Genomic DNA, 72,089 nt, shown 5'->3' on the forward strand with positions numbered 1-72,089 from the left:
GTGTAAACCAACACAAAAACTTTTAATTGATTATGTGCTCGGAAAACACTAGCTGGTTTATGATTATTAAAACAATGCTTTAAAACCCAAATTCAAGAAAGTGGTGAAGTGTTGAACTGTGTGAAATTCATTTCAGAGCTGCTTGTGTGTTTATAATAGACGAGTTAATTTTGAATAAAAATAATGTAAAAGACTTTACTCAAGGGAAACAATTAAGGAAATGGTTTGAAATGACAAAGATGAGAAAAGCGAGAGTTACAACTTGAATGTTACAAGACTTGAATTTTGATTTGAGGCAAAAGGCATGAAGTTACCATAATTACAGGTATGTATTAGGGAAGTGCACAAATTAGAAAAGCATCACCTGAAAGATTATTTTGTGCAAGATGAAGCGTGATCCAGCATTGGAGCTGATCTGATGCTCCTTTGGAGTAGATGAGTTGCTGGCTTGGGAGGGTGGAGCAATGTATCGGACTTTGTTTCCCTAGTCCACTATACATTAGCTCCTTGTCACTTTTTGCCCTTCTTGACTTTGGGCTTCCTCAAGGTCCCGATTTCAATATTTGACTTCCGAACCTCATTTCTCAAATAGACTTCCAAATTCTGGTTCTTAGCTTGCTCTATATATTAGCCATGGACAAAGGCAGCTAGCAGCCATATCACCCTGCAAGTCACAACTGGCAACCCACTGAAGCTAAGCAGGTGTGACCCTAGTCAATGCCTTGATGGGAGACCTCCTGGGAAAAAGTAAGGTTGCTGCTGGAAGAGGTTGTTAGTGGGGCCAGCAGTGGGCGCTTACCCTGTGGTCTGTGTGGATCCTAATGCCCCAATATACTGATGGGGACACAATACTGTAAAAAGGTTCCCTACTTCAGATGAGATGTAAAACCAAGGTCCTGACTCACTGTGGTCATTAAAAATGAGTAGGAGTGTAATCCTGGTGTCCTGGCCAAATTTCCCATTGGCCTTTACTAATCATGGCCCCATCTATGAATTGGCTTCAGCACACTGTTCTCCTTCCCACTAATAGCTGGTGTGTGGTGAGTGTACTGGCACACTATGGCTGCCTTCGCATCATCCAGGTGGATGCTGCACATTGATGGTGGTGGAGGGGAGTCCCCATTACCTGTAAAGCACTTTGAGTGGAGTGTCCAGAAAAACGTATAGGTGTATAAGTGTAAGGAATTATTAAAGACATTCCAAAGTCTTGTCTGACAGGATTTTAGTTGGTCAATTGCATATCACAACTACAGGAATTAATTATTTAAATATTTATTTAAATATTATTTCCTTCAGGAGAAGCAGGACAAAATGTCCTGTATGTTAAAACATGTAACTTTATATTTGTGATTCGCACAGCTTTGACATTTAGAACATGAGTTCTGAACAACTCATGTTTTCTCCATCAAAGGGGTATGCAATGCGATTTTTCTATTCTGGGGTTAGGAAGAATCAGCATTGATGAGTGCATTTTTAAACCACAATAAAAGTAAAATGTAAATGTTACTTGGAAAATCTCTAATTTACATCACAAAATTAGATTACATTTCCTGGTAAACATAGCGCCATGTTCTGTGATTCAGAACGAGTCGATAAAACATCTGGTGACATGATGCAGCTTCATTACTTTGTAAAAAGCAGGCTCTTTTAATCCGACAGAAACATTGTTCTCAATTTAGAGACAGTTTTGACAACAGATACTAGTTACTTGTTAACTCCGCATGCAGATCATGTTGGAACATTTCTATGGTGAAATATTTTCTGCACTAGCTGTGTTTATTCATTAGTCAGTGAATAATAAGCAGGAATGGCCACATTACATTATAATTTGTGGGAACTCGAATGCGAGTTTGTGACAACATGGTGACTTACAGTACTTTCACGATTTTGTGCTTAATTCGAAATTTGTAAAGTCTTTCTATAATGTCAATGAATTTATTTTGTTACTGAGATTTCATAGCCAATCTAAGGAATTGAGACTGCAGCTCCCCCCTTATTTAATATCAAACAAGCAAACTTGTTTTCTTCCTCAAATAAACGTGGTGCATAATATGGTATTTTAATTACACATTTTACTCTTCTGTAAGTGAAAGATCTAAGTGATATGTCAACCAATAACTTTACCCCCCAAAAAAGAAGGATACTATTTCATTGGTTCTAAATTCTAATTTGCAATACAAGCAATGGGATGTGTCAAACTTAATTTTGTCACTAGAGGAGTCACGGTATTCTAAGCCGAGCCTTCAACCCATTTGATTTGAATTTCTAATAGTTTGTTCTCTAATTTCAAAATCCTTTTAATATTGCTTTTTGAAATCAGAACTCTGTCTTTTTAATCTGTTTAATTAGGAGTAGCTCTTTAATTGAAAACCAAAGTGATATCTAATGCATTTGCTGAGATATAGATGACTATAAGGTATGTTTGCCTAATTTCTTAAAACTGAACCCTATCAAATGTTCTTTTTTGCATCCTCTCTTTTATGACCCCAAATTTATGATCCTGTCTATGGAGCAGTGGGTCTCCTCTCCCTGACTTGAGAATTGCCATTTTTAACCATATTCCTTCATGGTAGAATGGTTTTATGGTGGTGTCTGTGAAACCTTCAGTGCAAAGTTCACAGTTCTTTTCACCTTTGAGGAGCCACACAGAGAACACATGTTGTATTATTCAGACATATTCCCAACTGGGGGTAATGCAGACTTGTTCATTAGCAAGAAATTAGCACTCACTCCCTTATATCAGATAGTATGACTTACAACCAGATGTTGCATTTCTTAGTTCTGCTCAACACAGTGTGCTGCAAAATCACATCCGGCGCTCAACTATATACTGTAGCTCAACACAAAGTTATGGCCTTGTACATCAGTCCTGTGTTATTATGTGGATCAGAGACAAAGTTGAGAACTTCCTGTTTCTTACATTGTCTCAATGTGATTACCCAGTGGTGTCTGTTTAAGATACTGTATTTGTCATATCATAGCTACTTGTTTCAACAAGATGAGAAATGTTTTGTGTAGCAAAAACCAAACACTGCCTTCCAACAGAAGAACCTCATCATGACCATTGATCATATTTTTGTGACTGTTTAATTGACCCATGTATGAATGTCAAATGTCATACAGTACAACATACAGTATGAATATCATACCAGCACAGACGTCTGAGCCAGAGCAAACCAAGAGTCGGTCATGATTCTATTTAATGTGAAATGTTTGCTCTTCTTCGGTCACCTGATCTGCTCAGATAACTCAGAAGAGCATGTCAGAGCAGATCTTGTGGCAGTATTCGTTTCCTGAAATTCATGTATTTTAAGTAAACGTACAGTACAAACATGTGGCGGTAAAACAGCCACAAAACATATGGTCAGGATAAGGTTCTTCTGCTGGAAGGGAGTATTTTTTTTTGCCACACAAAATATTTCTCATCTTGTTGAAACATGTCTTACTTTTGACTTGTCTGTCCAGAGAACATTCTTCTAGTCATGTTGTGGATCCTCATGGACCTCTTTGGCAAACTTAAGATGGACAGCAATTATCTTTTCATAGGGCAATTGCTTCTTCCTGGCTGTCTTGTCATGAAAGCAATTTTTTCAGTCTTTTCCTGATGGTTGAGGCATGAAACATTAGCCACAATGAGAGAGGACTGCAGATCCTTCAGTTTTAACCTGGGGCTCTTTGTGATTTCCTGGATCAACCTGGAATATTTGCTTTTGGGGAGATCTTGGCAGGATGACCAGTCCCAGGTAGAATTACTGTCGTCTTCAATATTTTCCATTTGTAAACTGTTTGACAGTCGATGGATAGAGGACCCCAAATGGGTTTACAAATGGATATATAACTCTTTGAAGCATAATCTACAGTTTGTCTCTTAAATCTTAAATCTCTTTTGATTGTGGTATGACATGTTTTTACTAACTCTATGGTGAAGAGCACATTAACAGTTTCTTACCATTATACTGTATAGAATAGAGCTGCTCAAACTCAGTCTTTGCTTACTTGTTACCTAATTATTTTACAATAATTATTTTATTACCCCCTTAATCTAAAAGGCACCATGTGTTCATACAGTATGTTCTTATATGTGAAAATGATGGATCCCAAAATGGCCACCTGGCCATCATTTCATTTATCTTTTATTTTCCATATAAGATCAGTAACACCAACTCGGCTTTAGAAGCCTTTTTGGTAAATTACCTCTAATCGTGATATCATTTTAGACAGCAATTTAATTGTGATTGTGATGTGATCATTGTTCCAAATGACTGTATAATTGCCATTTTGTTTTCACAGCGCAGTCTACCTCTTTCTTGGAAACTGCTGCTCTGTTCTAATAGAAATCAGGCAGATTTCATGAACATCCAAAGCTAATTCTGATTTGAACCTCTTACAAATTTCTGTAATCGTTTTCCTGCTCATACCAGCTTATTAACTACTTGGAAAAATGTGCCCTCTTTTGCAAACAGCTACTGTTCATGGACTGTTTCACCAACAGCCCTTGAACACAAATATGGTAGGTATCATTCTTGTGACAATACAGCTCACACACAGTATGGTGATATGGGGATCCTTTTCAAATAACAATGGCTTTCTGACTATTATTTGTTTCCCAGTTTCAAATAATCTTGGGATTTATGATGGGATCATGGGATGGGAAATGATCACGTGAATTATTGTACATATTGACCTGGAACGTGGCAAGTTACTGTGCACCTGACCTGCTTCAGACTTGCATCTCACATGTTGTAGAGACACTTTCCCACGACAATTCACATGCTTGGCATAGAGCACCACATACTGGTAACTGCTCTTCTTAAAAAGCTGTTTGTCCCATTAACTGCAGACTTCAGCAGTGCTATTCAAGTAATAATGCAATGACAATTAAATAAAACAAGGTTCCAGTAGAAGCCAAAAAGCTTATCTGAACCCTCCTTTTTTCTCGTCAATATGCATCCTGTATTAGAAACTGTATCTGAGCAAAGCCTTTTAGTCAATTTTCTCTAAGCTTGGCAACTATCATTCTAGTGATAATTCAGTTATCATATGTTGAAATGTTTAAACCAAGTTATTTACCTGACTGCCATTTGTTGTAGGATATTTTTAAACTGACTCAGTCTTGGGGACAGAGGTAAGACTAAACTAAAACTTTGCAGATTCAAAGTTTTCAGAATTAGCCATCACAGATTGCACAAATATTTTTTTGTTTACATACTGGGTCATCATTTTCTTGACGAAGCGCAGCCCATAATGGATAATGGTCTTATGCAAATACAAAATTCCAACCTTTTCTGTGCAAAGAAGTCACCTGTTGCCTTTTTATTACATTGTCAATACATGGCCTGTACTTCTATTGTTACAGCTACATCTTAATTATGATGTCCACCTGGACATGCTACAGTGTATGGTTTTATAGTTATTCTTAATTTGATTAAAGAATTGTAGTTTTTACCTGACCTACTAATGTTTTCTATTCCACCAATCCCAATGAACAAGAGGAAATACAAAATTATGTGTTCAGCTTAAATCAAATAATTAAATTTCTTATACTGTACTTCCGGCACGTGCACAATGTGAGAATATGTGGGCTAAAAAGGCTTAGAGCCCCCACGTCTCTGTCTTACCTAAGTTTGTGCCCTCTACAAATGTAGAAAAAATATTTTTTATAAACCTGTATTAAAGAAAATTCTAATATGGCAAACAAAACTCCATCAATTTATTTTTTTCCAAGCATTGTCAAACCTAAATATTATATCCTGAATATAGAGACAATGTGCACTATGCGTCTCTTGTGTATGAACTGATTCTGTTTGTTACAGCAATTGTGCAGGACTGCTGGGGTTCTGGGCCTCATAATGGGTGGTAATGATGGCTGGGTTGTTTGCTGTAGATGAGAATACAGAGTTGCTATTCTGGTGTGAAGAAGTCAGTTGGAGTTTGTTGTTGGATCTGAAGTATCAAGTTGAATTTCAGATTCAATCACACAATATCCAGTCTAAGAAATAATGATCTGTACCTGCACAACTTAAAGCTGACTTGATATGAATAAACGTAAAATATTTTACAAATATTTTAAAATATGACATCTATTTTTTCTGTTTTTTTTTAAATAAATATCTTACATTTGTTACAAGAAGGTACAGAAATAAATTATAAATAATTGTTAGCATGCTGCATTGTTGTTTAAAAAAATTCAATTATGTAAAAAAACATACAATTTATACTTCTTGTCCTGTTTTTTTCAAACCGAAAATGCTGCCCCCCTCCCACTGACCACAGTAAGAGCACTGTATTTTAGGCAGTACTTCGAGCAGATGTGGGGTTAAGTATAACCTGTAAATTGTACTTATAACCTGTAAATTATGCAATGTAGATAAACTTTAGTTAAATTGCGTTTGTTATTGTGTTTAGATATCTAATTGCATGTCCACTTATAATATTGTTATGGCAGAGTTTGAATTTGAACAGTTTGAACAGTTTTCCCAGTTGTGTACGTTTTTTTACAAAGAGGCCCTGCCCTGCTGTGCCTGGCCTTATTGTACTCAGTTCTTGGAAGTGGGACTATTATTCATTCTTTCCTATTTACAGTACTTTCTACTATTTCCCCAATTAAGTATCACATATGCCAAAGACCTATTATATAGGCTTACTGTCACATGCAAAGCAACCAAGGAATTTCATAATCCACTTTTCATAGAGTATGTTGAATAACTAACAATCCAGTAACCAGACATAGATCAACCATTTTTCTAAAAATGTGTCAACTTTTTTATCCATTGAATCTATTGAAAAAAAATGTCTAAATATTATTTACATATATTGATATTTAAAATAATACTTGAAACCAATTATCAGAAACACAAAATGTACATTTATCAGGGCATTTTAATGACACTGAATGAAAGTATTTTTCTAGGACTCCTGCCTTGCTAATTTTTAGCATATGGACAAAGAGAAAGCATTTTCAATTTTCAACATTCATCTTAAGTTTATAATCTTTTTTTTTCTTAAACAATGTCTTGATACACTTAAATTCAATAACCGGATAGAGAAAAAAGTGCTTGATCAATAATCTTTATTCCATCTAAGCTGCAGTGCGGTCTTCCAGTCCTTGTCATATATTTACATTATTTGTGAACTTTGTACCAATACAAATGTAAATGATGATAATCATAACAGCTAAACAAATAATAAGAGCTTGGTAGATATTTGAGTAATATTTATCAGTGTGCAACTTTTTTATTCACAAAGGTCATAATAACCAGTAAGAGAAGTTTAGGGATGAAACAATGGGAAAAAAGTTTACAGCTTTCTCAGAACATGACAGTTACCTGTTAGTTTGCATTAAGGTCAGTGCAATACGTGAGCATCAGCCTGAGCAAAAATGGCATGAGTATGATGAAATGAAATATCTAAATAGTATATCTGCTTATGATTTAAATATATATTTTTTATCACGCAGATCATTATATACATAGTATTTAATAAATAATTGGCTTACTTCAGCACTAGGATGTAATTTTATAAATCAAAATATATCTTCTTTATTAACACAATGAATGTTTCAAATATATGAAAATAAAAAGCATTCATTAGTAAAACAGTATTGTAAACAAAACAAAACAAAAATGCAATCAAGATGAGAGTAAAACCATCTTGGGGAAGATTCCAAGGCACTTTCTAGGCAAATAAGAATTCCATCTTCAGTTCATTTGTGCCTGAAAAAACACAAAACAGAAACACTGCACATTCAATTGAAAAATTCCAAGACTTGTAGAAGTGCTTGTGAACATTTCTTCTAGCTGTTTTCCAAGTTGGAAAGAAAAAGACATTTCCATTATCTGTCTCTGAGAAAAACAAATGTTTATGTTAGATATGGTTATGCAGGGGGGGGACAAGTTTCTCTATGTGTACTCCAATATTAAATGGCCCAAGATCACATGAGAAGTCTTTTGGAGAAAAGGGACAGTAGGAAATGGCACTTAAGATTTGGTTCTGTTACCAGATGACTGTTACCAGTCATTCAGTCTTTATCGCTTGTAGTCTTTTATGTTCTTGTAACATTTTATGCTCTTTTGTTGCCTTTTCTCTGAGTTAATATTCTAGACAAACTCGCACTATGCCTGTTTACTCACCTGTCCCAAATTAATATATGTTTATTTTAATGTATTTAAAATAGACAAAATAAAAAAAACCTACGAACTTTAGATCCTTTATTTCATTTTCCCCTTTTATCTACACAGGACATTTCATAGTAGAATAATAATTTAATTTATGAACAACAAAAATCCTTAGAGACTTGTTTCAGATTTGTTTCAGAAATCCACAGAGAACAATTAAGAATTGCTTTAAAAATGTCAAAATATTCTCCTGTTCACTTATCAGTAACAAACACTTGCCTTCCTTGCAACTTTAATTTGTACTTTAGTTGCGTTATACTGTATATTACAAGCACCACACAATGGTGTTCTAATGTTACTTCTTACTCATTATTTCAAATATTTACTTCTTTATTTTGAAGAAAGTTTATTTTAATGACATTAAGCCTTCATGTATCTCTTAGAGACTTAATCTGTCTTAATATTAATGCATCAGTCATCATACATGAAATAAGATAATAGAAAATCGGAGAACAATAAAATGCACCGAAATGCTTAATCTGAAAATTTTACCAGTAAAAAGAATTCCATTATCATAGATATTACCATTACGTAAATCAGCTTGCAGTCTGAGGTATCACTTAGTTAACTCATGTGCTGGATTAACCCAAATGAATCCTAGATGCTGGATTTGTACACTTCAAGCAATTTAACAATTCAGGCTCTTAAATCATTTATCAATATTGATTCTGAGAATAAAACTACATCTCTCAGTTATTTGGAGACATCCATTCCCGCCATTAGGCAAAATGAAAGAAGAGGACATCTCACTTTGGAGTAAGACATCATACTCTGATATACAGTACACTCATCATCATCCAATTAGAATTATGGAATTATGATTAATTATACATTAGATATCATTACAAAACACTGTCTTGGCCAGTATCCATAGATCAGTTAACAATATTGTTGTGCACAATGCAGTTGTGCAGCCAGGTAACACTGAATGATTATATCATAAAAGAGGTCATAAGAGAGGCGTGATCATTGTAATCTGGTTTATAAGCCTTCCTTAACGCCAAAATGTGTTAGAAGACGTAGCTGTTGCTATATTTAAGTTGATCCCTTCAACTCCCAGTCCTGTTATTGAGTCATTACACTTAGTTGACTGGATCTGAGTTGATAACAAATGCTTCCTGAAGGTTTGTAGTAGGTGGATGAATGGACTCTGAACAGTCTGGATAGTGACTTCAAGTTTAGTCATCTCTGTCAGCAAGATTCCCACATCATGTTTTAGTTTTTGTGCTCTCTTTTACTGAGCCATGGAATTGCTTCAGTATGAATAAAACTGGTGTACATGTGTGTTTTTAATGTGGGCAAGTACTCATTTTGTACCATATTTAAAAGGTCACACATTTCTCATGTTGTCCTCAGGTGTGTGAAAAGGCTATGTAATAAAGGTAAATAGATAAAGGTTAGAAATGCAAATTGGCAATTTGCTTCTTTAGTTACAAGTATTTGATAAATCCAGGGATCTAATTTAGCCATTACTTACAATAAAATTCCTTCCTTCCTATGTACATTTCATTATACGATGCTAAATTATAATTAATATAAGAAAACGGTGGCCTGTAGCATTCTCCTGACAGTCGACTTTTAAATGTTATTATAAGTCTGACCTATATAGATCAGAGAGAACTTAGATTCATCTAGGTCATGTTCCTGTGTCTGAATGCTCCTTTTGATGGTAGTTCGTAACCTACCCTCATCCATCTTTCATTTCTCTCTGGAATACAGTGCATCCAATATTGTTGTTTTACTTATTTGTTGCCAAGTTTCTGTGATTCCAATTACATCATATTTGCCTGGTAATGTAGTATACAGTAGATTATGCATTTGTGTCTCATACAATATCCTTTTATTTGAGTTCCTACCACTCTCATTATTAAGATAGATATAGGGATAAGCCAAGCATGTACTGCATTAATTCCTGATGTAGTTTCGGACCAAGAAATATGTTGCGAAAAAAAGTTTGCTGACATATTACTCATATTGTTCATATTACTCCTATTTGAAGTGAGCCATTTGTCAACTTCAGATATTACATCTTGTAATGATTGATTGTTTCAGAGAACAAAAAAACTTATTTAAACTTTCTCATTATTTTTTAGAATCAATTAATGGTCTTCTAACTAGATTTAATATATTGTAGGTCCTGAACAATAGCAATGAAATGTAATAGTACACAGGGGTAATAACTACATCCTGCATCTAGCATTCAAATGCATTTCTCAGTGTCAAAGAAATTGGACCTTCCAAAGAACATTCCAAATGCATAAATAAGATTTCATATATATAATAAGTATAATCTTATTTTGGATATTAAAATGTAACAGAAAGGGCTATCTGTAATGACTTAAAATGTAGTTTGTAGGGAATTAATAAAAACTGTTATTGGCAGGTTGATAAATAAAATAAACTGTTTATTTTAATAATATAACACTTAATACTTTTACTTATTTCATAATACTTATTGTTATGAAACCCTATATTTTTCATTATCCAAATCTTTTAAAAGATTTTTAAGATCCTTGATGTTCCAGAACCCCTTTTTCCTTTTGAATAGCCATCTCATTGGATATTCTGAGATGACAGAATTAAACACATCATACATAAATCTATACAGTCCAAGTATTCTAGTTTAAAAAAAAAACTGATGTAAATTATTTAAAATACAATGGGTTTAAGTCTCCTTAGTCTTAACTTCTGTCTTGTGAATGCTTTTACACCCCAGTTGGTCAGAAAAATCTGACAAATGTCCTAGCATTGCACACATCTGCTTGTCTTCAGTGCTCTCAAATGACAAGAAAATAGTTGCACAACATGACAAAGTTGGAAATAAAGCTACTCAAAAACATGTTGATGTCAGTTGTGACCCCACACACACACATCCCTGGCACTCCCTTAGGTTATATGAGCATATGAGTTAATCACTGGCAGATTTAGAAGGTAAGTGCAGTAACACATTCTTAGTATGACTTTATGCAATAATTTTAATAGATTTAAAATTAATCTGTAATTGGAGGTTAAAAAAATGAATTATCAAGTTATTTTAATTCATACCAGATAAATGTAATATATCCCTGAAAATACTTTACAACATTAAGATAAAAAAGCAACTTTTGGAAATTTGCCTGCTTGGCACTGGGCACTAGAAAATATATTTTTGCCTAATTATGGGCATTTGTCAAACTGCATAGTCCAGTATACCAATAGTCTCAATGGGGATTTTAACAGTTTTTCTTTTTTTTCTGAAAAACAAAATAGTTTAATTTCATCAGGGTATTTAGTATAAAATCAAAGAAATGGTACCGACCTTGATTAGAAATTTTGATTGTATATTTTTCTAACAGAAAAATAGCACTTGATTGAAAAAAGTAGCACAAAATAAAATACTGTACTGTATTTCTTACATTTCCCCTGAAATATGAATACATTAATTTACCAATAATGCACATCTCTGAAACCCAATTTAATGATAAACTATGATTAATAAAAATGCACTATCTGTATATTTGGGAACTATGAATTAAATAGTTCTTATTTTCCAGAGTATGGGAAAAACTAACCATATGGTCATTGTTTGAAGCACTTTAGCATTTATTAAAAGGAATTTAACAGAATCGTCAACATACGACAGATTCAAAAGTCCACAACCAGATATTTCTTATGTGATCAATATGTTTTCATGCATAATGTGCAAGTCTTGATCCAAACACCTACTCCCCAGACTCTTTCAGTTCATTCCCTTAATATTTTTTTAACTCTTTCAGTCTTACCAAACTAATGATCAACAGCAGAAAAGAATCAAAAGCTGTTGATCGGGGTAAGACTATTGCTAGTGTTACAGACTTTCATCACTGATCATTTCAGTGTGAACACATTCCACCATGCCTAGAGCCAGACGAGTTACCTGCAAAAGTTCCTGAAATCTCTAAAATATTAATATTAATACTACTACTACTACTACTACTACTACTACTACTACTACTAATAATAATAATAATAATAATAATAATAATAATAATAATAATCTGAGTCTCTCTAGGGTTACAAAGGTGAATTACACAACATCAGATTTTACTATGAACAAAATTATGCAAAGAAAGCAAAGTTGCTTTCACACAGCGAATATTTCTGATAACTTTTTATTTTCTTATTAACCCCTATCCTAGGATTCAATCACATCCTAGTAATTATAAATACTTACAGGGCAGGCTTCTAAGACTGTGTGCAGAGTGGACTCATTGCTAGCCTTGTTAGTAATCTTGCACATCTTTTGTAATCTGTTAAAAACAAAAATGTTATGACACAGCGGCTTCAGTTTTCAGGCTGCAATACAGAAAAAATATTTGTGTTTTAAAGCTTAAAGACAAAATACCTTATACCCTATCACAGAAAGGGGGATTATAGTTCCTGTAATTGTGCTACATTAGTCTATGTAGCACAAAAATATATTTTACTAGTCAAAGATCATATCTGCTGTCCTGATACAAACTTACAAGTCTTACCTTCCACTTTTCCAGGACCCCTTAAATATAAATAACTGATTTTACTTATCATGTGTTAAAGCGTGGCTGATATGTAACTTTTTTATTTGCTAATTACTATTTTAATTACTAATTTATATTTTATTTAATTACAATTGCTTTGTATAGTGTAAAGACAAGGTATAGCTTTGATAGAGACAGAAGCTTTCAACCTTTCAATGAGTATGAGTATGCATAATGCACAGCAATTTCATTTGGCTATTTTTGCTTATTAGTATTGCAAATGCATAAAATATAAACAATTGTTCTTGAGAGTTTAGTAAAAAAACAGTAACAGACTGCACACATAGTAAGAAGAAATGGATCATTTTTTTAGGAGAAAATAAATAATTAATTGGATCCCCAGAGACAAAACATGACTAAGAATAAGATCCTCTGACAAAACCATATATTATATTTCCTTGAAAGGATAACTGTAGTATCAGTATCATCGACTCACTTATCCCAGTATTTATAAGGCCTAGTCTTGGGGAAACAGTTTAGGTTTTTTATTCAATTTGTATATAGCCATTAATTGCAAAACAAAAGCACCTTGTTATAGGAATGAAGAATGAAGTCATGAATGTGAAAATTAATATGCAAGAAAATGTTTTTTTTTGTTTCAATCTACTGCTTCTTAGAATCATATGGACCTCTTATGATTATGATGGTGGATATCTCATCCAAAGTACTAAATATTCACAGTGTTATTATAGTATTATTATTGCAGAAGAATGGAGTTACACAATGACAGTGTAACTAATGTGTAGTGGGTAGTAATATGCTGTGCTGAAGTGTATTGGTTTACAAATGTAAAACATGCAAAACCTTTGTATTTTGTTTTTATTATGTGCAACAATACTCGGGAATACTAATCTAAAATCAAAAGAGATACTCTATACGTTACTAATTAACTATACAGTTTATTAAAAAAAGTATTTAATGAGCTGTGAAAACCATCAGAATGTATATACAGTGTCTAAGCAAAAATGGAAAGACAATCCATCAGGACACATATATTTCTACAATAGTTCAAATAAGTGGATAGAATTCCTCACTGACGTACAGTATATTCAAATAGCATAACAGATTGAAATAAAAATCTAAAAAACACAAGCTTGAGAATTAGCTGCAACATGTAAAATGTATGAAATAATTCATATTATTTCAGGTGGGTAGCTAAGTCGGCATGCTTAGGCAGCAAAGGAACAAGTAATAGGTTTATTCCACACTGAAAGTAGAAGAAAGAAAACACAACGTTTCGGCCATGGAGCCTTCTCCAGGTGTCACACCTAAAGAATGCTCCACGGCCGAAATGTTGTGTTTTCTTTCTTCTCCTTTCAGCATGGCATAATTCACATTATCTACTTTCAAGTCAGAGATACTTGTATACATAAACATTGCACACTTATTAAAAAAGATATACTATATCTAAGTACTATCCTTATTGATTTTTATTCAAAATAAGCATGACCTAAATGTAAACATATAAACAAGACAGCCACAAAACTATTAAATGAATTTATGTTCATACTGGATTGCTAGAAAGATGTTGTATCACAGTAAACTGTATACATACATGCTGGTGTGGAACAGTCCCTTGTGTTGTGGTAAAGTCTATGAAAATGTGTCCTGCATTCAGATGAAAACTTGACTGGTCCTGCTTGAAAACAAAGCAAAGTAAAAGCACTCATTATGTACTCATTATAAAAACAATATTTAATTTCAACATGCATTATTTTTTAACAGTAGCTGCAATACATTGCACAACTATTCATACAACTGCACAGTTTTCAAACTATGTTACTTTAAAGCTGCAACCTTCCCCACACATTTAAAGCAAAAACAAAAATAAAGAAGTAAACAAATAATAAATATGAAAGGAAAAGTTATGGAAAGGTCATAAACTGCTGCAACAAAAAATAATTTCGGTGTACAACATTATATTAATGAACCACACTGTTCATTGAAAAGTGTTTGCCTGTGTACAGTAAGAGTTTTTCCCATTATTTCAGAATAAATACACCTGTCTCTGTAAGGTCTCTCAGTCAGACAGTAAATTTCCAGCAATGAGTCAACCAAGAAGATCAATCAGCCTTCAACATAGCTCATGGATTAAGTTCACAGATTTGGAGAAGGGTAAACAAATATTTCAAAGACCCATGATATGTCTTCAAGCAAGTGGATCATTAAGGAGTGGAAGCCATCCATACGCAGCATAGATCAGGCTGCTTTTCCAAACTGAGTAGGGAGGCAAGATGGAAACTGGTTAGGAATGTCAATGTGAAGCTAACAGCAACTTTAAAAGAGTTACATAAATCAGTGGCTGAGCTGGGAGAAAATGTGTATGGATAAACAACATCCTTGTCACCTAACAAAGGAGCTTGTATGGCAAAGAAAAGGTCTTAAACCCCAAGGTAAAATCATAACTTTTGGTATAAATATGAAGTGTTACATTTGATGCAAACCCAGCAAAGGTGCCTCACTCATTTATCACCATTCCTTCTGTCAAGCATAGTGCTGGCAACCCTTAGTTTTAGTCCTGTTTCTCATCAGCAGGGAGTGGAAAGCTTGTCAAGACTGATGAGAACATACTGTAAATGGCATAGATGGAGAAATCTACTGGCAAGTCATAGAGGAAAACCTGCTTCAGATCTAGAACTGGGACAAAGATTCACCTTTGAGCAGGGTAATGTTCCAAAGTAAAATGTGATTCATTCCTTTTCATTATAACCATATATTTGCGGTAAAAACTTTTATTTTTAAGAAGAGAGATTAGAAACTAATGTCCCAGTGTTATTTTCTAGGTGTAACATATTGGTGAATTAATCACGGTAGACAAATGAAAACATGAAACTGTCTAATAAGGACTTGGACTTGCTATTCCACACGTAGTGAGCCTTTCTCTTCAGTGTAACGTATTTATTAGGAGCAAAGCATGGAATTATTGCACCTCATCACAAAGATAAAATCTTATTCTATTAAAGCAGTGCACATTACAGTTGTTCCAAACAGTAAATTACTTCAAATAATCCTATACCTTTATATGAACCTCTCAGGAATTATTTTTAATTGATGAAATAAAGCGTACAAATGTTTTTGTCCAAATTCTGTATTTGTCTTCCGAGTTACAGTATAACATTATTTAACATACCATTGAGTAACAAAAAGAACATGCTAGAGAGAATTCTAAAAATTATATTTTAACTACTATCTATGGTTTATTACATCTTGTACCAATTGCAAAATACTGAAATAAGGAGCACCTGACATACCCATTGGCTATGTTATGAATGTTATATTTAATAATGCAGTGAATCACATCTGTGGCATTTTTAAAATAATAATTTGTCATCAAAAGAAAGTAGCCATTTAGTAATGTGTTTCCTTTGGTCTCTATAATGAGGCATTTTTTATTTTATGAAATAGAAAAGAAGTTGAATGTACCACTATATGTAATCCAGGCATAAAATAGAATAATAATTGTTAGATTACTAGAATATTAATATGTATATTAAAATGACATCTGGAAAAAGCACAAATACAAATACAGGGTGACTTTGTATCTTACCTGTGAAATGTTTTATAAACTTGTCTTTCAGGTTAACATCTCTTGGGACGATTTCTGTTAAAACCAAAAACAAGATCAGATAAGCTCTACAAAATATATTATTATGGTCAAACTATTAGGTCACCAGAGGATACATCAACAAAAACTACTGAGATATAGCTGAAACCAATATTACTTAGTTTAATTTTGTTTGAAAATATTTTTTTTTCAACAACAGAAAAATGTAAATCTTTCTTGATTTCTTCACAAATTTCTCCCACTCCCAAACATATTGCGAACAAAATAAAACAGTAGTACATTTGATGTCACAACCGCTCCATTTAATTACTGAACTTTAGAATAAGGGGACTTAACTTGCTTTAGTCAGGGAAAAATAATGTAAGCAAATGACCCTTTCTTATTAATTCAAAATTTGATGTGGACCTTGCAGATCACCTTGACAAGGTATTAGAGTGTAGCAGAGATAAATTATTGGGTTGATTTCTCACTTGGTAAATAAATACAGGAAAATAATAATAGTAATAATTATCCAGTAATAATAATATAGTAACAATAATAATTTAAACAACAGTTTAAATGTCTAAATATGTTACAAAGCTTAAAAGGTTTGTAGAAAATGCCAAAGGAATGTCAAAGCAAAATGGCTTTTTATTTACAATTTAAAGACTACTGTCGCTTTATGTTTTAGATTTGCTAGCAATATTTAAGAACTGATCCAAAATAGGTCACACAAAGTTTTCCATCACTGTACACTGCAAAAAGGATTTGATTATTTATCTCCATCACATAAAACCATTAGAATATTTTAGCTGGTTGCACATAAAATATTCTAGGAGTATTCCATTATAAAATGTATTTGAAATTTCTATAATGGAAGTACTACAGCAAATTGAAATTAAATATAGCCAGTGTGACCCCTTTGAAGATATGCCATAACCAATAAAATAATAATTTCTAAGGATCTAAGGAACGTTCATAGTACTTAGTACATAATTCAAACTCCTTCTCTAGTCCAGTACTTGGCATTATTCACAGATCTATCCCCTTCACAACGAGACAGCTAAGCTAAGTATGGTATAATCCCACAGGCTTCACACTGACTGGAACTGTGGTGATAAGAAGCTATACACATATTCTATTCCTTATAAACATCCTTCTATATACTGTATATATTCATACAACCTCCAACAAACTTTCCAAATTTCTATATAAGATATGGCTCAAAGGAGGAGAAAATTCAATTTTGAAAACCGAGTTAAGAGCAACACTGTATACAGGAGTTTTGGTGGGGGTGGTAGCTGGGAGGGGTTATGCTGATAATACACTATATTAATTGTTTAAGAAATGTTATACAGTTAACAGTATTGTAATGCAATAAGACAGAACGAATATTAGGGTTCAGGGATTTGACTTGGATGAACAGTATAAACCAGCTTTGCATATGTTGTAAATCGTAAATCAATACAGTATATTTATTCCCTAATCTTCCACAACCAACATAAGCCTGACATCAGTTTCACTCAGCAATGTGTTAGGTAAGCAAACCAGAAATCTGCCAGGAAATAATTTGTCAAATTCCACATGACCCACTGAAAAACTCATAAAATGTTTACCATTTTTTAGATCCAATTCCTCCATATGTTTTTGCTTAGTGTGTGTATCTGCCCTATGTATGAATAATCTCCAAATACTGCATCTTCACACATGTCCCCTCACACTGTGTTTGAAGGAAAAGATAATAAAGGATCAGACAGCATTACATGTGGGCCCATGTCTTGTTCTCCTAAGCCAAGGTTAAATCATACTGTATCTTTCCGGAGACAACTGCATGTAAAGTAACAAACAAAACATAAACTAACAAAATTTATTTTTTACAATTTTCTTGCTGTATATAATCACAACATTACTCACTAATTCATTTACATTTTTTACTTAAAATCATTTCAGTTAATTGAACAAATTAATCAATGACGGTTTTGTCGTCCCTGATTAATTTAGTGAACTTTGAAGTTTGAGAACCACTGCTTTAAGATGATGCACCATTTCCTGTTCATTAAGTCCTTGATCCATGTACATCATTTTGGATTCCCATGGTTTTCCAATTCAGTATCAGCTGATGCGAAACTTGATCAGAAATGTGCTAGAAATATAAATACATTCCTGTTATTTGTTCAAGGAATTATAGTACATTTAGTACAAGTTTCTAATTCTAGTTAACTAGTTAACAGTTTGACTAAACAAGACCTTCCCTTTCTAAATCCATGTCAACTTGTTTCTAAAAAAAATGACATTATTTTGCAAATAGTCTCCAAGTTTATCTCTGTTGTTTCCATACAATATGTTTTTGATTATTGATATGAAGCTGGAAAAATATTGAAAAATGTATTTTCAATAAATAGAAATAGAATTTGCAGAGAACATATTATTCTAAATGGAATGACATTATGTTTCTGTAATGTTCATCATAGTATTCAATTTCATTTCAAAAGGCCTTCAAGAGCATAGTACAGTTCATCAATTTCCCTTTGGGATCAATAAAGTCTTATCTATCTAGTATAGCATTTCAAGAGCATACCTGCAGTATAGTTATTACTTAATTTTTTACAGTTAAATAGCATAAGGATATAAGTTTTAATACCAATACTGCATGGATTAAGTACTGTGAAAGTATGCTATTAACTACCATAACAGCCACACACCAATAAATTCATTTTTTTCTAATTAATTTAGAATTTCTTATAGAAGGCTTTAATAATAAACGTATTGTGAATCCCATTCTTCTATACTAGAATACTTGTATACTTCCTATACCATAGTCTTTTTATTTCTATTCTATTTCTTATTAATAAAAAGACAAATGAAAGCAATAGATAATTCCAATAAGGTGTCACTGCCCACCAAATGCACAAACCAAATGCCACAGGCTGTGATTAAATGGAATTTCCCTTTGCGTGGTACAGATAAAAAAAGTTAATGGTTATGTGCACACAAGTTGAAATAATACAACTTGGCAGGAATGTACATACACATAAACACACAGTAACTCCGGAGATTAAATATTAATGTGATAAAGGCTTCTTGAATATAGCTATGCCTCTTCTGGAATAAACTGTACAAATGAAACTGCTCAAAATTAGTGCAAATATGTAGCTTTAGATATGCTAATTCACTCTTACTTACCAATCATGCATATACTAATTAATTAAATGGTTACCAATCCTTGGGGGCTGCCAAGGGTGATAATACCTAAACCAAAATACCCTGTAGAAACCAAAGGAAGGACTAGAGAGAAATTAACATTGGTGTCTTGCAGTGCTGGGACCTTGGATTCGATTCCTGGGGTGCTATCTGCGTGGAGTTTGCATGTTTAATTTTAAGGCTTCACAGAAAATTTGTATTAAAAGTATTGGAAACTTGTAGAATAAAATAGAAAAAATCCAAATGCAGACCAAGTCTGGTACTTACAATGCAAGCTCCTTTTAGAACCAGCTCCTTTTGAATATATTGAACATGATGAATAAATAAATGACAAAACAAAATTGTTTTGGAGGTATTGCTTAATTCTGCTTAAATAAACGAAACGGGATCAAAATGTTTTCAGCGGCAATACATGATCCAAACATATTCAAAACCAGGAAAATATTCCTGCTCTTTATTTTATTTTTCTAAATGTGCTTTATGTGCAATACATACAGTTTTACCTATCTAAAAGAAATACTTATTAGCCCTAATAGCAATGATCCAAAGTACACTCCAAGTTATCAACAGATGGTTATCCACAGGTTAAGTGTACAATTTATTAAACTCCATTTTTTCATGCACATTAGGTATTTAGTTAGGGACAAAAATTTCCATTTTTTTACCCATGGATAACCTAAGGACCACTATATAACATTTGATCTGTGGCCCACCTGTAGATCACTTCATAGTCCCTGTGGATCACCAGTAGACCACTGCATTACACTGTCCCTGTGGATCACCTGTGGATAACAGAGGAAAAAGTCCTGAAGATCTTGTCAGAAACATCTTTAGTGGTGCTATCAAACAAGCCCCTTTTTGCTATTTATATAAAATGTTGTAATTTTGTATCTTAAAAATAAGACCAAGATGTATATCTACTGTAGGTAAAATCCCTGGTTTTCACCTACTATGATGTAGGCTAAAGCCTTGAAAATTAGCATCCGTTTTAAATATTTAACCTCACTAAAGTTTCACATATTAGCTATATTAATAAGGATGAATAAGAGTATTGCAAAATAGAATAAGAGGTAAATGTTGGAATTGGGATGGCATAATTATTGAAATACCACAATGATCTGCATTGCTCTTCCTATATTATATCTAAATACTGCATGTTATAAAGCTATGAAAGAAATTTAGTTGGAATACCAAAACAGGTGGATTGGCACACTGTAGATATTGCTAAAGCAATTCAAAAAGATGTAGATTGGGCAAACACCAGACAAGTGATGTTTATGGCAAGTGCAGATCACTATATGCTGGTAGGAAAAAAAAAACACGGAAGAAGGTTGAAGAAGCTACTTGTGAAAAAGACCGGTGTTTATGTTGACACATCATTTATATTTTCTATAACAGAGTTTGCCAATCTGGGTCTTGGAAATTCATACATGTTCCACATGAGCTCTTTGCTTAGTTGCACCCAGTATAAATAAATAAAAATATTTTAACTGAAGTGGAAATTTTAAAATGACTAAATAAACACACTATTTAATTGGAAAACTCCATAATGCGGACGACCTGAACACAGGACAGAACATACAAACTCCACAAGGACAGCACCCCAGGTCTAGAATTGACCCTTGGGTCCCAGCACTGTCAGGCAGAAATGCTAACTACTGCACCACCATGAGGCCCTATTAAAGATTACAGATTAACCCTATCATTAGGTTAATTAACGATTCAGTTATACTGTATAACTGAGACATTGGCAGATGTGTAAGCCTCCAGGACCAGAATTTGGAACCTCTGATCTACACAATTTGGGGATGCAATATAAATGCAAACAGAATGTTATGATTTAGTTCAAATAAATTTTATTCACCGCTTTTCAAAAAGATATTGCTGATCCGGACTCTATCCAGACAAGAGCAAACAGATACATTCCTGGACCTGAAGAAAAATCCTACTCTGAAAGGCTAAAAGAACAGAACAGGGAAGACTGTGATGGATTTGATTCAAGTATTTAAAATCCTCAAAGTCAAACCAATATACATATTCTGAATGTACAGTGAAACAACCCAAAGGAAAACAAAAATTGATAATTTGGAACTGAAACTGATAGATAGGTTGCATTTGGCAAATGAAAAGCAGCTTACCATATATTGTCATTTTGGGTCTTACTAGTAATATTTCTGCTCTTACCTCCATTTTCTTTTTTATAACTGATATTTTGAAAATGTATGATTATGAATCTGTCCAAAGAATCAAGGTGCATTCCAGGACTTGAAAAGAATGTCCTACTTTTACAGAAAAAGAAAAGAACAGAAACTATTTAACCTTGAACAGAGAAGACTTGATTCAGATGTTATAAATACTCAGGAGAATTCACAAAGTCATCCTGTTGGATTTTAGAATGTACATGGGATCAACAGTGAATCAAAAAACGAGCTTCATTATAAGGCAAATAGAGGAGACATACGTTGCACAACATGTGGATTTGCAATTTGTCTTGGTTGATTTAACCAATACATCCAGCCAAACAATCAACAGGGATGTATTCTAGGAGATTTTGGGCTTTAATGAATGTTAAACATGTTGAGTTTTTTCTGTTTTGGGATAAAGACTTTCTTACTATTCTGTACTAATGCAACTTAGATGACAATACAGGCAACATACAGTACAGTTACACAAGCAAAAGCAAGGTGCAATCATGCATGCTGCTGGTAACAGATAGATTATGAAGATTTATTTTAGACTGTGCTTATAATGCTTATCACTGTCAGATCCATAATTCCCCAGACTGGCTAATTTTAGCCTTAAGGCAGAAGGATCATGGGTATTCTCTGCTGCTTAAATCCAAAAGGGGATCTGCAGCATTAATCAGGAGTTACTTGGGAGAATGATAAATGAAAACATTTTAAGTATATTCAACATAAAGTTACTGTACATATTAGCTAACAGGAGCTGGGTGTGCAATCTACTGATTATAACAGAACTGAGAAATAGCAAATTGTTCCACACAAAATGTGATTGATCAGAATTAAAATTTGTTCATATTCTTAATATTGAATACTTGTAAAATTATTAACCAGTTGGACATTTTATAGAAAAAAAAAACATTTTAAAAGATGTATGGCTTCATCAACCATTTTAAAATACATGATGTATATTATGCTAGAAATGTGATGCTGACCTGTGTTACTTTACAGCTGAATATATAGTAGTTTGTATATAGTCTTTTGAAATAATAATAATAATAATAAAAAACTTTATTTTATATAGCGCCTTTAAAGGTGGCTTCTCAAAGCGCATTACAGGATGACAATAACAATAAATAAGACCAGTTTTGTTTCACTGAGAATAATGAAGCAAGACAGTAAAGCAGGTATTTCATACAGCAATCCTATGGCCTTTGAGGATATCAAAAACAAGTGCAAAATAGTTGTAAATTCACTTAATTGTTGGAATTGCACCCAAAAAGACGCACAGCAATAAATACTGCATTTACAGGTGTATAAACCATGCATTGTACACTTCTTTGATCATATTGAAGTTTTCACAGATTCTGAAGTAAATGTATGACATGTTTCATACACAGTTCAGTGTTGAATCACATTGACTAGGGACTCCGCTCTGTATTCCGATAGCTTAAGTGAGTCTTCAATCATGGTCTAATGACCTACTAAATCTAGAAAACATTGTGACACTCTGAGGTGCAGGGTGCATTTTTCAGTACAGTACTGTGAAACAATTAAGCACACCTGGTGGAAATCATTTTCAGGGTAGAGAAGTCCAGAAAGGACTGAAGAAGAATAAGCTTTTGGCAAACTATCCTTTTGGAAGAAGATCTGGAAAAGGTTTTGAACTAGGACTGGCTGAGGAACAAATCTTTTGAAAGGAAAGCAGAACCAGATAAAGGACGTGAAAATGGAAAGCGATTCTGTTCCCCCCCCGACAAAGTGTTGGCTTAGTGTGAATATGTTTTCAGCACTCTAGTGTGTTGCAATGTACACACATAATAACTAATATTCAATACCCAGCATGTAGAAAGCAAATATATAAAGAGCAAACAAGTCTAAAAAAATGTGAAAAGTTGTAGCAACACAGCTTAATCAAACAATCTTGTTAAGTAATCAGTATTATTATTATGAGGTTTTTACATGCAAACTATAACTTTTTAGCAACAGAAAAAGTCAAAACAGTATGACAAAACATATTAATGAGGATTTCCAGGTGTTTTACATTACCCTAAAATGGTGTGGGCTAATCTGTATGGAAATTTCAATTATTTGTTGTAATTAATCAAGCACTGAGAAAACAAACATAGTCTTACAGTACGTCAGTAAAACAAAGCAGCAGAAAAACGCTACACTTACATAACCAAAAATCCTAAATAATAAGGTATGACTTCGGTTATGTTAAGATCAGCACAAATTACATTAAGCACCCATTTTAAAGCTGTAACTACACATCATGTTAACTCTGGTATTTAAAAGTGAGAACTAAGATGAGCTTCTCTCCAGCTTCAAAATTGTTTTTCCAGTAATTCGTGCACATAATTGTGGATGAGTCGTCGGGGATTCCAATATAAGAAATACTCAAGATATTCTATTAAAGTTTACTTTTGGTAAAAAAGCTCCATAATTAAAAACTAGGAAACACTGCCCCGTCCCTTGAAACTTACAAGCTCCAATGTATTGACCACAATTATCAAGTGTCTCACTTACTATGTTGTGAATGGCCATAAACTATGTCTTTGTGACAAAAATAAAAAACACATGTTGTGCAGCTGTGAAGAGCAATGATGTAACATTGATTATTTATTGCATGATTTTAATGGCACCACATAAATATCTCCTGTACAAAAAAATTAAATGCTGAACAGGAGCCTAGAACTAAAGAATGAGTAAACATAAATATCCAGTAAACACAATGAAGGTTTTGGCACTGAGTGACTTTGAAATCTTGTGTCAAACTTTTTTTCTTTTCATTCAAAGAAATATGATCATTGTTTTTTAAGTACCTATTTAGAACAAATGGGAGGCCACAGCCGAAAATAAAAATTCAGTAGTTCAAATCCCAATTAACATGACGAAACAACCAATATAAAGGGATGGTGTAATTTATAGTTTAATGTTTACCATTAACTCGCCTTGCTGAAGAAATGATAGCCTTGCTTGTAAGATCAAGGCTGACGAAACCTCCAAAAAGATTAAGGGAACCTTGAAACACCGATGTGGATTTCTTCAGTGATGAAACTATTGACGTGTGAGTTTAGTTTGAATGCACTAGTTCAGATATGTAAGGTTTCAGTGGAATAACGATCAGAAAATGTGCACCATGGCATGATGTGAATAAGAACTAAGTTTGACACAGTTGTTGGAACACAATTTGCCCTGTAGGTGGCAGAAGAGCCATCAAAGGGCAGATAAAGAGATGGTCCTCAGAACAAACAGGAGACTGATGCGCTTGAGGCAGTGGGTGGAAACTTATTGGATGGGTGAAGAGTTAAGAGCCAACTCTGCACTGATTGGATGGCAACTTGGGGGGGGGGGGGGGGGTGTTAAGAGGTTTGAAGCCTGTAGCTATATCCACGGACCTATATCTAGCACGGGTACTGGCACTGATGAATATAGAAAACAAGGAGCCTTGGCCCAATACAGATAGTTGCAGAACGTTTGCAACCTCCCCAATGGTTTAGGGAAGTGGGTAGAGACAAAACAATGACAACAGGCTGGAACAGTGGGTGCAATGATTTGGACACGCAACCAGAAACAGAAAGAAAGGGGGAGAGAGAGGAGCAGGTGGGGACTGCAGAAGAGAATTCTGAGAAAGAGAAGGAAGAGAGAAAGGGGGAATGGGAGAGGAAGCAGCCATAGTTGTTCCAGAGTTCAAAGGAGGGGTGACATCAGGAGAACTGGAAGAAAAGGGCAGACATCATCATGGTGGAGGCAGCCAGTCGCTTTGCCTCATTTCTAAGTGAGGTTGAAGAGCTGCTTGTTTGAGAAAATGGATTCCCTCCTGGCTTGCAGGAAGTGAACGGTGGATTGGAATGCTGCATCTGGCCATGCTAGAAGGGCTGGTGGGTGCAAGGAGATAATGAGGTGACAGCCGAATGAAGTGCGTGGGAGAGACGCTGGAGTTATACAATAAGCCATCACCGAGTGCAAAAGATATGTCAGTCTGATGGGAAAAAATGCCAAATACAAGAAAAATGTAGACAAGGTCTAAACAGGTGAAATATGTACTGTATAAATAAGAGAGCGGAAGTACAATTTTATTTCCTCCCATACCTTCATTTAACAACACTATATTCCACATAGATTTGAAACATACATGTTTATGATTGTCACTGTAAGTTAACAGTTTGAATTATGTGAGAAAACCAGTTTTCTTAAGTTTAAATGTTTTGCAGGGGAAAAGAGTAAAAATGTGTTCTAGATAGATGGATACTTTATTGATCCCGTGAGGGAAATTGCAGTATGTTGAATGTTTACTTCTTTTAAAAGCATAAAAGTTTATAAAAGAGGTTTTGATGTATTGTTTGATCTGGCAAAACATTTTGCTTCGAAAAATCTGTGGGAAATATTTTTAATACAAGTGCAATTTTGGAGTGTTTTTTTTTGTTTAGCTCTTAAGTGTTAAGAAATATATGTTACGGTTTGATAACCATGATGTACAGTACTTACAATTTGCAGATTTTTCACATTCCAAAAATGCATATTCCTGTTGTAAAATAACATTGCAGTTTTTGAAAATAAACTGAAACAAAATTATACATGGAAAAAACACATCTGTACAGATACAGTAATTACCATAGTGTATGTGGCTTTTCTTCTACCAGTATATATTCCAAGTTACAGTAGATTCCCCTAACTGAAGTAATTTTTTAAAAAAATTTTTAAGTTCAGATTGTCTCATCAAGATAAAACGATCGATATAAGGATTTTGACAAATAGGGTGGCACGGTGGTACAGTTGTTAACACTGTTCCCTTACATCTCTTGGGCCCTGGGTTCAATTCTGGACCTGGGGTGCCATCTGTGTTCTGTTTGTTTGTTCTCCCTGTATTCTGATGCTGGTGTAAGTGTGAGCACGTGTGTGTCTAGGTCACTGTGTGCCCTGTTGGACTGGCCTTGCTCCTATTGCTTGCCAGGACAGGCTCCAGCTCCAGCTCCCACGACCCTCAATCGGATTAAATGGCCAAAAATTAATGGATCAGTGGATTTTGGGAAATAATTAAAAATACCCAATGATATTTGGAAAGAAAACATTGAACCTTACCTCTAATACATTTCAAATGATATTATTTCATTTCAATACATTTGTTAACATGGCCCCATTCTGCTGGAGGAAACCTTGTCTGCTGGAGGTTAATCCCCCACCCTTTACTCAGAAATACCCATAGTAGACGTAAATTTAAAGAGCATGTACACGTAGAATTAGGAATTTGTCAGAAGATTATATTCACAGAATACAACAAATTATTTTACAACAAAGGAAAATAATTGGGTAAATGTATCTAATAAATTGAAATAAACACAGTTACAAGTGAGTAATTTCAGTAGTATACAGTAATAGCATCGTATTTGCCCACATGAAAATGTTTCTCCTCGGCACCTCAATATCTTTGGTAGTACCTCTTATTTTCAACATAAGGGCGCTGTCCAAGAGTGATGGTGCTGAATTCTATAGAATAAAATTCATCTTAAGTCCCTCCTGAGTTTCATCTCAAAAAGAATGAGTTCCTGAAGCCTATTGTCTCTAATAAATAAGCAACTATAAAACTTTGCATATACTGTATGTAAGTGTTCTAATATAGAAATATTTTGTATTTATGACTTAATATTTATATTAAAAGAGGTGTTAAATGCAGATTTCACATTTCCAGTATTATTATATTTAAATATCAACAATGTTTTGAAAACAAAAATGATTATAGAATGTGTCTTAACACCAGTCTAAGCCTTGATTGAGAGAGGACAAAAAATCATTCTCATGAAGGGTGTCAGCTTCCCTCTTCAATGGGATCTAACAGGGATATATTGCATTGTGGCAGTATGAACACTATGCTAGCAAAAACAAATGCCCAGACCAAGGTTTTGATACCTATGGAAATATGTTTCTTCAGAAAACAGGGTTATGGACTTCTACATGGACATAACTATAAGATCACATTTTAAATTTTAACTTGTTTCTGCACACCAAGATTGTAAACTCTTTGCTTTTGTTATGTATTACAGTTATTGTACTGGCTATATTCTACCTACCTATATACATATGTTATGAGTAAAGTATCTACAAGTCAAATAAAAACATTTAAAAAATTGAATAATGAAGGATAATTAAAAAGTAAAATTATATTCTAAGGAGCAGAAGCAGAATAATGACAGAATACAAAACAGGAACAGGGAAAGTTGATCTGGTAAAAATTCATGATTCTAGATATTTTAAAGCGTGAACCTTATCCACAAAGAAGTAATTAATTATGATCTGAGAACCATTGACAGAATGTCACAATGAATTACTATAACCCCTAAGAGTACAAATTATTATTTCCAGAATGGTGGATTGCAATATTACTTTCAAAGGCGTCAAAGATTTCCACATTAAATTAACTTAAGAGCACAACCTTTTTTACTGTAGCACAATCTGCCATCTTTTAAACAAGTTCAATAAATTGAACAAAAAAAAAGATCCTTTGGTCAAAATAGGTGGCATTAAACTACAATTGCCCTCAAACGGCATCATACATTCTGAGGGATATAGCAAGATATGAGACCGAAACTCTTAAAAAAGCAGGAGGGCATGAAATAATTGGGTATAATTCTAGATACTCTGTGCATATTAACATGAACAAATGATGGAATACTCTTTCAGAAACATAGCAACAGTTTACAATATGTAGTAAGTAAGAAACTTTATTCCCTTCCTTAACAAAGTAGTGCTAAATCGTTTCTCAAGTGAAAAGAAAGTGTTAAAGCACAGTCAAGTAATTGCGATCTCACATTGTCAACTGGAGCAACTGCTTTTCCTTGCTAGCTTGCTAATGAAGAAAAGAAAACCATAAATTAAAAGTGATAGCTTCCCAAAGGAAATCATTTCAATGGTCTGTGGAGATTATCGGCTTCCCTCTACCTCCTATTTAGTTATATTATTTTAATTAAATTATATGCTCAACTATCTCTGTCTTTTGCAAGCCACAAAATATATATCCTACATGGCAACGAGCCACAAAACAGCGGTTAATGCTTTCACTGTAATAAATTCAATATCAACCACAAAAATATTACAAGCCAACATATAATTGCAGTTGGAAGAGTTCCTACAAGTAACTGTTCAAGGTTATGAAGAAAATCAGATCATTTGAGCATTCAGAGCCAAACAAATCCCTGTATCCTTCCTATACTCCTTTTTTCACTTTTGATTATTGAAATATATATACAACTACAAAATATCAAAAAGTTCCTTTATCAACAGATAAATGAATGGATCTTACATGGTTTACCAGCCTAACCCAAGTTACGTCTTATTTTGCATTGTTTATAAATGTTCCAAAAATGGAGGTGATAACAGTGTAGGTTCAGTCAAGACATTTCTCTTCATTTTTAAAAATACCTTTTACATAAAATGGAGTATATACTACTTAAATAACAAAATCCATTGTAATAACAAATGCTATTGTAATATAAAATATATTTTAGCAGTACTGATATTTTCTATTACTTTAATACACTCACAGGTCAAGCATTTTTTTGTTTTGCAAGTACAGTAAGGTACCATTTTTTATCAAGCCACCAGTAGGTGTTCTGTCAAACTCAATCACTGAAGGCAAAAAAAGTCAGTGCTCTTTGACATTATAGTTCAAAAATAAATAATTACATCACATACTGATATCATGAATTAAAATCTCAAGGGTTTGGAACTCATTAAACTCTGAGTAACATTTTGTTAGAGACAATCCATCCACCCATTTTCTAACCACTTCATCCATTTCAGGGTCACAGGGGAGCTGAAGCCTTTCCCTGCAAGCAACAGGCACAAGGCAGGGTACACCCTGGATAAGACGCCTTTCTATTGACAGCACAAAGAAACACAGACACATACACACTCACTCAAGGGCCAGTTTTTCAGAAGCCAATTAACCTACCATTTTGTTGCTGGTCTGAGGAAGGAAACCTGAACATACAAACTCCATGCGGACAGACTGAACCCAAGGGCCCCACACTGCAAGGCAGCAGTGCTAACCAATGCGCTACAGTGTCACCTGTGTTGGAGATAATAATTGTAATGTAATTTTAATTGCATTTTATACTGATGAAAAAAAGACATGGAACATTTTCTGGAATGAAAATACTATAGTTATAGCTTAGGTACTTTCACAAAAAGTTGTCATATTGTTTTATGCCCTCTGACCAGCAATACAGCTTGTGCAATGAGGCATTGCAACTTGCCGATCACATGAAAGCTCGTTAGGTGCACTTTTACCCAACGAGGTCCAGGTGGAACAATGCCTGATCGGGTCACCTTTAAAAAGGCCTTCACTCAAAGCTTAGAAAAAGGCCACACAGTCAGTTTTCTGTGCATTCCCTAATGCCTCAAATGTCACCAGAAGCAAGGGAGAGGGCCATTGGCATGCTACAGGGAGGCTTCCCATGTGCTGGCCTTAGAGCAAGGAGACCTGTCAGAGGCCCTCTGCTCACACCTCCTGACATCACTCACTGGACTCGTCAGCAGTGGCATCAGGTCCTCCTCACGGACGAGTCACTCTTCAGCCTGTTCCACGCAGACGGGAGGACCAGAGTGTGGAGGAGGAGGTGTTGTGTTTCTTTTTTCCATCAGTATACTTTCTGTTTTTCATATGGGCACATGCTACACATTTATAAACATTATGTATACTATATACTGTACTTAACTACACATTTTCCAGTTTCCCACCTTTGGAATGAATGGTTAAATTAATATGATAAACATTGCAGCTTTTGTTCAGTATGTATAACAAAACATTTATCTAAGCTATCTGTAAACAATACATATTATGTAAGTTCAAAATTACAATTTTGCTATTTGTTTTCTTTACATACATTTTCTATTGGCTGTAGAGCAGTTTTTTAGTGAACAATGAGGATTTTGTCACATTTTTATGAAAAACAGATTCCAAAGCAAAATCCATGTAACAGATCCAGGCATAATTAAAGCCTACCTTTCAGTGACTAACCTTCTAATTTAATATGTCAAACTTCTTGGTGTACAAGGTAAGCCAAATGACCCAGGATGCCTTTGGTCTGAAATCTGGCTGTGGTTATGACTGATGACTGATCAGAGAGAACTCGTTCCCACGGCTTTTGTAAAGAAAATTGTTTTGCTCTAATAAATCTCTCCCCTGTGATGGACTGGCGTCCCATTCTGGGGGCGGTCAGTCGTGTGCTTTAAGTGCTGCCTTACACGCTATGCTTCAAAGACAGGCTCCGACTTGAGGCAGCACTGACTAGGATAAGTGGCTTTTTAATTATGAATGGATAGCAATACAAATCTTGAAACTTAAACTCATCAGATATACAGTACACAGAACTACAATAATGTACATCTTTACAAAATCCTTTGAAACTCTTTTACAAATGACTTGCTTTCTGAAGGAGTTTCTTTTTTTATTTGTTCTTTATTAATATATATATTATTAATATACCTGATGATCCTTTTACAGAGTAGGTGTCTTATCAAGTTAGACAGTAATCATTTGAACTGTACTCCATTAATTATTCATTTAGCTAAAAGACGATATTTTGACTAAATAAAACTGTATGTTGCCTATATTTTTCTCGTAATACTTTCAAAGAAGCACCACAAAAAAATCCAATTTAACAGACAACAGGAGAAAATAACTTAAAACTTGTTGTTCAGTTCAAAGAAACTCAACACGCATTACCTGGCCATAAGAAACATCCCTAATTATACTTAGAACATGGTTACATTTTTATCCACCAATATGATCTAAGCACAAACTGCGGTTTGCAGACTTTGAATCGGTGTATCAACGTGTTACAAGTTCAAATTAGGATATTTAAAAAGGGATGACCGGTCCTGACCCATTTCTGAGAAAACCTGTTCTAAAAATATAAGAATCATTTGCCAAACAAAGGTCTAGTGATAAGTACACAAAACGCTATAGAAAATTATCAAAGGCTGTCACGAGACTGAAAGAGGTTAAAAGTCTAGGAACTTTATAAAACAAGACATTTATAAATAATCTATCAACACTTTAACAAAAAGTAGTTTTCTTTATTTGACTGTCATAATGGTGGCAGAAACTCAATGCAGTACATAGAAACAACAAATCAGCTAGAATATTATTATTTATTTTAAAAATGTTTTGTATAAAAATATACCATTTGCTTTTGCACTTTTTTGGTTGTTGATTCAGGGGCCATTCTAAACAGAGATACTGTATGACTTGAAGATGTTTTGCCTCAAAAGTTAAGTCTGTTCAAACATTGTTTTTCAACATGTCTAATTCATTTATGTTTACCTTGGAATGTTACACTCTAAATTGTGTACATTTAGATTTATTAAGTTACTTAAATCAAATCTGGTCAAGTTGCAAACAGTGGCATTAAACAACAGTTAAACCACAAGAGACAGTGCTAATTAAATGTTAGGATGCTGAAGTGCTAAGGAGTTACAGTGTTGATGTATAGTGAAAAAACAGTATCAGACAGTAAGTGAGGCCTCTCTGGGGTTAAGTACAGTATGTCCTGAAGAGATGACTTTTCAGTTTCTTTTGGAAACCGGCAAAGTGAGTGGGAACTAGGGGACTGGCAATAGTGATGGACTGCTGAGCCATCCAGGAGAGACTTGAAGTGGTTAGATGTGCCTTTTCCAATTTCAAGCCTTAAAAACAGGATAAGCCCTGGCCCTGTGTGCCATTAGGTGTGGCACAGAATCATCTACTGTACTTACCCAACAATGTGATAAGAACACACGTACAACTTACTGCTAAAATGTCAGACATTTTAGGTTTGGAAAAAAATTATGCTGGGAATTTTGTTCAAAGTAACTGTAAAATGTTGCAGAAGCACTTCAGGACACGTTGCCAAAGTGGTCCTGAGAGGTGAGATAAATCAGAGTGCAAGCTGGCAAGGAATACGTAGTCAAATCCACAATGAAAAGTGGAAGGAGGTAAAATTACAAAGCTGTGGCAGTGGGGCCACATTTGGGAGGTACAGTACAAGGCTCCACTATATTTTAATTTTACATAAAATACATTTTACTTTGTCAGTTGTTAATAGACCCTATAACTGCACATAAACATTTATTGGGCCTTTTCATTATACAAATATAATTTACTTGAAATATTATTCATGTACCAAATTCAAGCCAATACTTTAAAGTATTGTCTTCGAGGTGCAGAAAATAAATACATTTTTCGCATACAGATCTAAGACACTGTTATTGTTAATATTTTATTCTGCTGTAGCCTGTAAGCCAAGAGTTAATTATGACATTATGACAAACCCCCCAGATGAGCTGAATAACCTGCACACCCTTGTAGCTCGTATTATGTGCCCACATATTTATTACATACCGGCATTTGACAGATGATGGGCAAACCCTGAATAAACTTTTTCAAGGGATGTATTATCTATTAATTGAATAATTAATACCTACTCTATATATTTTATGAATTCTGTATGCATGATCTATGTATTGACCATTTACTAGCATTCAAAATACTGTTTCAGTAACAAAGTAGCAATGCATATCCTACAGGTGATCCTTAAAAGATTCTTAAAAGTTTACAGTAAGCTAAACAATCAATACACTTTGTTCTAGACAACAGACTGGAACATTGAACATTATGAAGTTTTAAATGTATAGCTTTTAATACAATTTAAACAGTATGCCCCTGTAGAAAATATTTACTGTATAAATGGAAGTGCTGTTTGCATTGTTTGATTGCCATCTTTTCAGTAATTATGCATTCAGTGATATAATTTAAATTATTCTGAAATACTGTTAGCCAGATTTCTTTAATCCAAGATTGGATTTCTGTGCTTTTTAAGAATCACTGAGCCTGGTTTGTAGGTGTTTAACAGAGTTTAACAAACAAAATATCTGTTGATAGGACCTAACACCTAATTTATGGTACTCAAATAATTCCCCCCCCCCCCTTAAAATTACAGGTCAGTAAAACTTTGCATCTTTCCACCATCCCCATTTTGGCTCTTTCAATAACACCTTGGCTCACTCCACACAGAGGTTCTGACTACCTTGTCCTTCTGCCCAAGTTGTCTTCTCTCAGCTAAGTGGGTTTAAGCCAAAGAATGTTGCAATCGCTTGCATAGCCAAGCAACTATTAGATGTGGGGTGTTGTCTGAATGTTCTGGACTAGTGTAAAAAGAACAAGTAATAGCTGTGGAACAATTTCACTTATTTCCCAGTGGTCTTTCAGGGCACCATTTTCACAGATATAGTTGTATGTTGTTACACCTTTTAAGGCATTATAAAGGTTTATGCATATATAACAATCTTGCATGATTTATTACCAGAAAAAAAAACTTTTTCAGGTACTAAAGGTACAACCAAGTTTAAAAATCAATTTGCCAGTTTAACTGTTTTTAAAACCAAAGCAAGAGGCACTGGTTTATACATAGGGTTGTGGGAGTCTGCAACAAGCTACCCATCCATATTATTGAAGCCAGTACCCTGTCTTATTTCAAGAAATGATTGCATGAGATTCTCAAATCTATGTGCTACAAACTATGAAGGTCAAATGGCCTCTTCTCATTTGGAACCTTTCTTATATTCTTTATTTGCCAAAAAAATACAAAGTGTTGCACCCCCAACTTCCTTCTACTAAACACATTTTTGTGTCACTGGCAGTTCAGCACAATGTTGAGCTACAGTATATAAATTTGTCACATAAAAATATCTGCTCCTTTCTGTTGCTAATACAACAGCGAAGCACTCTTGTGAGGTCCCATTAATAGCTATTAGGATTATCATCTTTGTATTAGAATTTCAAAGCTTTCCCTAAGATGATATTGGGGACAACAGATCACATGTTCTTTTAACCGTCTTGTAGTACCATTTTTGGGTCCTTCCACTGGCTCCATATTGCCAGATAATAATAATAATAATAATAATAATAATAATAATAATAATAATAATAATAATAATAATGATTAACACTTATATACTGTAGCACTTTTTTGGACACTCCACTCAAAGTGCTTTACAGGTAGTGGGGACTCCCTTCCACCACCACCAGTGTGCAGCCCCACCTGGATGATGTGACAGCAGCCATAGTGCGCCAGAACGCTCACCACACATCAGCTACTGTATCAGTGGGGAGGAGAACAGACTAATGAAGCAAATTCATAGATGGGTATTATTAGGAGGCCATGATTGGTAACGGCAAATGGGAAATTTGACCAGGATGTTGGGAATACACCCTACTCTTTTTGAAGAAACGCCCTGGGATTTTTAACGACCACAGAGTCAGGACTTTAGTTTTATGTCTCATCCGAAGGACGGTGCCTTTTTACAGTATAGTGTCCCAGTCACTATACTGGGGCATTCGGACCCACGCAGACCACAGGGTGAGCACCACTAACACCTCTTCCAGCAACAACCTTTAGTTTTTCCCAGGAGGTCTCCCATCCAGGTACTGACCAGGCTCACACCTGCTGAGCTTCAGTGGGGGCTGCCAGTTGTGAATTGCAGGGTGATATGGCTGCCAGCTGCAATTTAAAATCCTAACTCTTTTCTATTCCTGTTCCTACTATCTGAAGTCCTTTCCCTCATCTTACACAACCTCAATGTCTGATCACATTCTTTCCCTACCCTAACCCTACAGTGCCAGAAAGAGCAACTGTGCACAATCACCTGTTCAGATAGCATCTGTGCTGTCTCAATTCTCAATTACATTCTTCAGTCACTCTAACCCTCGTAGTGCACTAATGCTCTTAAATTCTCAAAACAGCAAAAGTATAGTATGTCCTTATTGTACTTGTTCACAGTAAACTTGTATATTGTAATATATGTACTATCAGAAGGTTGTAAGTAGTGCTGTTTCAAAGTAGCAATGTATAACAACAACACACACCCTGCGTGACTAGTAATTATGCATGGCTAATTTCTTTATCAAATAAAATAAATACAAAATACATAAAAGAGTTCACTTTTTACAAACATATAAGAATAGGATCTTTCTCTAAAATTTAGTTCTGCAAACATGTATGTAATAAACACATGATAAATACCCAATAAGTGAAAAACCTGAAATTATAGACTGGTTGATTATGTGTATATTTAGTTTTACAATTTTGTTTTAAAAAAAACTAAAACTAGCTGATTCCACTAGCAGATAGAGTGGTTTTACTCATTTTAAAATGTAAGCTGAAGTATTTTTTAATAGGAAATGCTTGTGGAGTATTAATACCTGTGTAGGCATGCAATTCATGAAGTTATGTGGGGCACACAACCCTTTGGAACTAAGTGGGTGAAGACCATTGCCACATTGCCATAATGTACATTAATGTACATTAACTTGGATTGTGCAAATAATGTTAATGTGGACTAGTCTTACACTGTAGTTAATGAGTTTATTAACTAATATGTCTTGAAAGCACTGCATTATACAGTTTCCCTAAGAGCTGCTGTTTTTTTAAAGAAACCAAGAAACCCTACTATTCATTGTTAATTTGTAAAGCCACTATATGTCACCAGTATAAGGAAAGGCCAATAATTATTATATTAAAAGCTGAAATAATTAACTTAATATTTATCCCAATTCTGAGCTCTGCTTGAAACATTTTACTGTTAAATATCAAGAGTGATCATAACCATAAAGATTCTGATGTCTCCAAAGACCATGGTAGGATGAATCGTTCTTTGATTATTATTTTATTTTTGTATTACAAGTCCAAACCACAAATGTTTAAATTATTTGCCTTATCTAACATCTACCACAAGCTATCTTTTATGGAGATTTTCAGAAAGATGATGTTATATTATTAATTGGATACATGACAGTTTAAGAAGCTTTACTGGCAGTCCAGTATACTACTACCAATAACACCTCCTTGAATTTATACAGCAGTTTTCATCTCAAGGATCCCAAATCACTTTACATAAAGGAAGGGCCACTTCATCCACCACTGAAATGCAGCATCATCCTAGATGACAAGGAACAGCCATTCTATACCAGCAGCCCCGATTCACAGCAGTTCAGATGGTGATGGAAATGTTGAATGGTGAATCGGAAATGTTGTTACTAATTTAAAGAGGAGCTTTCGGTAAACCAGACTGTGCAAGTCAAGAGTGGAAGTTTACCAGGACAGTTGTTAACACCAAACAGACAAATCCTTGCATTACTGTCCACATTGGGGCTTTGGTGTGGAAATTGTGGTCTAGGGGAAAGAGTGCCACCTACTGGTTTACCTACTTTCTTATAGCTGCAACCTTGTTCTCAGAATCCTCAGAATTGTCTCATCCCAGTTTTCAACAGGCCCTTTCTTGCTAAACTCCTGAGTTCTGACAACGTTGAATTAGAAGGTGGTAAAGCTGCTGTATGCAATGAAAGTAGCAAAAGAAAACTTATGCTAATAATATAATTTCATTCAAATTTCAATTTTTTGGAAATAACCAAAATTCCAGATGCTTTTGCATGATATTGTAGGCCAAGTTGCTATGTCAATACACACTAGGCTTTCCAAGATCACTGCAGTCTTAATCTGGTTTGTTAGAGAAGCAGTGAATTAACCTGGTGATTAACCTGAAAATTGATACAAGGCTAGATCAAAGCCATAGTAACAGTCAAACACAAGCAATAGTAAATCACAGTTTTGCATCCTTCCCTCTTACTATTGAGGAAGGAGGTTACGGATCTCGTTTTCTCTAAAACCCTTAATTGAAATTACAAGACTTTCTGAAAGGAAAAAAATAAACTATATGGAATAATTAACATGAAAACACGGGACCACATGTGCAGTAAATGTAAGATATGCACAATATGACCAAACACGAATTGATTCTTGGCTTATTGTTTCAAATTGTAAAGGAGCATCATGTTAACCATCATAAGTTGAAATATTATATTGAAGTTGCAGCTATAAGTTAAAAGACTGAATATCCAACTAGAGCCTTTTCATCATAAGGGCCTTTACTGTATTATTTCAGACAAAGATCTTGTACTTCTGGTAACAAACACCCTTAAGCAAAATCCAGTTGTTATAGGGATACGTAACCAAACACTAAACTTTTTTTTTATTAATCACATCTAAAAATAAATTAAAAAAAGAACTTGAATAAACTAATTAAAAGCAAACTGCTTTTTTAAAGTACTGTAGCTTGCAATTGCACAATATCTTAAAATCATCATTTAAACTAACAATAAAAAACAAATACAATAACAAAAAACATACAATTTGCACTAGCTTTAACAGAAAATACTAAAAATAACAACAGATGGAAATAATTGTATTGTTTTTACTTTTTATTTGTCATTAAATTATACTATAAAAGCTTTCCTAATGTTTCAGTAACCACATCCAATAATCATCAGGCACAAGTGCCATGAGAGTCATTGCCAAACTGGTAGCTAAATAACAATTAGCTTCAACTGAATGGTAATACTCACTAGATTTTCACAGTATTTTCTTCATGCAGATTCCATAAAACATAATTTCAGGGTTTCAAGTGTGAGGTGTTCCATCCTCAGTCAAAGTACTCACGTGGTACAAAAAGGTAGCTGTTACAAACATATAACCTAAAACACTCTGGACACCCTTTTAACAAAAAAAAATTGAATTTGTTATGCAGGAAGACAAGTTATGGTGTGGTCAGTTAGCAAATCTACAAAATATCACACAATATATCTGACCAGACTGATAGCCCATAGAAGATTATAAAAAAAAGGTTTGATAAAGGGGAAGGAAAACACGTTTTAACGGATGCTGACAAAGAGCTTTTTTTCCCCAAAAACAAAGCAAAGAACTGTACGGATAAGCATCTCCAAGCAAATCTTGAGAACTTGATTGTTATGACTATACAGCACATCCATGTCATAGAACTGCCATCAACAAATAACACGTATCACACAGAGCCCATTTCCATGGGACAAGAGCAGAACTCGGTATGTAAAGAACAACATACAATTTAACAATATCATTGCAGAAATGCAAGACAAAAATACCACGTTGAGGAAAAAGAAGTACCATTTCCATACAAACCACAGCAGAAGATCATAAAAACTAATGTAAGGCAGTATAATATATATAATATAATTATTCTTATGAAACGATATCTGTTTGTATCTGTTTTATTTCAGTCATGCAGTTGAGTTGCAAGGTGGGAAACAATTTCAAAGTAGAGATACTGTATACATATTCAACACTGCAGGATCTGTGATTTTTTATTTCCACAATTTGTTTCCTATCTAGTTCAGAATACCAACTATAGAATCACCATTCTGCTCATACTGTTTCTTTTTATTTCTCTTTTAGTTTGGAAATTATACTATTTTGCTGATGATATTCCTCAACAGGGGGTTTTGTTGGACAGATTACTAATAACTTGCACTATTTAAAACATTCTTAATGTTCAACATTGTCTCTAAAGCTAATGGTTAAGAAGTTATAATAATTTTAGTAATTATTATAGCCATAAAAGTATAATCATTACCACATATGACTTCTGCTTATAAATCCTATGATAGGACTTAAATCTGTCAGCTCTATGAATCATGTTCTACGCATGAAAGTTGCTCTGTAATTTCACTGAATCCTTATTTCCTAAATTGTTGATAATAATTTTAATTTCACCTCTGCAATTAAAGATTAAGATAGCCATCTTTAGAATCCTGTGAAATTTTTCTAAGGCAAAATATGTTATAGTGAGTAAGTCAGAATAAATGTATTGTTTTTTACATTCGACACTGCATGCTTTTGGTTAAAACACATCTGAGGAATTCCCTGTGACCATGTATTCCCCTCTTTAACATCTTTAACCGAAATAAAAAATAAACAGGCAATTCCATGGCTGGTCTTTGGTATTTGACAGGACTCAGAAAGTTCTTCATACAGTACTTGCCGTCAGCAATGTTCTGTAGGTATAGCTGTTTAAACCTGAGTTCTGTTCTTGGTAACCTGTACATGAAAATACTGTAGTAATGCCCTGTTACAAAGAGGTGTTTTCCGACATTTTTTTAATTGGTCCATAAACCATGTTAAATTAAAGTATTGAAGCAAAACTGGCGCTTGTGAAATGTACTCAATTGTCCTTTAAGGATTTGGGCACGTGATGCTGAGATCAATCGCTAGGGCCGTTCTGCTTGAACGAGTTTGCTTTCTTCTCAAGTTAACACAGCGCTTTCTATCAACCCTCACAATTTCCTAAGTAAACGATACCTTTAAACGATAATATTGCTAATAAAATAAATAATAAAAATAATGTATTTTGATGTAAGAGGTAAGTAAACATTTGTATATCAAATAACCACCACATCATTCAAAAACGTATATTTAAATCATCCAAATATATGCAATTTAAGATTTTATTTCAGAAAATAAGGACATTTAAAATTGCAGAATAGCTTTGCTTTTTAAAGCAAAATTCTACGTCTTGCTGTTAGGAGAATGTAATTACCTATCCAATGATTTAAGATGTTAAAGGAATTTATACATAAATTCTGCATGCTAAAACACCCAACAAACGCCGCTAATTGATATGTGTGAATGTGTTCATCCATACAATACATTGAGACGATTTCTAACGTCATAAGCAATAATCGGAAACTGACAAGTAAATTAATCCGGTTTAATTAATATACTAACGAAGAACACATGTCCATGTTTTTTATACATGCAGGTTATTTATACGAATCATTACTGATCAGCGTGTCGCTGAAACTGTTTTGAAGTAATACGATATGAATGTATCTTCAAAGACAGTTCGTTAAAAAGTTATGACGAAAAATATAAATACTTTGTATCTGGTTTATGTACCATATTCTTCAACATTCCGAATTTGGTACATCAAATATTTGTTCTTGAGTATTCAAAATATCTGTTAACTAACATCACCAAAATCAATAAAACATCTCAAATGATTATTCTTTTAGTGTATATAACAAATGCTATTTTTTCTGTTTAAAATGGATATTGAAGTGTGTGCGCGCGCACGAACGCTCAATCGGTTCACATACAGTAACTTCTAAACAGAATAATACTTCGGGGCAATCATGTACATTTCAAACTAAGTTTACTGCGGTTTGTTTTTCCCAAAAAGCTCAGAAAATGCATATTCTTGTAGTAAACCCGATGAATAGGACAATCCTAACATTTAAATTCAGTGGGGCACCAAAACACAAGCAGAAGTTTGAGTCGAGGTGCCTTAATGCTTTTTCTTCTACAGTACAGTTGGGTCTGTGCGCTATTATCTCTTCAGAGTCAAATACAATAACTGGAGGATTAGAGGCTGTCATCACCGGCTAAAAATAAAATATAGCAGCTTACCTATTGGTCTGCTGTTGTCCAGCCTGGGAAAAAACAAGGCCTTTTCACGAGAAGAAAATTTGTAGTCTTGATCTACAGAATAGAGGCCACTAGTATAGCGCCTGGAGACACTTTTGTCACCTTGGTTGTCCCCAATGACTTGCATGATGAGGTCTAGAAGTGTTCTTCTTTCTTTCTGCCTGGCTTCCTTGCTGTCCATACATTGGCCCGAGGTGACCAGCAGAAAGATAATGCTCAACAGTACGTGCCATTTCTTTTCAGCCCGCATCGCTTAAGATCTGCATATGCAAAGAGACAAAACAATATGTGTAATTATACATACAGCTTCCTGCAACAGATCCACACTCCCTATCTTTTTCTTTCTACATGGCCAGTCTACCTTAATCGACTGAGCTGACTCTCCTCCTACATCACTGGTTCCATTCCATAACTAACATCTCTTTAGGGCGCATTTATAGCAACGGATTAGAAAAAAGGTTTTACCAAAGCCGCACACAGCAATCCGGGGTTTAGTTCAGATGTACTAAGCACTCATCCTCATATTATATGAGTGACTTCATCCAGCCTTGCCTGTATGCTGTATATATTTGTGTTTTCAGAAGATCTGTAGTTGCCTATAAACTTGAACCCACTCCTTTAAAGTGGGGATGGTTATGTCAGTTCGCTGGCGATACTGTACGTATTCTCTAGAACTATCTTGTACTTAAAAATCTAAATTACTGTATTAATATTTCTCATTAGAAATTTAAGCGCTGTGTTTTAGAAGTCGTCTTTGGTGAACTGACGTTTGACACAGTTTCTAGTTTGCCTTCTGTTGTTGGTCATTAAATTGTACTGAGTATAAAACCTTAACCTTTTAAAAAAATACATTCCTTGCATACAGTATGCGCTGAATCAATTCCATCAACGCTCCTTCAAACTTTCAAGATAGAAGTATTTAGCTATTCCATGATAACCGTTAGCAGCACTGTGCTAAGGAATAGGTAATTATTGCTAAATTATATTATTAGGATAGAGGTGGTTTTGATATTATCCTTATAGAGCTGAAATACGTTTTTGTCCCCAGTCATCATTGGATACGTTCTCAAGCTGTTTACAAGAGTAACTATTTCAGTAAAACTGTTAGCTACAGTTATGATTATATTGCGCCCCAGGTAGTGGAAAAGCACGCCTGTGTAAAACACTTACAGCATTTATTGCAGTTGTTTGCAGACAAAAAACCTGGAAACGATAAAGGATGCACTAATGTGTACGGCAGTTAAAAACAACCCAAAAAAAAAGTGATGCAGATTTTTAGAATGACCGAGGTGGACGAGAATATGATGTGGTACGAAGTGAAACTTTGGTGTTTCATCAGTTGCTAAAAATGTTGGGAATAAACAGAGGTAAACAGACACATAGTTTAAGAAATAGTCGAATGTTTTTAAATAATATCGTACAATACAAAAGCTGATTTTATGTAAAACTTACAATTTATGCTCTCGATGAATGCTTACGCTCTGTGAAGTCTGGACAAAGTTGATACTACAGAAAAACTCCTCGTGTAGCCGATTTTGTTTTTGATGCAGGTAACAGCCTGTGGAAGGATGTCTCGTCTTGTGTCTTGTTGGCTACCATGCGGCTCAGTTATATATGTTCAGCAAGAGCAAGTTCAGTTTAATACAGTCGACTTTGGGTGGGTGGCAAGCAGTCAAGACATGTTTCGTTTACTTCAGCTCGTGGTTGCTCCCTTTAGCACATGCCCCTCCTTTCTGCAGTGCATCATCGTTGGAGTCGCAATTCCGAATTGGTTCTATTCTCTTGAAACAGAAAATCCCACTTGTTCAGTAAAGAACTAGTTAGTTTATGTTAGGTAGTCTGAACTGGCACCACTCGTCTCGGAAACTCCAATTTAAACAACTGAAAACACTAAGGACTGTTCTCTGGATCGCCAGTTCCCGAAGACCTGTTCAGATGGAGATGCCTCCGACTACTGTGGCTTACTTTGTTGTGCGCCTGACCGGTTAAAGTAGTCAGTCAGCTGATGAATTGTACGGAGATGTCCTGAAAGTCTTGTGACTACCCCCTTGCAAATATCTGAATTTACGATGGGTTTCTTTTTTTTCAGGTAGTGAAATACTATTTGCGCAGCAAAATTCGTATTATTGACTGTCTGCAAAGGTTAAATATTTCATATTTGACTATTGTCTTACTGCGAGCTGTAAGACAGTGCTGACTTGGGTACATTCACAGGTAAACGCGATCACGCTTTGTCGTTCAGCTATTCTGTTTCAAAAGTACAGGTAGTTGAGGGAATTTGTTTGCTAAAGGTCTGCCTGAGGGCTGAAGTTTTATTTATCGACATAATTATATAAATTAAATTAAAAGTGTTAAGTGCTGGTAGGTTGAACTACACAATTGTGTAGCATATACAGTATGTTTTAAAATATGTTAAGGCATTATGTGTTTTATGTGTAGCTATCAAGGTATTTATTAAAGTGATGCAAGCTTTAATAAAAGTGATTTGATTACAAGCGTTGCGTATTTTTGCTTGATCTTCTTGCAGCATTCCGTTTAAAGCGATAGATAATCTCAGGTCAGCACGAAAACTGCAGTCGCAGCACAATAAAATAATAAGAAATCATTGTGAATTTTAGTGTTACCAACGCTATAGCCATTATGTATACATATGTCAATCTCAAATGGACCTGTGGAATTTTAATTAAATTGGTTTAATTAAACCTTGATTGGACGAACTTAGCCCTTCACTCAGGTGTTAGCTTTTTCTGTTAACTTAAAGAGAGAAATCCTGCTTTTTGATTCCGACGATTGGAGTTAGGAACCGATGTACTCTTTTAGTCCAAACAAGAAGAACACGTATAGTATACTGTAGCTCAGGAGCTGTGCTGCGAAGAAGAAAAAACAATTGTTCTTGTCATTAGTCTTTAGCTAAGTTTTATTTGTTAATATAATTGTATTACCTTTGTGGGGAGACCATAAAATTAACATTTACTATAGTTTAAAAACGAACAGTGGTAATATATAATTCGTATTGTGTTTTACTTGCACATAAAAGCTGTACACCTGTAACAGGGTAAAGTACAATACCAAAAAATGAAAACCAGGTGGAAGAAAGAGGAGAAAAAATACTTTTTAAGATTGTGTCTTACATTTTTCTTAAGAGTAATACTATTCTGAACAAATATTACCAACCGCAACCCCCAACTGGTAAGACAGTATTACTTACAGAGGGGTTTTATAATCTGTCTTAAGTGACCAGTTAGTCAAATTCCATAGTGTTTACACTGCACAGGAAATGAGAGAACTCCAGTAAAACTGAACACTATTTATATTTAGTGTCAATGCTGTGCCTCATTCTGCACCAAAGTAAGCATGACGTCTAGCATGCCATGATGTGACCCCATCATTTTTACGTTTGGTACCGCTGACAGGGAATCTTGCTACAGTATATAGCCCCAGCCACCAATAAGGAGGGACAGTAACTAGAGCACCATTCCTTTAGGAATGCTAGGTTGTTTCTTGTAGATTATTATTTCTGCATTTTTATGTTTCTTTTTTATTTAGCACCCTTGTGGGAGAGTAAAACAGGAGATGTCTGAAAAAAAAGGAAGATTCCTGAAAAAAGAGATGTATTTTATTTTCTTTTTTAATCTATTGTATAAAACCCAATGTACAACTAAAATAGAAGACTCTGAATGTCTTTAGTTTCCATATTCATTCATGCCCATCTTGTTATATTTATGGTCCCAGACTGTGCCCTGCTGAAGTTACTTTCCTAATTGATTTTTGCAAAACCTGAATGTGTGAGTACAGTAAGTATTTTAAATATTGTAAGTGACACTGCTTAGCCAAGTGAAATGCTGGGGAGGGTTGCTGGTTTGTGTTGCCAATCCTGTTGTTAACGTGCGTTGGTGTCTGTGATATTTGATTCGGTTCAGATGCATTATGAGTATTAGAAAAGGCACCTGTCACGGACGTCCAAAGGGACTAACCGTGGGGAGCAGGAGAGCAGAAAAAGACCCATATGCGTAGCGGCGAGACGGGAAAAAGGCCCGGGCTCATTAGTGCAAAGAGTTCAGGAATGCCGTATAGAAACCTATGCCCTCAGGGAGCGGACGTGGGGCGCCCTGGTGCTAGGCGGGTCTCAGGACATCCGAACATCAATGCTGAGCGAGGACTGAGTGCAAGACCCGGAAATATATAGCCCAAGGGAAAGAGAGGGACAGGAAGGACAGCAGACCGGAAACTTGGACAGGACAGAGAAGGAGCGCCCTCTGGCTGCAGAGGGCGTGACACACCTTGTGTTACCCTTGGCCTCCGACCCTCTAACCTGACCTAGCCTTCCCTCCTGTGCCCACACTACAATGTTCTATGGCCCCGAAATGAGTAGCTGTAAAGTGTTGTGTTTTTATAAAAAAAAAGAGAGCAACTGTTTGTTGTGTTCTTGCTATAACCAGACAGACTGGGGAATTCATCCCATTGCTATCTGAAACCTGGACCTTTACTGGCAAAAAAAATGACCACACTCAACAAAGCAGAGAATATTTGGGTAAAGGAACATCAGAGAAACAGAGCTCAAAGTGCTAAACGAAAAAGTCTCTATAGATATCTATCATCTCCACTGTCTGCAGAATTGAAAGGTGTTGTCTCTCAATCACCCAGAGGTGGGCCTGCAACAGAAAGCCAGATTTAGATTGAATGTGTGAGCAGTGTCCGCTTCTTTCAAGAATCCATTATTCGACCTCACAAAGCGAAACTTAGCTTTTAATTTATTAGTGGAGACTCCTCCCAGTCTCTTTCTTTCTCTGTCCCCAGGACTGAAGAGCAGGAGTGCCAAGGGTGTTCACCCTCTTACAAACCACAGCTCCAGCAGTTCAGGTCTGTTGCGCTGAGTGTCTTTTGCTGTGTCAAAACCAGTGAATGTAAGGGAAAAGAGGTGTGTACAGTTCTCAGAATTTAGTATTAATCTTAGAGAGCAGAACATCCTATAGAACAGTGGTTTTCAACCTGTGAAACATGAGGACATTGATATATGGGCTAATCATTTTATTTAAACATTTAAAAAATTATTTCAATTGCTATTTGTGAAATTATCTTACGTCAAGGAAAATTCATTTTTACTTTAAAAAATAGTGAAACAGGTTGAAGGCAGTGTGATACAAATTCACATTTCAACTTAAGTTCATTTAATTTAAGTGTTTGCCTCAAACATGTTCAGCGTGAATTCTGAAGTTGCATATTTGCCTTATAAAATTATAAAACAAGTTTTGAAATTCCGTGGAAGAAAAAGAGCACCACAAGTCACTTTCAATATGTTATGGTAGTTATTTATCATCATCTTATCAAAAGTGCATAAAATCCAGGCTGCCACACCTAGGGGGCTGAAAATGGAAAGAGGATACACAGAGCAAAGTTAATTAATGAAAGATGTCTTGGGCAATTGTCAATTGTTAGTTCCAAATTGTATCATGGATCATCACAGATTACAACGTGTAATCCACTGAAATGGAGTCACTGAAATGACCACTGCTTGGTAGTTTCAAATTGTGCTACAAAGTTGTATGCTTCACAGTGAGGGAACAAGTAAAGGTTTATTCCGTGCTGAAGAGAGAAGAAAAGAAACACAATGTTTCTGCTGTCTAGCCCTTTTCAGGTGTGAGAAAGAGAGGAAAGTCAGCAGCTGATAAAGCATGGATAAACAGCTGAAACGTTGTCTCTTTTCTTCTCTTTTCAGCATGGAATAAACTTTTACTTGTTCCTTTGCAGCCTATGCATGCTGACACAGCTACCTACTTGAACTGCTTCACAGTGACTTTGGAATGTAAATTTGACATTACGTCTAGTATGAAAGAAACATTTCAGATTCCATGACACACGGAGACTATTTCTATTTGCACTGAAAACCAAATATTGTACACTTTAATTTAGAATTTATAGTAAAGGCATCTCTCTCCCCCATTCCCATAATGACAAGGTTACGTTCCGTTTTTACCTGAAAAACCATGAAATATTTCTATGCTAAAAATGTAATGGGGATATATTCCTGAGAAGGAATCTGATACATACTGTATAACTCTTAAATATGGAATACCATAAATACAACTTAAAATGAATCACCACAGACTTAAATGTGTTGATTAAATGATTGTTCCAGCTTGTGTTCTTTCTGCTTGGAGACATGTTCTTCCTGTGTCTGAGTAGGTTTCTACCAGGAACACTGGTTTGCTCAATGCCTAAACACACACTGTTGAGGTTAACTGGTGTTTCTAAATTGTCACTAGTGTGTAAATGGACTAGCATCCCATCCCTTGTCCTTTGTTTCCTTGTACAGTTTCAGTTGTAGTGCCCCATGACCATTAATTTGAATAAGCATCTATTGCAAATGGGTTAATGAAAACCTACCATACAACGTGGTGAGAGGGGATAAAAGTGCAAGCAAACATACATACTGTATCTGTGGTAAAAGGTATTTTTAAATATCTCAGAATTGTAACCAAAGCCAGGGTCAGACAACGTAGGATTTCAAACTGGGTAACAGAGCGAAAGAAAGAGAAAATCCAGAGGCAAGTTCAGTGAACAGGCAGGGTCTAAATACTGTACGAAGCTCATTTCATTCAAGGTCATGGGAAGCAGGAGTCAAAACACAGACAAGACGATCAAATTCAAGTGAGATTGGAGAGGTGTGGTCAAAGACAAAGGTAAGTAAGTCGTGGAAAACAAGCAAGCAATGAGCAAAGAAATGGCTTGATGACTGAGCAAGGGATGCTATTACTGTTGGGCTTTATTACTTGCTGGTATAAGGTAATTATCGGCTTAATAGTGGTCTGGTGGTTTCAATAACCATCCTGCTTCCATTACCACGGTAACGTTGCCAGTTGCCAAGGTAGTAATGCTGTGCAAGCTGGCCTTAACATGGATAAGAAAAGATGTTTTATTAATAAAGTACTGTATTCTATATATTATTCAAATAGTGTCCTATTTTAGAGTGGTGTGGTGGTGCAATAGTTATAAGTTATAAGTTATAAGTGCTACCTTGCAGCACTGGAGTCCTGGGTTCAATTCCAGGCCTAGGGTGCTATCTGTGGGATTTTTTTTTGTTCATGTTTGAGAGTTTGGATTTCAATTCATTTTTTGGGGGGCATGTCAACAAAGTTGATTTAAATTTGCTCTAGTGCAGCCCAGATAAAAACCACAAAAACACATGTTGCACTTACAAATACAACAAATAGAGGTGGCTACTGGGCTCTAGATAGTTGCTATTTTGGAACCGAACTGTACAGTGTGGAAGAGGTGTGTGGATGCCTTCTTAGCTTTCCCTTCGATGCGGCTGTCTTAGATACATGACGTCTGATGATCTTAGATGCTGTGCGTATCACTCTTTCCACTTGTCTTGGACAGTTGTATTGCTGTACCACACTGTTATTAAGAAGGTGACAACAGTCACAGATACATTTCAAAAGAATTGTGTCATTGCTGTGTCGTAGGGAGTGTGATCTCTGATGGGCGTGTACGTGTCTGCACAGATCTCATGCTGTCAATTTTCCCACAATTTTTTCACACAGATGCATCCTTGTGAAACTAAATTAGTGACAATATGAAACAGGGGTGAAGTGATTGGATAAAGATCGAGATCCACAGGGAACGCTGTATACAGTATGCAGAACTACTACAGTAACTTTACAAAGTGTGCCTGCTTCATGTGTGAACTCAAACAAAACTCAAATTCAGTCTAAACTGATGGTTCTAAATGTACAGTATACACTGAAGCTGGAGTAATTTTAGATTGCAGTTATTGGAGATTTGATTTGTCCCTTTTCTTGAAAAATATCACAATGATGGCATCCTTGAAATCATTCAAGATGACCTCTTCATGCCAGATCTGTATGATAAGGGCCTGGATATGAAGTGCTAGTTCCCATCTGCTATGCTGTAATTCTATTATCTTCCAGTTGCTTTGTCTTCTTAATTTGTTGGTAGTAACATTTTGAGCTGCTTTCTAATTGGGTGTTGTAAGATGGAATTGAATGAACTATAAACCCTATGCAGGTAACGAGATAACGAGGAAGCCGTAAACAGGGTGATCAGAGATATCTGTATTCATGGTCAAAAGGATAAGCATAAAAGTCCAAAAGCCAGAAGAGAGATAAACCTTCAATACCCAAGACAAGTTCCAGTAATTAGGGTCAAATAGGCAATCCGAAAGTCCATAAATCAAGAAGCAGTCAAGAGAAAGTTGCAAGGAGGCTCTGATGTGAGCTCAATAGGTTCAACCCAATACTGAACAAGGTAGAAACAGAGAGCAGGCTTTTAAGTAGGCTGAAGGGGATTAGGTAGTAGATAAGGTAGGCCATAACCGTGTAGGTGCGTTCTGGTGGCTGGATGCTGGTACTGTAACATTACCCCCCTAGAGGCTGCTCCTGATGCCCTCGAGGGATGGTTTGGGAATATATGGTGGAAATCATGAATTAATGTATGGTCTAGAACAGTGGTTCTCAAACTTTTTGGACCAAGTACCACCCCTAATCCAACCAAAGCATCCAAGTACCACCTACAAGTCATCATCTCGTAGGAACCCCAGAAATTCATAATGACCAACATGAGCATGCGTGTGCGCACACACTCACACACACACATATAATAAATATTATAATAATAAACTTTATTTGATATAGCGCCTTTAAAGGTAGATTCTCAAAGTGTTTTACAGGAAAAAAACATTAACAACAACTAATAAAAAAGCACCATTTCAGTGAGAGGGGTGAGCCTGTTTAGTTGAGCAAAGCAGAGGTGAATTAATTTTTCGAGCCTTGATACAATTTTTCGAGTCTAACAGATATGAAATCGTCAGGCATTTTCTTGAGGACAAAGGTCTCGCGGTGGATGTTGTAATGCGTACATTAATTTCTGGAGCAACCTCTCTAATTCGCGCAACTACACCGTTATGTCGGCTTGTCATTGCTCTAGCACTGTCTGTACAAACTCAGACACATTTTATCCAGTCGAGGCCGTTCTCTTCGATAAATTCATTCAGAAGCTGAAATATGTGCTCTCCTGTAGTTCCTGTTAGTAGCGGTTTACAGAACAGAAAGTCTTCATGGGACATACCCTCAAACTCGTATCTAATGTAAACGAGCAAATTGGCCAAATCGACTACAGACTCATCTAATTGCAGTGAAAAACATCTGCTCATCTTAACGCACTCTATCAGTGTACTTTTGATATAATCCTTCATATCAATAATTCTATGAATGACTGTGTCTTTCAGGGGGAAGGGGGCAGCAGGTCGAGCTGTTTAGCAGCTTTTTCTCCACACATAATATGTGTCAGCTCTTTTGCCAACGGTAAATAAGGTTCTTAAAAAATAGTGTAGCTTACCTGCTTTAGCAATCCGCAAGCTTGCATTTTTCCGCGTTTCCGTTTTTATTTCCGTATTTATTTAAAGTTTTTATTTCATGCGCATGGGAGCGAAACACAGAGACGCTTGGTGTATTTTTCTCAAATTAGAACAGTTATTAAATATTTTTCTGTTATCACGCTTTTGTGTGCTCACAAGATTACCTGCGTTCGTAGCACGTATTTCTATGCATTCCTATGTTTACAACGTTGGCATTGTTCCAAAATCACGCACATTCTCCTTTCTCCCTATTTTCTGGAGATACAGTAGCTTTTTTTTAAATACAATTGGTCGCTTGCATCCGTAGCACGCATTCCTATAGAGTGGTATAGAATTTCAGAGTATCTCTTGTGTCCACTGAAGTATTAGCGCGCACTGTATCGTAGTACATAGGCTGCGTATTCGACACGTATTAAAATACAAAATATGAAAACCCGTCCTGATTTTTCAGCGCACACAACACAGTTCCAGGGTCATTTGGCGTACCACCTGGCGGCACTCCGTGTACCACTGCCGGTACACGTACCACAGTTTGAGAACCACTGGTCTAGAATATCCCTCTCAGAAACCCATAAACACTCCTCCGGTCCATAACTTTCCAGGTCAACGAGATATTGCAATTTTCCTCGGTGCCAATCGAGAGTCCAGGATCTCATTTACCATATAGGCAGATGGGCCATCAATCATAAAAGGGGGAGGAGGAACTTGAGGTCGAGACAATGGTGACTTGCGTACAGTTTAAGTAGTGATACATGGAATGTGGGATGTATTTTGAGAGAAGGCATTGTAAAGCCCCATTGGCCTGAGGAGTCCACTTACCCAGATTCAGACCTTTGTGGTTCAAACCCGTGATGGATGTGATGACTGAACTGAGGTTGCGAATGAATCTCCTGTAAGAATTAGCAAAACCTAGAGATTGATGAACTTGTTTTAGACTTTTAGGAGTGAGTCAGTTCCTTATAGCAGATATTTTGTCTGGATTAATTTCAAGTCCCTACGGAGAGAGAATGTAACTGAGATGGTGTATTCTGGAGATGTGGAACTCACATTTCTCAAATTTGGCATACAGTTTGTGTTATTTGCACTCCAGCCAGTAGAGGACTGAACACTTGTCTAAGGTTGTTGAGCATGAATAATGAAGTTATAAAGAAAGTTAATGTGAGCATAATGTTCTCTTAGGAAAAAATACATTAGGAAACGTGTGAGGTTCAAAACCAAAGTGTAACTATTCTGCAACATATTTTATTGTACAGCATCTGTACATCATTTATAATTTGTCACAATATGTCACAGCATGTCAGCTGGAATTGAACTCCTGCCTGCAGAAATCAGTGTAAACTAATCAGTATAACATTCTTGGGGATTTATGCAATGAATCTGCTTTTCAATGCCACTTTTAAAGCTGAATTCAAGCTAAAATTGAATGTCTGTGAAAAAATGCTGACACAAACAATTCCCACAGTTCCTTTACAAGGTTGAGTGAGTTTACACTGAACACATCTCAGTGATGGAACAAGCAGAGAAACTGTCCTGTAATGCAAAGAGCCAATTCAAAGATTTTGTTTACAAAACTTGTGCCCAAGTAGCTCAGTAAGAAACTCAGTTCAAACCTCTGCAGAATCCAATGGATGCACCAACAGCATGAGAAATATACTATCAGCAGCATTTGTTTATAACTCTGTTTGACTTTTACACATCCAAATTCAGGAGCCTTTTACACAACAAAGTAGTTCTTGCATTTTTCTTTTTAAATATTCATATTTTATTATTTCAAACTTTTACCCAGATTATGCAACATCCTCTTTGACAATAATGGATTCTGAAATTGCAACCTAATAATCTCAATGGAAAAAACTGTACTGTATGTTCAGTGGAGTGTTCTGGACATTTTGCATAATTTGTTTTCAAATTCCTTTAAAATATGTTCTAACTACAATACACTTTTGCAACCCTACCAGTGAGACCTTCTCACATGAAAAGAAGCTTTTCCAGTCTGACAGGAATTAAAGCTTAATTGGACTTAAGTGGACTGGGTTTGCATTGAAAAGACACAAGTAACCTGCTGAGGAAGTATCATACTAAATAGCAGAAAATATGACCTGGCAAATTTCAAGACATACTTTTTAAATATAATTTTAATAGTGTAATAACTGTGCATATTGCAGTTCATATCTTTATTTCCCTTGGCTGAGGAAAAACAGCTCTGCTCACTACCTAGTAAGTAGCATCTTGGCTGCTGGTAAGTTTGGAAGTACACCTGGGCAAGCTGACTCCAAGTGGGGTTTAGGCCTTCAATGTAAGTCTAGAGGCCAATAGCTGTTTCATGAAGTACTTCATTCCCTGCCACTGAGCCATCAAGATGCTGTGTTTCATGTGGGATCCTTAGATGGTAAGAGATGGGATCCCATATCTAGTTTGGTGACAAGTGCTAGCTTGCAGTTCCTTGATTTCTTGTGTTCTCTAGGGGGACATGCTCTATGTAGTGCAAAGATAGCTGAGAGTGTGACACTTCAGCCTCACCAAAATCTCGCACTAGATCTGGATTTACAGTTAAAAATTAAGGTTAATCATTATATTATTCTACACACTTCAACATCAGCTAGAGTAGGAGGGGTTGACATGCATCCCCCATCAACAAGGCTTATGGTTGCGAGGGACTTCTCGAAGTGCCCTGAAACATATACCTTAATGGACGAGAGCTCCATCACCTTTCCCAATGTACAGCTGGAGTGGATGTTCACCAGGTTTGAAGCAGTCATCATGGGTAGAACATTGCTGACGTGCCAGCAATGGGCTTATTGAATCATTCCACTGCCTGCTCGCTATCCAGTGAAACACCTGCCTCTTACCTTGTGGACATGCAAGTCTCTGGTACAGATGTCCCTGGGATGCAGCTCTGTGGCATTGTTGTTTGGATCTGTAGCATAATAGATACAAATTCTAGCTATATAAAAACAGATACAAAGAAAATAAAGTCACAGTTAAGGAAAGTATGATGTGGTTACATGAAACACGGTCTGCATATGAATTGTATTATAATCCCTTTTAAAGTATTTTGATCTTTACAAAATAGAGATGAAGCTAATTTTAAAAAAAAGTTTAACATAAGGATGTGCATATACAGAAAAACATATTCAGATTTTCACAAGATGTTTGTTTGACCTTAGGGTTTGGCTTCAGTTTTTTTCCAAGAAAATTTCTTTTTATTTTTGTTTTCCAACTTGGACTTCTGTTGCATGTCTATAGTTTTTTCTGCAGTTTCAAATGTTCAAATGCTTAAAAATCATTTTGAATTATGCTGTTTTGAAATTATGTAATTTTCTAAGTATATGTTGTAATGTTAACAGAATTTAATTCAACTACCTTTGCAAACTTTATCTTGGTATCAGAATACCCTACCTCTACTTGAATAGTTTAAGCACCTGACCATTGGTTAAACACATCTTAGAGTTTAAGCTGACCTGAAGAATACTCTCTGCAAGTTATCATTAAATAGATATATATATAGAATGTTTAATCTTGTGTTTACATAGCACTTTTCATGAAGGATCTTAAAAGGCTTTACTGTACATGTACACGTACTGTAGAACTAACTTCCAAAGATCCAGCATTGAATTGTAGCGCCTATATGGATGATGTATGGTTTTAATACCTCATTCAAAGAAAGGTACCTCCTACAGTGGCATCACCAAATTAAGTAAGTGGAAATTCTGGTCCAGAGGACTGAGTGCCACCTACTGGCAAAATACCTGATTTTCCTTGGAGTTCTTCCATACTTATCTTGATGATACCCCTGACTTGCTCAGCTTCTGAGATCTGGCTACAAAGGGTTAAATGCTGCTGCTATTATGATTAAATTGCAGCTGAGAAACACAATTTGTCTATGGACTAAAATAAAATATGTTTACCACTAGCCCTTCATAAGATCAAAGAATAACTTTAGGTACCCTTGGGCAAAGTGAGTAAAGCTGTATTGGCTCACGTGTAAAAAAACTAAATTTGGGGTTGAGTAGGGTTAGACAGAAAATTGAAAACACATTATTTTATTTGTTTTTTAGATTGAACTGAGCTACAATCATCTAACATGCCCCAATTTCATTGTAAAATACCATGATGTTTTTCCCTAAACTTTCCATAAACATAAAATATGGCAGAGCTTTATGCACAATTGTATTAGCACCAATATCAAGATGCTTTTGCAGATCAGGGACTGTGGAACACAGCAATAATGGTTGGATGGTGTAGTGCAAAATTCCAAATAATTCTGAAAACGTCATGAGATTTTGAGCTTTTGTTGTTCTTTTCCCATTGTAGCAATAACAGTAATAACAATAATGGAAACTTCTGCTATCTTTCACAAGTGAAAAGGGAGAAGTGAACATTTTGCTTCAGTCTATCTCTAAGACAGGAAGGGTATTACTGAAGCTAAATGAGCCTTGAAGCAGTTGTAGTGATTTGGTATTTTCAATTTACTTGATTAGAACTGAGAACAGTAAATTCAAAACACCTCATTAATCATTAACAAAAAGTGATAGAGATACACATATTCCAAAATTCAATATGCACAATTATATATGGTGGCAAAAAGTTTAACCAATACCAATACACTTTAATAATTATAATAATAATAGTAATAATCCTAATAATAATAAGTGCAGTAAGTTGTGTGTTGACAACCTCATAATAATTATTCTCCTAACAAATATGTACATTTATAAATGCTTGAAAGATAAGTAAATTCAATTAATTATTCTTAATGACACACATATATTTATTGTAAATAATAGTTTAATTATTCAATATAAGAATGTGAAAATCAAATATTTACTCATCAGAATTGAGAATGTTCGACCATTTGCAGTCCTGATGTGGTTCTAAAAGGTCCGTGGGGAGAGGAACAGCTGGATCTGAATTGGAGCTTGTCTGGTCTTCATCCACTGATTGTGCGAGTAGAATGTTACTTTTGTGCAGGTAGAGGGAAGGGTTCCATGCTTAGTGGGACATTGAAGTTAAGACTTCCAGTGAAACATTCAAGCAGTCTAAGAACTTGGGAGCATGGTTACAAGTTGAGGTTTAGATGAGGAGAAATATAAAAGATCCACTCACAGATATTTTGTAGCAGCAACGCTGAATATTCATTGATATTCAGAAGTGTCAACAAACTGTAGTATTTTGGTGAACAGTGAAATCTCATATTTCCAAATACATCTTGGGCAGAATTTTAGTTTATATAAGATCTCTCAGTCATGCAGTTATTTTCAGCAAACTTTGTTTGTTATTGTAGTAGTTGCAGACACGTACTGTAATTAGTTTGCTGTCAATTTGCCAGGATCTCAGAGAGTATCACCTTTGCTTGTGCAAGAACTTTTAAGTCACGTCATTATGGGAAGTGATTGGTTGTAATATCATCAAGTATAGAGGGTATAGTTCCTCATTGGAGGATTACTTTGTCCATGTCCTTGGATTTATGACATGTGACTTCCAGCTGGGGTGTGAGTTCAAATGTGCTTTTAATGCATTCATTCTAGAATCAAAGCCAGGACCCTGGAGCTGTAAGGCAGTAGTGCTAACCACCAAACCACCATACCAGCACATTTGTTATTTCTTGCTCAGGCATTTTACAACCAAATGTCTCATCATCATATTTTTTATTGACAAAACCTTGAGATCTCAATAATGATATAGTGTTCAGAAAAATGCTGTCATACGGAGTTAATTGCTAGTCCCTTGCGTATGTCTAATTAATCCTGCACTGTTGAAACCTTTTTACACATGTTCTGAGAATGTCCAGGATAAATAGTTATAAACAGATTTCTTCTTCTTTATCCAGTATTCTAAAGCATTCTAATAATTCCTGCTCCCTAACTCCCCAAGTACGTTTGGTAGCTAAAAATGTTAACATAGCCTCTGTAAGTGGCAGAAGTAGATTTGGAAGGCTGATCTAACCACTACTAAATAAATATTGTCACTGCATTGGGAACTCCCACATTCCCATTCTATACATTACTATCCTCTCCTCCCTTCTTAAAATTTGTTGTTTATAACTTTTTGAACTCCGATTCATGGTGCTGAGGCGGGAGAAAGTGGAAGCCAGGAGTGCTGCAACTGAGCCATTCAAATCCTTACCTTATGCCTAGTGGATGCCTATATGACTGGAAACTCCATCACCAGTTTGGACATGAGTTGATATACATCCATCCATGCACTCACACACATACTGTATATGTAAACAATTCACTTTCCAAATAAAGATGAAATATGCTCATTAGCAGATACAAGCCTTAAAGCAGTATATGATTTCATTAACGGGTTGGCTGGTTTTATGGGTGCACACTGAGAGCAAATTTAAATTGCTTACACACGGTAAAAACATCAGTTAAATGCAAAACAAATGTAATTAATCTTTGCTTCATAATAAAAACGGAGTATGTAGAAGATAAAACAGTCTTAGAGGATGGGACTTAAATGCCTATTTAATGGAATACATTTTATAATGTACTGTATATGGGTACATTCTAGTGTAATGTTAAAAAACAATTCTAGGAGGTTTTTATAGAGAAGAAAAACATAGGTAGTGTTTCTTTCTGGATTGCAGGCTATGCTCTAATATACTATTTAATTATAAGGAATGTACTGTAAATATGCATGTAATTATAGTGTTTATTGCTAAAAGATCGAGACATTTTCATTAACTTCATTTCTTTTTGGGTGTTTGTGGACTTTGTGAACAAATCTCCTTATATAAAATATTTGTAATAAGTTGTTGTCGTGGCTGTGCCATCTTTTTATAGTTTCTTTACAGTACTTGTTCAAAACTTCCTGTATCAGCTCTTCTCAACACTCTACTAACAATGTAGGTGTGGTAGCCTATAACCCCATCATTCTCATTTTGTCCTATTTTCTCCCATAGTAGTCCCATAGACAGAAACCCTGCGAGAAAATGCGAGAAAATAGATGAACACACATTTTCATATGCAAGATGAGCATCGCACATTATTTATGTGAAATTATAGGTTTCTATAAAGACCAAGACAAGGGGAAGTAAAGGACTAGCAGACTTTTTTTGTTGCCGTGTCAGGTCCGCTAGTAAGTTAATGGTTATGGAAGAGCGGACCTGACCAAAAGGGATCAGCCAAGAGTGGGTTTTCAACTACCACTAGCTGGGGATTGGGTTCTCTCTATTCCACAAAAGGGGATGGTTTAACCTCAGTTGATTAATGCTGGGAGGGGCAAAGTAACGTAGTTCAATTACTTTTTACCAGTTTTGCTGGTATGGTGGTTTGGTGGTAGGGGAGCAGGTTGCCCTGGTAGGGGATTAGAAAGGTCATAGTTTACATGCTGCAGAGGGAGTTTGAGCTAGGAAGATGTATTGTGGGTTAGGTCTCAGATACTATGCTCAATGCGAGCAAAGTAATATGGTCACAGAATGAAATAGGGGATATCCAGAAAAGTGGACTTGGAAGAAGGTAGGACCAGTAGGAGGAGAGGCAAAGATTAATTCTCCCAAGGGTTGGCTCCAAAAGTTAGGCCCCCAGTCTAGTCTACGGCAGCACCACTCTAATGGTACCATTCTGCCAGTTACAGTAGGCGCTGGTATATCCTCTTAACAGCGAGACATGACTTAAAGAACAAAGTAGGTTTTTATAGTGGATCATGAAACTGGTACAGCTCCATGGGGTGTTTGAATTCTGCTGTACACTGGAGGTGGCTGTCAGCATCCTGAAGCGCTGAGTCTGTCACTGAAGGATTAGGAATATGGCAGTCCTATCTATGCGGATGATACTCAAATCTAGGTCCTAAATAAACCTGGCAATGAAGTAGCTGTTTCTGCGCTCTCTAACTGCATCTTTGACATAAAAACCTGGATGACTCAAAATTTCCTTCATACTTCTCAGCATTTCCCACCCACTATGTAAAGTCTATTTGTTGACATAATTTTACTTGAATTTCAATCTAAATTGAAGAATTTGACATTTGGCCCACATTTGCAAAACATTATAAAAAGATAATTCTTCCTTCTCAGAAGCATTGCCTGACTACGTCCTATGTTGTCTCTGACTGTAATAGAAAAGCTGGTCAATACGTTCATCTTTTCTAGAATTGATTACTGCAACACTCTGTTCACTGGGGTATTGAAATCCACACTGAACAAACTTCAATATGTCCGCCAGAATCTTGACCAGGTTACACAAAAGCGATAACATTACTCCTGTCATAAAGTACTTTCACTGGCTTCCTTTCAGGATTCGTTTCAACTTCAGAATCCTCATGTGCACCTATAAGGCTTTACATGGCTTGACACCTCAGTACATATCTGACTTATTATCTCCCTACTCCCTACCTCACAACCATTGTTCATCTGATTCTAGTCTCCTGTTTGTCCCCCAAGGTCGTTAACATTCTATGGGTGACAAGGCCTTCTCTTGTTATGCCCTAGAGCCTTGGAATTCTATTCCCAAGGTTATCAGAGAGTCCCCTAACCTGAGCACATTCAAATCCAGATTCAAAACCTTAGTCTTTGGAAAGGCTTTTATTTAGGTGGTCTGTGTCTGCTGCTTGCATCTTCTCCTGAATTTCTTATTCGTTATATTAACTTGTGCTGTTTAAGTTATCTTCTGTCTTTATTAACTGTTTTCTTTTCCTTAACTATTTTTTTAACATTTACTGTAAAGCACTTTTAGAAGCACTTGTGATTGTTATTCTGTTATTTGTAATCCTGACCTCAGTGGTAGGTGACAGTTTCTCCAAGGAGGAGAAATTAATAACAACAAATAATCTTGGAGGAAATGATGCACATCAAAATCAGATTCATTCTCTCACATCAGGTTACAACCTATGGGTTTTTGGGTATGCTGAGTATCCAGTCCTGGAGTACACACAGTCTGTGACAATATAGAGACTTTAGGTTACAGTCTCACCAGAGCTGCATGACAACATGACCTCAGACTACAGACCACAGAAATGCCACAATCCTTAGAAATCCATGGAAGATGGAAGATCTGCAAACCTCAAGTAAAATGACATGCAAAGTTGGCTCAGAGACAAGCAGTCACTCTGTAACAGTAATCATTTAATAAATACTAAATCAGTAAATAAACACTACCGTTGCCAAAGCCAATACTACAGATGTAACAATACATAAAACATAGACTTTGTTTTATAATTAAATTACTCAGCCCTCCTAAAGTAAACTTTGATTTTCAAACTTTACAACCAGGTCATAAGAAATAAATTTGCCAGTTTAAAATGAAAATGCTACATCATTTCATATGCTAAACATATGTTTAAACATGATTTAAATTCCTGTCTAATAGACTGAAATACAAAATTCTCATTAGAAGCAAATCCCCAGATAAATTATTTATTATTTATTGCTCAATCTGCATTTCTTCAATTGAATTTCAAGCTTTTCATGTGGTTTCAGCATTTTCCCATTTCTTCATACACTTAAATGAAAGTGCAATGTACTAACTAAAGAAAATTAAAAAAAAATAGTTTTCTAATTGGAGCCATGTGTATTTATCTGTAAACTGCAACAAACTTGGCACAGTGTCATTTCTATGCCGAGAGTTTTAAAAAAGGGAGGATATAAGGTAAGTTGTGCCATCAAAAATTACTTCACATTTTTAAATGCCTGTCCCATTCTCACTAATCTGACTATAAACATAATTAATTATGGTGAAAATAAAACAAGTGTCTTAAAAAAACAAAGACAAGTATGAAACATATACGGAGGCTAAAAATATTTTATTTACAATAACTGTGGCACCCTGCTTTCATGACATTGTTAGCATAATGGTCATATTGTTTGACCCTTGCTAAAGGGTATACCTGCTATGAAAAGCCCACCTTTCAAATCTTTATGCCAAGTAAAATGAAGTACTGTAGGATAAAAGCAGCTTTCTGATTATGGACGAATGGATAAATGTCTACTGTATGCTGTGTACAGTGTGTGCAGGTACTGTATGCACAAGCAATTTTATATGGGTGGGTAGCTGCGTCAGCATGCGTAGGCTGCAAAGGAACAAGTAATAGGTTTATTCCATGCTGAAAAAAAAGAAGAAAGAGAACACAACGTTTCGGCCGTGGAGCCTTCTTCAGGTGTGAGAGAGACAGGGCAGTAGGCAAAGGTAAAGTAGCGGGAGAACAAAGGTTGGGAGGGAGGAGGAGTGAGAGGCGGGAGCAGGGGACAGAAAGAGAGGCCAATCAAGAGGTGTGAAGTCAGAATGGCTGCAGAGAGGTGTGAAATGAAACTTCCAATGAATGGGGAAAATTTAAAAGAACAGTAGTCTGTTGTTAAGAGAAGGGAGAATGTGTGATCCTAGCTGCAGAAAGATAGTAGATGGGGGTATGGAATACGGTAGGATAAGGGATATACAGTATAACAGAACCAATTAAGTAAAGGCCCTTCTAAAAAAGAAGGTTTTGAAAAAGCTTAGGGAAGGTGCCTCTTTGATGATATCCTTAGTAATAGAGTTGCAGAGCTTTGGGGCATTAGCTGCCATCGAGCAAATGGGTTAAATGGTCTCCTCTTGTGTGTAAATTTCTAATTGCTAAAATTAGTAAGATTGCCCTGTAAATTTCCTACCTTAAAAACTGGTCTGTGGGTCACCACTCTAAATAGTATTTTGTTCTTAGTTGACAATCCACAGGGAAATTTGCCATCCAGTTCAGGTCCACACAGTTCAAACTGTTACAGCATTACTTTCCTAGTTTAGTGTAATTAAAACCATCAGGGTGTTATATAGTGAACACAGCAGAAGCAATTACACCCCTTTGCACAAATGCACATAAAATCTAGTAAGAATATGTGCATATCACTTGCCTATACTGTGTATTACAGCTAGCTGTTCAACATTTTTATTTTGCTGTGCTCTAAATACTGTTACAATCACACAACTTTGACATCTGCAAAATGTTTTCTCAGTATTGAGTTTGGGAACATCTGTGTTTGAAGTTTTAGCTCTACACTGTTTAATATTTTTAAATGAATTCTAAAACAAGTTCTATTTTTAATTATCTAATATAGTCATGGTAGAAAAGACTAAAATATATTTGTGTGTAGGGCTGAGGTTTCTTCAAATGCTGAATACTTTCAGAAGTTAATTTAAGATAATTCAAGATAATCTGTTGTTTCTTCAGGGGGTATCCCACAAACATTTTTTATATTTACTAGACAGCTATAAATGAAGCTCTCTGGTATCCAGCTGTCTCCAAAGACCAGGGATTTTTGCACAGTGGTAAGTCAGTTTTTAGATTGGCACGCTTACTGGGACTGTACAGTCCAAATCTGGAGCGACAGGCCTTGTTGCAGTTTCCACAGATGAAATGTGACTGGAGCCGTCTGGACTCCCTTGTCTCCTCCCACATCTCATACCTCCTCTGCTCACTCATCCCAATGCCTGCCTAGACAGCCTGCCTCCACTTGCTGCGGTCCGCTGCAATGATTTCTCAGACATCTTTGAAACGCAGAGTAAGTCTGCCAGCAGGTCTGGTGCCAGTGGCCAGCTCACCATACAGCAATTTCTATGGTATTCGGCCTTCTTCCATTCTAATGACATGGCCGAGCCAGCGCAGGTGTCTTTGTTAGGCACATGATCTTTCTATGTGATCCCCATGATTCTCCTTCTACAGCAAAAATGGAAGGAGTTGAGGTGACTCTCCTGCTGGGTATACAGGGTCCAGGTCTCGCCGCCATACAGTACCGTGCTAAGCACACACCTGGTACACCTTTATCTTAGTGTTGATGGTGGTTCTCTCACACCTTCCTGGAAAGGCACGCCATCGGGGTTGCTTCTTTACCGTTTGTTGAGTCCCCCGATGAATATGTTGGAGCACTATTGACATCCTGACACATGATGTTGGTCTTCTTCAGGCTAATGGTGAGGCCAGACTCACTGCAGGCATGTGCAAAGCTGCTGATGAGTCTCTGGAGACCTTCCTTGGAGTGTGTTACCAGGGCTGCATCGTCAGCAAACAGCATTTCCCTGATCAAAACTCATTTCCCTGATCAATCTTCTGGAGGAGCATGAAGAGACCTTTTCTACTGACAAAGGCCTTCGTCAGGTCAATGAAGGCAATGAACAGTGGTCTTCTCTGCTCCCTACACTTCTCCTGGAGTTGACGCAGTGAGAAGATCATGTAAATGGTTTATCGCTTTGCCCTGAAGCCGCACAGCAATTCCAGGTACTCACGGGCAGCAAATAGCTGTAGTCTATTTAGAACTACATGGGCAAATAGCTTGCCAATGATGCTCAGGAGGGAAATTCCTTGGTAGTTATTGCAGTCATTACGGTCTCCTTTGTTCTTATACAGGGTGACTATGTTGGCGTCGTGCATGTGTTGAGGGACTGATCCTTTTTCTCAGTACTGGCACAAGCATTCATGAAGATGATTGAGCAGAACTGTTTGTTTACCTGCCCTTATAAAAACAGATCACTTTTATTGGCCATATACAATTTCTTGTATTAGGAATTTGTCTTTTCACATACACCAACTTGCTCTCCATGAGACATACAGACACACAGACCCGGAGAGAAGCCTGGGGTCAGAGCGCAGGGTCAGCCATTTATACAGCGCCCCTAGAGCTTGAATATCTTTTTCAGGGACCCAACAGAGTAGGATTCCTGTTTACCCATAGCTAGGTGTTTGGTTTGCTTGCCACACGTCTGGGGGCCAAACCACCTCAGAGTCCCTTGCAGTCTAGCCTGGGGCCTTGCGGTACCCGGTTACCATCTGTTGCCACGAGGAGGCACTGCATAGGGCTTGATGTGGAGAGGCTATGTACTGGCAGGAGAGACTTACGCACTCGGCTCTCTTTTCACAGTTCTGCAAGCACCATTGCTAGCCAGCGGTGAGGCTGAAAGTGAGAGGTGACAAGCACACAGACACTTCGCATCATACAACCATTTGACAGACATATACGAAGATAATAGCACACAATTAAGGCCACAAAAACATTTATACTAGAATGAATGGACAGAGGGGACTGCCCAAAAAATGTTCAAGGGAAATACTCAAGTAGAGTAAATAAGAGAAACCCCATGGGAAAACAAAATGTCAAAGGACCAGATAATTACTGATACCTAAATGTCAGGATCATTAGGAGGAGATACAAGAAATAGGTGATGCAGCATTATCAGGTGATTACAAAGTAATTTGAATCATGGCTAACAGAGACTGATGGTGAGGAATAAAACATTAGTGGATAAACATAATGCCATCATTCTTAAGAGATATGCAAGGTGGAAGAGGTCGAGTTGTATCACTAAAAAGAGCATTCATGCAAAGAATGTTAATTTGGTCAGATCAAGAGAGTCAGGATGTATATGTCTTAGACATAAAAAAGATCATTAAAAAGGCACAGTTTAGGAGAACGCTACCGACCACCAAATTCACAAATAAATTATAATGCAGTCTTATATAATGAAATCTGGAAAATACTAAGCTTTTTTTTACATTTTCTTCACATATATTAGGAAAAATTCAGGAATGTCAGGAACTGCAACTGAAATAGACATGACATGGTTTACTGTATGATTTTTTCCTTTAATTGCTCTAGCAAATAAAAACAAGCAAAATGGGGAAAGGTCAGAGAATCAATAGTGACCTGTGATCATAATATAGTATACTGTGAAGTATACTGTACAGGAAGAGACCAAAACAATAATGAGCTTGCTATCATAATTGTTTCATTTCACAGCAGCTAAAGGAGACATAGAGCTGCTAAGCGTTTCTTGAGAAAAAGCAAATCAGTTTTATCAAAGCACATTTTGCCTTAGGGTAGTGACTGTAAGCTGATTTACCCAGTGAAAATTAGTTGAAGATCACTGAATGCTTTAGTCAGTAGCGACAGCAGTCAGGTTTTATTTATTCTTTTTTGTAGCTGAAAAAGCTTGTGACAGTGAGATAAAAATTTGCTGCATCCATGGGGATGAAACAATATACTTTGTGTTGATGTCAACTAAACTGTGTTAGTGTTATTTAATGATTGTAAGTATAGTATATACATTTATCCTATGATTTTGTGTTAAGGACTGACTTGCTGATTATATGAGAAGTATGATAAATGTCTTCTGACACCTGAACCTGAGTGAGAGAAAATGTTAATTTGGGTAATTCTAATTATAATAATTTTGATAAATGGGCTTGGGTATTGTAATTCCACGTATTGTAGCTAGATTATTCTGACCTGGAGCATGCAAGAATTTTAATATTGTAAATTACAGATCTCTTGTAAGTACACTTAGCATGAAATGTAAAGTATTGCCATGGAATGTACCAGATTTCAGATGGAAGGTGTTCACATTAAAGAATGAATGTGAATGAATGTACTGAATGAACTGAATGAATGTACTGTAATGAACCATCTTAGTCCAGTTGTACAGGTACCAGAAAATAATGGAAAAATTAGATTATGATTTCTGAAAAGTGAACACCTTCACCAAGTTGAGTTGTTATCCAATGACTCCTATTGCCATGCGTTGATGGATACGGACTGAACCATGGTCTTGTAAAAAAAATTAAAATTTTAAAGCAACTTAAGCAAGTTGAAGATAACGTATCTCGGCAGATGGACTCAACATGTTTTTTTTTTATTTCACGGGGAATGACAGCAGCCGAAAGCTTGGGAGAAATTAGAATTGTTTATTGTGATTGAGATTTGAGATTTGGCATAACCCGCTTGGCTGAGTGCCAACCTCCCAGCCGTTGGACGGGGAGGATAGGACCCCCAAAAGAACCAAGCGGGACCTCCAGTCACCAGTGCAGAAAAACAAAAACAAAAGATTATTGGACCAATTCAGCCGAGGAGAGAAAATGCTTGCTTGAGGATACCGGGGTTAATTTTAATGTATGCTTGGTAAGCCTCGGAGGATCAACGGCTGAGTTGCTTGATGAGATACTCGGGTATGCCTTGGCGAGCGGCGGAAGATGCGGCCCCTGATCTAAAGGAGTGCCCGGAGAATTGTTCAGGAGGGTATCACGATACGGCCCTTCTCGTTAACGAACAGAGGGCAGTAGGCAAAGCTCCGGCAGAGGTGCGAAGATGTGCGTAATGGGACAGAGGCTTGTTGGAATAATAGATGAGAGTGGCGGATCTAAATTGGTCAGTTTTGCTTTTCTTGAGATAGAACGTCAGTGTCTCGGAAGATAAGATCGAGGGATGTGGAAGCAGCGGTAATTTCGGAGCACCTTAGGAAGATGAAGAAGGCTAACAAGAATCTGTTAGCCTTCTTCATCTTCCTAAGGTGCTTCGAAATTACCGCTGCTTCCACATCCTTCGATCCTTCTTCTCAACCCTGCTTATCTGACATCTCCATCTTATCTTCCAAGACACTGACATTCTATCTCAAGAAAAGCAAAACTGACCCAGACTTCTGGCAACTCTTCGGAGTTCATTGGTGGAACAAACTCTCCGCAGTCCGCCTTACCTTTGGACGTAGGAGTAGCCCAAAAATTTTCGGTACCTTAGCCGAAGCTCTCTGCTGGATCCCCTTGACTAACTATAAGCTTCCTTTTCTCGTCCACCTTCTCGACGATTTCCTTACCATAGACTTTCCTCACACCCCACCTGCAAGAGCCTCCTCCACACTTATTTCCGTTTTTAGGAAACTAGGGGTACCTCTTGCCACGGACCCTCTTATATAATCCAATTCCTCTGGATCACCTTCAATTCCATCAATTTCTCCGCCTCCCTGCCTCGTGACAGGATCCAGATGTATATCTCTATCTATTCTTCCGCCAAATTTTGCACAAAGAGGGAACTTCTCTCTGCGCTCGGCCACCTCAATTATGCCATGCGTATCATTCCTTAAGGACGGCCTACCTTCTCGACCTCGCCTCTTCTGCGCCCTCTCTTTACCACCACGTAAGCCTTTCAGCCGACTGCAAATCCAAGCTCAGGCTGTGGCAGCTTCTCTTGGCCAACTGGAATGGCATATCTCTCTTCTACGATGACCTCCTCTCTGACACCGAGGATATCCAGCTTTTCACAGACGCACCCCCCTCAGTTTCGGAGGCTATAACAAAGGCCAATTTTCTACGGCCCCTTGGCCTCCTGAATTCTCGCCAATTTCTCTTGCCAACCAGTCATTGTCCTTGTTAGAAATATAATCACCAAAGGAAGGTCTTCATCCCAATCTAACATGAAATTCCTCTGCCGCCTTAAATGGATTTCTTTCACACATCAATTCATCCTTGTAGCTGCTCACATTCCAGGCCACCTTAATGAGATAGCTGACTCTCTCTCTCGCTTTCAATGTCAGAAATTCAGGAACTTGGCACCAGATGCAAGACCGAACCCGTGCACAGTACCTCCCTATTCGGAACTCACGTTCCTCTGAATCATCCTTTCTATCCAGCTGGCCCAGCAAACTGGAGATTGCCCCTCAAACTCTCAATTCTTACTGCACTGCCTGGAAGAGCTTTCAATCCTTTCACCTCTCCGTGAACATAAAATTCCCTTCTTTCAACATTCTCACCGTATCATCCTTCATTTGCTATTGTAGAAACTCACTCAAGGTACGAGCATCCACCACCAAAGTATACCTTCGGGTACCCACTTCTTCCATAAACTCCTTTTCGGCACGATTCGTCCATCCCTTATCCACCCTCAAATTTCTCTCCTTCTTAAAGGCTTTCAGCGGCTTGAGAAACCACTTCTGAACCTACGCGCACCACATACCTCAGACATCCTTGAATCCTGCATCTACGTTCTCAGGTCGGGTTACCACTCACCCTGGGTCGACTGCACTCTTGAATCTTTATTCCCAAAGGTAAGGCGGACTGTGAAGAGTTTGTTCCGCCAATGAACTCCGAAGAGTTGCCAGAAGTCTGAGTGAGGAGGCATTACTTTAACAGCACTGGAGATGTCGGCCTTAGCGAGCCAGGCGCCCGGATGGACCGCTATACCAATGGGATTGATGTGGTATGCAGGGAATTGGGGAGAGTCAAGTGGGCCAATCACGAAACCATTCTCGACTTCGGATGCTAGCAAGGAATCAACTTACTTTTTGCAAAAGATGGGGGAAGAAGGAAGTGTGCACAGGCCTGGTGAGAATCCTAAGGAAAGGCCGTCGAGTAAGATGTTGGTGGAAGAGGGGTCGGGGTGACAGAGCAGGTCGGAAGCAAGAGTGGGGATGTTGATTGGGGTAGACAGAAAAGCCAGTAGTCTTTTGGGAACGCTGAAGGTGGAGCGAGCATGGAAGGGCTGGTGGGGGCAGGCAGAGCGAGCATGAGCTTCGCCGCAGAAGCTGCAAATGTGAAGGAAGCGACGAAGGGTAGAGGTATGTGTCGAGGAATTGAAGATGTTGGCAATTTGTTGGCCTCTAATCATCACAATGGGGCGACCGCCAACGTCTTTGGACCGGGAAGGTTTGAAGAAGACCTGGCGGGAGAATAGATGCTGTGGGGGAGAAGGGGCTTGGGATATGGAAGACGAAGACTGTTGTGGAGGAATTGAAGCAGAGGGGAAGGCTGCGTGAAGAACTGAGAAGGCTGCCGAGTCGTCTTGGACGCCAGGGGGTGGGGGAGGGTAAGGGCCGCCTGCTGGCTGAGCTGGGGGTCGTTTACTAGCTGGCCTTTGGGCCGTGGAGACAGCAGCAGGGGCCAAAAGAAAAGAAACCCGGGCCGAAGGCACCAAACTGGTGGAGCTTGAGCCGTGTTGGACGGCGGAGGTAGAGACAGAAGAGAGTGCAGAAATTAGATTAAGCAGAGAAAGGGGTGGGAGAGTGGCGTGAGCCTGGGGCCTTGGCAACAAGGAGTTTAGGGAAGGAGGCTGGGTGGAAGAGGCTAGGTGCAGTTGGTCAGCAGAGGTATGGATTGCTTGGGCAAGAGATACAGACACGGATATATCAGGACAAGACAAGACAGAAGACGGGACAGGCAGAGGTGTGGGCGGCCTCGGGGTCCTCACGTTGGGATGAGTGGCGGCGGCACGGGTGATGTCATCAGAGGGCGCCGGGGAAGCTGTGGAGCTGATGTTTCCTTGTGTAGACTGCGGTTAAGTGCAGGTAAAACAGAGCTTTTTTGGAAGCGTTTCTTTTAAAATGGACACCATGTTTTCGAAGTATCCTCTGGAGGCTTGCTACGGTCCAGTTGGAAATCGCGAGGGATGATCCAGGAGAAGGGGGAGCCGATGTGCGTGAAGTGCGGCGGCAGGGACATCCTCGAGAGAAGCAGGGGTTATTTGGAGACTTTGCCGTGGAGGAACGGGAAGGCTGGGTTTGTAATGAGAGAGGGACTACGACGGCGGAACGCAGTCTTCGGTGAGGAGTTGGATCTTATGAGGACTGGCTGGGAGATGAGCGGCGCCGATGTGGCACGGCGGCTGAAGGATGCGATGAGACTGAGGTGGGGGGAGCAGTGGGGGGAGGACTTGACGAGAGGGGTAGGAGAGTCTCCTGCGCTACAGAAAAGGTCTTCATCGGAGCGGCGGATTTGTAGATCCATGAGAAGGGAGCACGGATTCGAGCTAGGCGAAAACGAACCATGCAGAAAACGAATGAGGAAGAGGAGAGGGTGACGTTTGATATTTATGGAGACCGGTTGCTTACGTCAGGATTAGTGAGAATTGCTGGAGCTGTGTCGATTGAGCGTGGCTGCCTTCATTCCTCCCGAACTTTCATTAAAAACTCCATTGTGTGACATCGAACCTATTTTATTTTCTTTTGGATAGGCATCCAAGCAGAGTTCTGCAACATAAAAGACTTTGTTTTTGTGTTGAAGATTTTTTTTTGTCATGGATTTGTTTTTCCAAACGTTTCTGTTTTTTATGAGATTTACAAAGTTTTGTTGTATGTGGACTTTGACCTTGCTTTTCATTTGGTTTTTTTCAAGGGATGTGATAAATATTTTACATATGTTTGTATGAGTAATAAATACAACTTTTTTTGGTTAATTTTTTTGTTGTTTTTTGTCATTGTTTTGCTCATCAGAAGCAGTTTTAAATTTTCAAATAATAACCATATTTTCTGCAACACTGTTATTAATTTAATCCAGGTTTAGTGTTTTGGGTAGCAAGCAGCTCTATCACCCTGCAGCTCAAAACTGGCAACGCACTGAAACTAAGCAGGTGTGAGCCTCATCAGTACCTGGATGGGAGACCTCCTGGGGAAAACTGAGGTTGCTGTTGGAAATGGTGTTACTGGGGAAAGTAGGGGGCGCTCACCCTGTAGTCTGTGTGGGTCCTAATGCCGCAGTATAGTGACGGTGACATTATATTGTAAGAAATGGCGCTGTCCTTTGGATGAGATGTAAAACTGAGGTCCTGGCTCTCTGTGGTCATTACAAATCTCAGGGTGTTTCTCAAAAAGAGTAGGGGTGTAACCCCGGCATCCTGGCCAAATTTCCTATGGGCCTTTACCAATCATGGCCTCCTAATAATCCCCAGTTATGAATTGGTTTCATCACTCTGTTCTCCTCCACTCTGATAGCTGATGTGTGGTGAATGTACTGTGCACATCGTCCAGGCTAATGTGAAAAGTGCTTTGAGTGGAGAAAAGCACTATATAAGTTTAAGGAATTATTATTAGTTGGTGCAATGTCAAACGGGTGGAAGAAATAAATCCTTGTGACATTCATAACATGCTTTAAAAGCAACACAGGGGTAAAAAGGTGAAAATTGAAACCAAGGTTTGATCAATGTAATCAAAGGTGTGATTTCAGCATTGTTAACAAGCAGATGTTAACAAACAAATCTATAGATTCTGATATCAGTCTACCCATTGTACATTACAGTACGTAGTTAAACATTACATTACACATCAATGTTATTCATATGTTATTAGCAAACCTGTTCCACCTCAAGAGAAATTTTAAATGTCAATAGGATTTTAGGAGATAATGACCATGGAATAAGGTACTCACTGTAGGTTTTACTTACCTTGTTAGAGTTGTTTCAATAAGCAAAAGCATTAATGGAAACATACAGAGCTAATGATAGTAAGTATAGCCAATGATACAATTTATTTAGTTGTTTAGAAATCTTTTTTTAACGTTTTAAATGATTCATTATTGAATTATTGCATTGTTTTTATGCAGGAAATTGATGTAACTGTACTAAAAATTGGTTGACTGATAGAAAATAATACATGAAGGGATATGTACTCAAGGTGGCATGGTGGCATGGTGGTGCAGTGGTAAGCACTGCTGTCTCACAGCGTTGGGGCCCTGGGTACAATTCGTGATCTGGGGCACCATCTGTGTGGAATATGTACTATATATCCTCCCTAAATTTACATCTGTTTCCTCCAAGTGCTTCTGTTTCCTCCTGCAGCACTGGTAAGCAAAGCATGTTTTGCAGATGTTCCTAAAAAGAAAGGAATCAAAATTGATTTTTGATTATGTTGAGAATCGTATTTTTTGGCTGGTTGGAGTGAATAGCGAAGCTATAGTTTTGCCGTTAAATTGGTTAAATTAACATAATTGTTCCACTCCTTACCATTTTGATTTCATTTTAGTGATAAGGTATCACTCACCTTTGGGTTTTTGAGAGGTAGTTTTCACAAGATCTCCCATCTTTCTCGTTTTATTCAAAAGCTCCTCTACAAACATCTTTTAACCTATGAAGTATGTAAAATGTAAAAGAAATAAGTGAGGTGATACCAAAACTTTAAGTAGAAACAGTGAATAAATAGCTTTAACACACTGATTCACCAGTTTACAGCATCTGGTGTGATTTCTAAGGTTTTTCTGTACAAATATCTGTCATAAGGAGAACAGATAATGCAAATAAAAAAACTATAATCCACAGTCACAAAATAATAACAGTTCCATTCCATATTTGAGACATTTTGTAAAATGATGTGTCCATTTAGTGGTTTCTTGTTTGCTTATTTGTAACATCTGCCTCCTTAAAGGATGAAGAACAGTAATTTTCCACTTTTTAACTGCTTGTTGCCGATAACCTCAAGCAGATATGAAGCTTTTATTTTCCTTTGAAGGGGCAGTTAGAGTGGTGGCTAGGGAGGAGCAGTGGCTCTGTGGCTTTGGATTTGTCCCTGTGGCTAGAAGGTTGCCAGTTCAAATTCTGCAGCTGGCAGTGGAATCCTACTCTGCTGGGCCCCTGAGCAAGGCCCTTAACCCCAGCTGCTCCACGGACGCTGTACAATGGCTGACCCTGTGCTCTGACCCCCAGCTTCTCTCCCTGCCTGTGCATCTGTGTCTCATGTTGAGCAAGCTGGGGTATGCTCAAAGACGAATTCCTAATGCAAGACATTGTATAGGGCTAATAAAGTGATGTTAAAAATGTTATGTTAAATGTTAAATACACTGAGGTAATACCTCAGGTATTTATTTCAGGAGTTATTGTTGTGCATTTAAATTCCTATGATATCTACTGTTTCAGAACCATTTTCTCAATTTCATAAAATAGCTTTGACCTTCACACTTCACATATTTTAAAAGATGGTTCTGTTTTTAGGGATAACTGAATATACCATCACTCAGATGAAAAACGAAGGAGTCTACACATACAGTACGGTTTTTGAGCATAATTAATACATTGTTGTTGAGATGATTTTGGTATGTAGCATGCATGTACATGTCCATAAGATGCATTTTCATCTTTCATTGTAATGAGAAACACAAATATCATGCAGTAGTCCTGGAAGCTACAGCTTTGGCGTGCAATATCTAATAGCTTCCAGTTTATTGGATGCAAGCAACATTCAAAACTCAAAACACCATTCCAACATTCAGGGACCTCAGGGCACATTGTGGCCTTTGGTATTTCTAAATCAAAGTG

General features: G+C 36.7%; 1 protein-coding gene across 3 annotated transcripts; it reads right to left on the reverse strand.

The window, feature by feature from the left end:
• Positions 1–6,901: 6,901 nt before the first annotated feature.
• Positions 6,902–42,912, reverse strand: alkal1 (ALK and LTK ligand 1). 3 transcript variants are annotated; one of them, XM_015353474.2, is made up of 6 exons: positions 41,330–41,378; positions 40,951–41,228; positions 16,257–16,310; positions 14,265–14,348; positions 12,367–12,442; positions 6,902–7,712 (listed from the first exon to the last, which is right to left on the reverse strand). In XM_015353474.2, the coding sequence occupies exons 2-5, from the start codon at positions 41,216–41,218 to the stop codon at positions 12,378–12,380; spliced, it is 471 nt and encodes a 156-aa protein (XP_015208960.1). In that variant the 5' UTR covers positions 41,219–41,228; positions 41,330–41,378; the 3' UTR covers positions 6,902–7,712; positions 12,367–12,377. The 3 variants fall into 3 exon arrangements, with proteins under 3 accessions (XP_015208960.1, XP_015208959.1, XP_069046920.1); XM_015353473.2 differs by lacking the exon at positions 41,330–41,378 and adding an exon at positions 42,421–42,912 and having other exon boundaries at positions 6,903–7,712; XM_069190819.1 differs by lacking the exon at positions 41,330–41,378 and adding an exon at positions 42,421–42,912 and having other exon boundaries at positions 6,904–7,712; positions 14,265–14,345.
• Between the last annotated feature and the right edge of the window lie 29,177 nt (positions 42,913–72,089).

This window comes from Lepisosteus oculatus, chromosome 6 (assembly GCF_040954835.1).
Source record: "Lepisosteus oculatus isolate fLepOcu1 chromosome 6, fLepOcu1.hap2, whole genome shotgun sequence".
Taxonomy (NCBI): Eukaryota; Metazoa; Chordata; class Actinopteri; order Semionotiformes; family Lepisosteidae; genus Lepisosteus; species Lepisosteus oculatus.

What these genes read in the sequence shown, in the direction of transcription:
- alkal1 (XM_015353474.2), bottom strand. Translation starts at nt 41,218, where the DNA reads ATGCGGGCTGAAAAGAAATGGCACGTACTGTTGAGCATTATCTTTCTG. An exon ending in GGACAACAGCAGACCAATAG is followed by an intron (nt 16,311 to 40,950) that starts GTAAGCTGCTAT and finishes TGGTTTTAACAG; the next exon opens with AAATCGTCCCAAGAGATGTT. An exon ending in GGACTGTTCCACACCAGCAT is followed by an intron (nt 12,443 to 14,264) that starts GTATGTATACAG and finishes TGTTTTTAACAG; the next exon opens with ATTACAAAAGATGTGCAAGA.